Here is a 57,359-nt window from a genome sequence, read left to right on the forward strand (position 1 = left end):
AGGAACAAATGATCTAGATAATTAAAATGAATACTATATTTATTGGTATATTATTAACTATTATTTTAGTTATGACGGTGTGAGCACTTAATTAAGCCATTATATCATTATTAGACATATTACTATTTAGTACGGCTACACTTAAACATCTATAACAAATCCTATTAAATCAAAATCATGATGTCTATTAAAAAGTTCATTTTATAGTTAGAAACAAATTCTCTAATTCTTTAGTAAGAAACCTATTTTTTACCAATATAACTATCAATTTCTTTATTAGGAAAGCATGGGTGCTTAAGTCATTTTAACATAATAAAATTCTATTCTTTCGATTTTCTCCTTAAATAGAATTTATACGTATACTAAACATTGTTTATTTAATTCCTTTAACATTAATATACTAGAATTAATTGTAAATTACTAAATGAGACTTTTAATAACATATTCATGGTTATTATGACCTAGATAAATATCTTACTAATTCTAAGTAATTAAGTGTTATCCTTATGAATACATTTATCATAAATAGTATATATTTTCATTTGACCGAAAATACGTGACCTAATTCCTATTTCAATTTCTTCATATCCATAAGTTTACACTTAAAATACTACTAACAATTATTGCTCCACACACACTAAATCGAAATTCAATTTGTAAACGTTTTCTGGTATGAAAATCACTAAGGTAGTGAATAGTGATCATGTTCATTTTTAGAATTATAAAATCATATGCATATTTAAAATATTGTCGCGGGGTTCGATTTTGGCTACCCGTATATATATCGAATCTCTAAAATCATACACGAATCGCCAAATCGCATCAATATTACAACAATAATTCACAAGATTCATAAAGTAATTCAAAACATGATTTAGAAAGTACATTAACGGGTTGGGGTTGTCTTCAACCTTGGGTTCTCGTTCATGCGTATGGATGTACGGATGACGGCGAACGGCGTGAGCACGGTCGCCGGGGTGCTGCGTGGGCGAACTTCACGGTGGCGAGCAGGGGCTCGATCGAGGTGGTGTTCCTAGCGCGGTGGTTCGCTGGGATGTGGACGGCGATGGAAAACAGAGGGCGACGTTGCAGCTCGACGTGAGCAGTAACAGCAGGAACACGGAGGAAGACCACGGAGGCGAGGAACGGATGAGCGACGATGGTGTGGAGCAGCGGCGAGGGAGAGAGAACCGAGAGGAGGGAGCGAGCTCGGGATAGGGAGAGAGAAGTCTGGCTCCATTTTATAGGCAAGGGCAAGGGGGATGAGAGGGCGGCCGGCTATGGCTTCAAGCTGTCATCAACGCCGTCTATGAAGAGAGGGATTAATGGGAAAGTAGAAACCGACGAAATGAAGCTTCTAATAACACAGAGCAGAGAAGAACGGTCGCAATTACTTCATTAACGAAGGAACGGACGACGCGGGTGTTTCTGTCGCGGGCGCGGCGTCACGGAACTTGGTCAGCTTCTGCGGTCGGGGTTGAGGCACAGGGCGCGTCGAGGTTGGGCAGCGCGCACGGCGCGGGATGCGCTCGGCTGGGCGGGCGTGGGGCGCGGTCGGCGTGGCGTCGGGACGTCGCGCAGGGTCGTGGCTGGGGCTTGCTGCTGGCCCGGCTGGGCTTCCTGGCGCGCGAGGTGCGCAGGGCAGGGTCGCGCGGCGCGCGGCGGCCTGACGCGACGGCGGCGGGTGCGGGGCTCGGGTGAAGCAGGGAGGAGGAGAGGAGAGAGAAGCTAGAGAAGAGAGGAGGCGGGTGGGAGAGAGAGGAGGACAGGGTAACGGCGACTGTAGCTTGGGGAGGAGGCATTGGCGACGGCGTGTTCGCTGTGGGCTGGCTGCACATCCGTGTGTGCAAGAGAGAGAAGATTAGGGAGGAGAGGAGATGATGGGGTCCACACGGAAATGAGGGAAAGAGGGGATAAGACCATGTAATTGGTGGCCGAATGGGCCAAACCGTGAGTGTGTTTTATGTTTTGGTTTCTTTTGTTTTTTTTCTTTTCAAAATTCTAATCGCTTTCTCTTTTATTGTTTATTAATATATGAGTGTTAATATATTTATATTTATTTAAATACTTCATAAAAAAACTATAATAAATTTAGAAGATGATATTTTATAGATAAAAATACTCAATTTTAAAGAATAAGTCATTTTAGTCAAAAGTCTATTATTTAAATAGTTTGGGCTCCATGAAAAGAAAATCAATAAAATGAAATACCTACAAACAAAAATTATTAATCTATGTATATTATTTTAACAATTTATTATTATTCTATAAAATAAAGTTTTCTTCATAAAACTAAATTCAAGAATTAGATTTACAAATCAATTCAAACAAAGCTTGTGCTTCGGTAAGAATGCATCAAACACTTGGTAAAATTTTACCTTTAAAAAAACTGTTCAATTCATTTATATAAATGTTTCCTTATTTAAAAACATAAATATATTTTCATTTCTACTGAAAATTAATATTATAAACTAGTTACTTTTAGGTGATGCATTTAGGGTGTTACAAATCTACCCCCTTAAAAAGAATCTCGTCCTCGAGATTAGAGAGGCTAGCAAGAAAAACAAATGTGATACAGGGTTATTGGTTCAAATCGGACTCTTTCCGAACTTAAGAAACTTATTGTTTTACGACTTCTTCTCAAGTTGGTCTAGACGCTTCTTGGGGCATTAACGAATAATATGTCCTTCGTTCTTGCAGTAGTAGAAAGCACCTCTTGCTTTAAGCTCTTTGTAAGTCAACTTTGTTTGATTGACAACATATGATGGCCGATTGCGTGTCTGTATTTTAAACAGTTGAGCCTAATTTTATTCTCTTGATTGTGTATCCACGAGTTTCAGGACTTTTGCTTGCGGTTGAGGTGGATTAGTCACATATTCAAACATTCTTCTGTTTGTTTTGTTGTTCTTCATTCTAAGATCTGACATTTGCATGGGTATGGAAGGATGGACGGGAAAATATTAAGCAAAGATAAGGTATGGAGAGCAGAGAAAACCCATCTATCTAAGATTTTACCTAGCTAACGGATGTCATTGTGGACATAAGTCACACAATACACCAACAATCATTACAAAGAAGCAAATCAAACATGGGCACAAAGATAACTAATAGAAACTCAAGCACACTAGCACAACATAATTCAATTCTACTCATTCAACCAAGAGGAAAGGTGAGACAAGGTTGGGAATAAGAAAGAGAGATTATAAAGTCAAGGAATCAGATCAGAAATAGCAAGGAGTTAGACAAGAACAAGACATTATTATCAATGACCAAGAGTGAATTAAAATAACCAAGAACTAGTGAAGTTATGTATGAAGCATAAATGATACAACCAAGGATAGATTTTTAAGGATACAAAATACAAGGGCATTATCAAGGAGAGAAGTAGAGAGACAAAGGGTTCAATATATCAAGGTAGATATTGTCCAAGGATGACAATACAATGGCAAGAAAACAAAAGTATAAGAATTCAATAGGGAGAAAGCATTATCAAGGAGAAAAGTAGAGAGGCAAAAGTTTAATATATCAAGGTAGATATTGCCTAAGGATGGCAATACAATGGCAAGGAAACAAAAGTATAAGAAGTCAAGGGTTTTATAGCAATATTATGGATTAGAAAACCACTATAATATAATGTCGTCTTTATCGATCTAGTCGAAAATCTTAATACTAAAGAACAATCCTACCAACCTAGCTAAGAAGTCAAATAATAGATCCAGGGGATCCATAACAAAACTTCTTGCAGAGTGGGGATAAGATAGAGAATAGGGCACCGTCAATAGCTTCGAGAGGGTTTCTTCTGTCAAACTTCGCTTCAAGTTTCGCAATCCTAGCTTGATCATCTTGTAGTGCTTCTGAGTAGAGTCTTCTGATAGGCCAAAATCAGACTAGAAGAGTTGTAAATAAAAGAGACGAGTTTTGATATAAAGTAAGTTTTTATGAAGACAATTAAATCAAGTTTTGAACGACTGACTGGGCTTTCCATTTCTAACTAATCTAGCGACCTACGGTCACATTGCTTTGATACCACTTCTGTCACACCCGTTTCTAAGGGCAGAGCCGGGTGCATAGCATATGTGCGCCAGGATCTATTTCCACACATATGTTGACGTCACAAGTGTAATATATCAAAAGAACAATGCATAAAAGCGTAAATAACGATTATATTAACATATTACACTTCGAACAGACATAATGTCTTAACCTTTATTCATCAAAGTACAGCGAAACAAGGACATCCATCCACAGGAAGATGACCGAGGGTATCACTAGACTAGCATCCATGGAGTTCAGCATCATATCTTCATCTGCAACTTCTGATCAAAATTAAGCAAGGGTGAGCTCACTTATGGTCGGGGCTCAGCAAGTGGGGGAAAAACTAATGCAAGTCTAACAAGGTGAGGCTGAGGTTGAGCAGTAAGCATTTTAGTTGGTCAACGTTTTATTAACAACACCTGTCTTACTAATAAGTGTGAATCCCAAGTATTCCCATTAAGCAAAGATACAAGATTATATGAAAAACACTTAAGTGAAACCACTTAAGCAAAACCATTGGCAGATCATCGGATCTCGATTTATTTCCATCTTCAAGTTCAATTATCATGTGAGGAGTCCAGGCTGCTCATAACCGTGAGCACAGCTGATATATCAGTTTTACACTCTGCAGAGGTGGCGCATCTTTACCCATGAGTCGCGATTCCCTTCAAGCCCGGGTTAGCTAGACCCGTATTCACTTCCGAGGTGAATGGCCAGGGTCTCACTACGAGGCTTCTCCCTAGAGTCCTCATTACGCAAATGCTGGAAATGGTCAAACTGCATAAGACACACCTACCGTAACCAACTTATAGTCCAGACTACAGGGTAAAGCTTTGGGAACTATGCTCGTATCCAATCTGCCTGAGCCGGAACTATAAGAGCTTGCCAGATGCCCCCGTTCCTGTCGACCACGACCAGCACCCAACATAAGACTTCCCTAGTTATTTAGCAAAGACCAGAGCCATGATAGTTCTCATGGTAGCACTGTTTTCCCGGGTGGTCACTCCATGTTCCAATTAATATGCAATAATCTTGTTTAACCATCGGGTTCACAACAACAAAGTAATCTTACCATTTGGAACATTAATATCATAAGCGGGAGTGACTGCATAAAGTTAAGTTGTAGCAGTAGCATAGCTACGAAGGTAAAGTATAATTCCCAGGTTTGATCAAGGAATAAGGTTGGAAAGGTTATCTAAATAGGTAACCCGTCAAATTATGTATATATATCCAAAAGAATAAACTTTATTAAATGTATTGTTTGGTATCAAACAGAGTATGCAGAGGGAGAAGTCCACTTGCCTTGCTTATTGAAAACTCGAGGTTCTTCCACGGAATATATATTGATTCTCAACTACTAGATCAACCACTGAATATCACACAAACAAACAAGAAGAACAAACACCACTCAATAACATACAACATTCACCATACATAAAGCTAAAAGAAATCCTAACGAAAAGAGCGTTCGCTTTTCAAAAACGTCGTAAGTAATGGTTATAATAAGAAGTTATTCTTTTTAATAATGTGTGATCTATACTTTATAAAACAAGCCATGAGCTTAAAAATATCTTAATTAAAATATACAAATATTAGGTTCACCAAATTAATCTTTTATAAAACGTCATACGTGATATGTTTAATATCAAGGGTTTATAAGACGATAAAACACGTTATAACAATATTAAACCTTTTTAACTTTTTAGAAAAGATATATATTATATATATCTAAGGTTAATGGGTTATGAAACACATTATTAATTTTGGAAGCATTATGGAACATATAATAAAACATCTATTTGAAAAGAACTTAAGATATAAGCTTAAATAAGTTTTATGTGAAAAGATCATTAAACCAAATAATATCTTTATACTTTTATTAAATACACATGGCTTAAATAGATTTTATGTAAGAGATAATGAAATAATTAATTATCTCCACGTTTACAAAGTCTATGTTATTATCAATAAAGGTATATTTATAATCAATACATAAACTAACAATTTAATTATAAAAATAACATGAGCACTAATTCCTATATTTTATCCTTTAGTAAAAGCTAAGTGATTCGTATATAAGGTGGACTAAATTCTATGAAATCATTAATAATGTCATAAATCTAGTTAAGAACAAGTTGACTATATGTTTGATTAATAAATTATGATAAAGGATAATTAATCTATTAATTATCTTTAATTCTATTGTAGGAACAAATGATCTAGATAATTAAAATGAATACTATATTTATTGGTATATTATTAACTATTATTTTAGTTATGACGGTGTGAGCACTTAATTAAGCCATTATATCATTATTAGACATATTACTATTTAGTACGGCTACACTTAAACATCTATAACAAATCCTATTAAATCAAAATCATGATGTCTATTAAAAAGTTCATTTTATAGTTAGAAACAAATTCTCTAATTCTTTAGTAAGAAACCTATTTTTTACCAATATAACTATCAATTTCTTTATTAGGAAAGCATGGGTGCTTAAGTCATTTTAACATAATAAAATTCTATTCTTTCGATTTTCTCATTAAATAGAATTTATACGTATACTAAACATTGTTTATTTAATTCCTTTAACATTAATATACTAGAATTAATTGTAAATTACTAAATGAGACTTTTAATAACATATTCATGGTTATTATGACCTAGATAAATATCTTACTAATTCTAAGTAATTAAGTGTTATCCTTATGAATACATTTATCATAAATAGTATATATTTTCATTTGACCGAAAATACGTGACCTAATTCCTATTTCAATTTCTTCATATCCATAAGTTTACACTTAAAATACTACTAACAATTATTGCTCCACACACACTAAATCGAAATTCAATTTGTAAACGTTTTCTAGTATGAAAATCACTAAGGTAGTGAATAGTGATCATGTTCATTTTTAGAATTATAAAATCATATGCATATTTAAAATATTGTCGCGGGGTTCGATTTTGGCTACCCGTATATATATCGAATCTCTAAAATCATACACGAATCGCCAAATCGCATCAATATTACAACAATAATTCACAAGATTCCTAAAGTAATTCAAAACATGATTTAGAAAGTACATTAACGGGTTGGGGTTGTCTTCAACCTTGGGTTCTCGTTCATGCGTATGGATGTACGGATGACGGCGAACGGCGTGAGCACGGTCGCCGGGGTGCTGCGTGGGCGAACTTCACGGTGGCGAGCAGGGGCTCGATCGAGGTGGTGTTCCTAGCGCGGTGGTTCGCCGGGATGTGGACGGCGACGGAAAACAGAGGGCGACGTTGCAGCTCGACGTGAGCAGTAACAGCAGGAACACGGAGGAAGACCACGGAGGCGAGGAACGGATGAGCGACGATGGTGTGGAGCAGCGGCGAGGGAGAGAGAACCGAGAGGAGGGAGCGAGCTCGGGATAGGGAGAGAGAAGTCTGGCTCCATTTTATAGGCAAGGGCAAGGGGGATGAGAGGGCGGCCGGCTATGGCTTCAAGCTGTCATCAACGCCGTCTATGAAGAGAGGGATTAATGGGAAAGTAGAAACCGACGAAATGAAGCTTCCAATAACACAGAGCAGAGAAGAACGGTCGCAATTACTTCATTAACGAAGGAACGGACGACGCGGGTGTTTCTGTCGCGGGCGCGGCGTCACGGAACTTGGTCAGCTTCTGCGGTCGGGGTTGAGGCACAGGGCGCATCGAGGTTGGGCAGCGCGCACGGCGCGGGATGCGCTCGGCTGGGCGGGCGTGGGGCGCGGTCGGCGTGGCGTCTGGACGTCGCGCAGGGTCGTGGCTGGGGCTTGCTGCTGGCGCGGCTGGGCTTCCTGGCGCGCGAGGTGCGCAGGGCAGGGTCGCGCGGCGCGCGGCGGCCTGACGCGACGGCGGCGGGTGCGGGGCTCGGGTGAAGCAGGGAGGAGGAGAGGAGAGAGAAGCTAGAGAAGAGAGGAGGCGGGTGGGAGAGAGAGGAGGACAGGGTAACGACGACTGTAGCTTGGGGAGGAGGCATTGGCGACGGCGTGTTCGCTGTGGGCTGGCTGCACATCCGTGCGTGCAAGAGAGAGAAGATTAGGGAGGAGAGGAGATGATGGGGTCCACACGGAAGTGAGGGAAAGAGGGGATAAGACCATGTAATTGGTGGCCGAATGGGCCAAACCGTGAGTGTGTTTTATGTTTTGGTTTCTTTTGTTTTTTTTCTTTTCAAAATTCTAATCGCTTTCTCTTTTATTGTTTATTAATATATGAGTGTTAATATATTTATATTTATTTAAATACTTCATAAAAAAACTATAATAAATTTAGAAGATGATATTTTATAGATAAAAATACTCAATTTTAAAGAATAAGTCATTTTAGTCAAAAGTCTATTATTTAAATAGTTTGGGCTCCATGAAAAGAAAATCAATAAAATGAAATACCTACAAACAAAAATTATTAATCTATGTATATTATTTTAACAATTTATTATTATTCTATAAAATAAAGTTTTCTTCATAAAACTAAATTCAAGAATTAGATTTACAAATCAATTCAAACAAAGCTTGTGCTTCGGTAAAAATGCATCAAACACTTGGTAAAATTTTACCTTTAAAAAAACTGTTCAATTCATTTATATAAATGTTTCCTTATTTAAAAACATAAATATATTTTCATTTCTACTGAAAATTAATATTATAAACTAGTTACTTTTAGGTGATGGATTTAGGGTGTTACAGCAACTAAAATCAAGTCTTGCCACATAACAAGTTTTGACTTTGGAAGGTGAAACCAACACAACAGTCGCTCCTGCTCCGAAGGTTCTCTAAGACCCATCGCAAAACACTGTCCATGCTTCAGCATCTTTATTCGTTTCTTCCTCCTGAGCCCCTGGCGTCCAGTCAGCAATGAAGTCTGCCAACGCTTGAGACTGAATCGAAGATCTATGGACATAATCAATACAAAATTCATTGAGCTCTGCAGCCCATTTTCCAATCATTCCAGTAGCTTCTCGGTTTCTCATAATATCCTTTAGAGGTTGTGAAGAAGGAACAATTATGTTGTAAGCTTGAAAATAATGCCGAAGCTTCCTGGAGGCCATCAAAACAGCATACAGTACTTTCTCCAATTCTGTATAATTTTTCTTTGATAAACTAAGAACTTCGGATACAAAATATATTGGAGCCTGCCTCTTAACTTGTCCTTCAAGCTTCTCCTGGACAAGTGCTGCACTTACCGCTGAGTGCGAAGCTGCCACATATAATAACAAAGAAGCCCCTAGCGTTGGCGGAGTTAATGTTGTTAGATCTATCAAATATTGCTTCAGTTCTTCGAAGGCTCTCTGCTGAACTGGTCCCCATTGAAAAACTTCGACTGACTTCAGCACTTCGAAAAATGGTAAATTTTTCTCTGCTGATCTAGATATGAATCTGTTGAGAGATGCCAGTCTTCCTGTCAATCTTTGGGACCCCTTCTTTGTACTTGGTGGTTCCATTCGAAGTATAGCTTCGATTTTGCTTGGATTAGCCTCAATTCCCTTTGTTGAAACTAAGCAGCCAAGAAATTTCCCCTTCTTTACTCCGAAGACACATTTTTCTGGATTCAGCTTTAAGCCAGCCTGTCTAAAATTAGCGAAGGTCTCCTGCAGATCAACAATGTGGTTATCTTGCTTCGTGCTTTTTACAATGATATCATCAACATAAGTTAGCACATTCCTGCCTATCTGAGAATGGAGGACCTTCGCTATCATTCTGCTGAAACTTCCTCCGGCATTCTTGAGCCCCTCAGGCATCCGAAGATAACAATATGTTCCACTGGGGGTTATGAAGCTGGTTTTTGGTTCATCCTCCTTCTTTATCCAGATTTGGTGATAGCCTGAATAGCAATCCAGCAGACTCATAAGCTCTGATGAAGCTGCTGCATCGACTAAGGAATCTATCCTTGGTAATGGAAACTCGTCCTTCGGACATGCCTTATTGAGATCAGTAAAATCGATGCACATTCTCCATTTACCATTGGCCTTTTTTACCATAACAGTGTTAGCCAACCATTCTAGATATTTTACCTCTCTGATAACTCCAGCACTGAGGAGTCTTTTCACTTCGTTGCGAGCACCTTCGGCTTTGTCATCAGACATCTTCCGAAGCCTTTGCTTTCTTGGTCTGAAGGATGGATCAACATTGAGCGAGTGCTCAATAACATCCCTGTTTACTCCGCAAAGATCATTAGCTGACCAAGCAAAAACATCTTTGTTGTTGAACAAAAACCTTATCAAGGTTTTCTCCTGCTCTTCGGACAGTTGAGATCCTAATAGCACCTTCTGCTCTGCTATGTCCTCACATAAGAGCATGGGCTTCGGCTGATCAGCCGAAGCAGCTTTTTCCCTTCTGAACTTGTATTGCTCACAAGCTTCAGCTCCATCTATGTTATGGATTGCTTTTGAGTCTGTCCAATTTCCTTCGGCCCTTCTGGCAGCTTCCTGACTTCCATGAATGGCAATGGGCCCTTGGTCCGAAGGTATCTTCATGCAAAGATAGGCTGGATGAAGGATTGCTTCGAAGGCATTGAGAGTACCACGACCAATGATTGCATTGTAAGGGTATTCCATATCAACAATATCAAATACAACTTGTTCAGTCCTTGTGTTGTTGATGAATCCGAAGGTTATTGGCATTGTGATTTTTCCAAGTGCTACGATCTGCCTTCCTCCGAAGCCACAAAGGGGATGTGTGGCATCATGAATTTTATCCTCGGGCTCTTGCATCTGTCTGAAGGCCTTAGCAAATATGATATCAGCTGCGCTGCCTGTATCAACCAAAACATTATGGACCAGGAATCCTTTGATCACACAAGAGATAACCATAGCATCATTGTGTGGGTAATCCTTGAGTTGGAGATCCTCTTGGGAGAAGGTAATTGGAATGTGAGACCATCTTGACTTGATGAAGGGTCCTTGCACCCCAACGTGTTGTACCCTTCTCTGTGCTTCCTTCTTCTGCTTCTTGTTGGCTGGCTTTGAGCATGAACCGCCTGTTATCGGGAGTACCAGCTTCGGAGCCGAAGCAGCTCCAGCTTGATCGTTGAACGAAGCCATCAACTCAAAAAAGTGGAAGTGAATTCACCGGAGGTGGGCGCCAATGTTGGGGACTTGTTCTCAAATGCTATGAATTAAGAACAAGGCAACATAAAATGTTAAATATCAATGCCCTTCGTCCGCTGAAGCATTATTTCCCCAGGGATGTACTCCGGACGAAGGTTATAATGGTAGAGCTACGAAGGTTAAACCTTCATAATTGAACTCACAAAGGTAATATGAAATAACGTAAGGCATAAAGCATTAAAGACAAATAAATTGGAAATAAATAACATCATTCATATACTATATAGATTTAAGATGTTCAAACATAATATTTAGACACATCTATACCTCTGCCTTGACAAAGGATAATTTCCGAGTGATGCGATTACAATTGCAGGAATCCGTGAACAGTAAAGGAATACTGTTCACTATTTATAGGCACAGGACACAGCCCGTGAGGAATTACAATCGTACCCCTCATAAAAGTTTACAATAATGACTCGGACTCTTATGGATTAAAAGGTCATTCTATCTTTACGTCGGTTTGTAATTCCGAAGCTTCACGAAATGGCACCTTCGGCATCACGTACGAACGGCTTCAGCCGAAGCTGTTTCTTTCTGCAGGACCTTCGGCGACGAAGCATGGTCCCAACAATAGCCCTTCGCGGTGCTAGATCGTTTTTCGTAACGAGCTTGATCCGTGAAAAAAGTCTCTTAGGCTTCAGGAAGCCGAAGGTCCGAAAAACACCTTCCCTGAGCTCGTTGTCAAGAAACGATGCCTCGCGCTTCGTATTACAATGACTCCACCTATCGGGGCCCAACTCCCTTGTAATGTGCCCTCCTTAGACTATAAAAGGGAGGGCACCTACGATACAAAAGGGAGAGCTCATTTAGACCCATGACATTTAAGCTCGCAAGCAATACAACTCACAATAGATGTAGGGTATTACGCTCTGGCGACCCGAACCACTCAAAAATCTTGTGCGCTTGTGCTCATCCTTCCATTCACGCAAACCTTAAAGCCCCATCCTTATCTTAGGACTAGGACGAGTGCATTCCACCACCCGGTCAGAGGATTTTCCCTCCGACACTATTCATTTAGAAATCCTGGTTCAAGTCCTTGAGCCATTTTCACGCTTTTTAATTTCCGGTGGTCAAGAGAAAGCAAGTGTTCTCTTAGGATACACATTTTCTTAGGTCTATTATAAATGTACAATTCTATTTCAATACTGCACATTTAAGTGTGGCTTCATAGTGATTATCTCTAAGTGGTTAGTAGGCGTCGTTACTAGTCTTTGCTTGCTTTGTATCTAAGGTATGATAGTAGCACCACAGAGAAATATAAAGACAGTCTAAGATATAGCATTATAGAGATCTACCACATATACAAGATCTTAAATGCCTTTGAGGTATACTAGTATATTCTCTTAAAGCTTTGCTATTTTCTTTTGGTTTGGTTAACACTGTGTCTAGCTAGCATACTCACTACAAATGCAGTATGAGGTACGGTGCAATTCGTAAGATACACCAGTGCTCCAATGGTACCACACACATATAATTTTCATCAATTTACTACATGAGGAAAATAACAAAAATATCTCATAATATATTTAATTCATTACATTAGGTTGAAGTTGCATAGATTTGTTTCTTTGCGTCTAGCCGTTGAAGAGTAGTTTGTTTTTGGACTAAATTCTAGGATAGTCGACGCCTATCCAAACTACCCCTTGGCTCCACCCTGGTTATTACTACTATCTTTGTAGGGAATATATCCTATCCACAAGTTACTCCTAGTGCTAAAATGCACAAACTCGATCTAAGAGATCCTCGCATCCAGCTGTAAATTTGCAGAAAACAACATATCGAACTGTTGGGGACTTGTTCTCAAATGCTATGAATTAAGGACAAGGCAACATAAAATGTTAAATATTAATGTCCTTCGTCCGCTGAAACATTATTTCCCCAAGGATCTAATGAACTTCGGACGAAGGTTATAATAACACAATTACGAAGGTTATATCTTCGTAATTGAACTTTCAAAGATAATGTAAAATAACACGAGTCATAAAGCATTAAAGACAAGTAAATTAAAAGTAAACACTATCATTTACATATTAAATAAACTTAAGATATTCAAATATAATGTTTAGGTACATTTATACCTCTGCTTTGGCAAGGAATAATTTCCGAGTGATGTGATTGCAATTACAAGAATGCGTGAACAGTAAAGGAATACTGTTCACTATTTATAGGCACAGGACACAACCTGTGAGCAATTACAATCATACCCCTCATAAAAGTTTACAATCAACGACCCAAACTCTTATGGACTAAAAGGTCATTCTATCTTTAAGTCGGTTTGTAATTCCGAAGCTTCATGAACGGCACCCTTCGGCATCACATACGGACAGCTTCAGCCGAAGCTGTTTCTTCCTGCAGGACCTTCGGCGACGAAGCATGGTTCCAACAGTAGCCCCTTCGCGGTGCTAGGTCGTTTTTCGTAACGAGCTTGATCCGTGAAAAAAGTCTCTTAGGCTTCAGGAAGCCGAAGGTCCGAAAACACCTTCCCTGAGCTCGTTGTCGAGAAACGATACAGCTTCCGAGCGCGTAGCGGTCGCACCATGCAGGTTCACTATTTTGGTCTTTGCGGCCCACCGCGCAGCGGGTGCGAGCAGCTGTTTGCCTGGTGTAAAAATCCTGACGATTCACCTTCTTACCTGCAGCACTATATAAACAGACAGGTAGGTGTGAAGTTACCACAGCATTCATTGCTATTGCACTGTTTTGCTGCCAAAAATTTTAACCATAACCGAAGCTTGACTCTCGCATTCAGACGAAGCTCCAGTTTGGTGCCTACTTCGTCAGGAAAAAAGCTTCGGGAGAAAAGGTTATTTAATTCCCAAGAAATCTTTCAAGAAATTCAAAATTAAATGGCCAGAGTGCGCTCTACTGCTAGAGTTGAGCGTGAGGGAGACGAAGCCGAAGGTGCGGAGACTGTTCCTATCTACGAAGCAATGCAGCGATCCGGATTGGTGACCTCGGAAAGAATCCCCACTGCCGAAACAGAACAAGCTGCTGCCGAAGCAGAACAAGGAGATATTGAGGAAGCTGATTCTGACGATGATTACCATATCGCAGTACCGAGCAAGCCTAGCCATTTGGACTTCGGAAAGTCGACTATCTCCAAGGGTGATTTCTCCAAAATGGTGAAGTCGGGCTATTTCAGTGAAAATGAGAAGAAGCTGCTTCGCTTCGGGGGAGAGGAAACTACCCCGAAGCCAGAAAAGGATGAAATAGTTATTTTCAAGAGTTTTCTAAAAGTTGGGTTGAGATTTCCTTTGAATAGAATGATTTCTGATGTGCTGCAAAAGTTTGGGATTTATTTTCACCAACTGACTCCTAACGCCATTGTCAGGTTTAGCGTTTATATCTGGGCTCTCCGAAGCTAGGCAGTGGAGCCGTTTGCCGACAGCTTCTGTCGAGTACATGAGCTGCATTACCAGACTAAAGCCAGAAAGGATGTGTTGCATAAAAATTTTGGTTGTTATAATTTTGCCTATCGGAAAACCACAAATTTCCTGTGACTAGCTACCGAAGCAAATGGCCGGCAGGCTGGAAGTCAGAATGGTTTAATGTCAAAGTTGACGATGACAAAGAGAAACTGGTACAGAGCCCTCTTGAACTGATCTTCGGAGAAACAAGACCCCGATGCAAAATGACAGCAGAAGGTCCAACTTGGACCGCACTGGCTGAATTCAAAATTATTGCATAACACATTGGCACTAGAGATTTAGTGCAGGAATTTCTGGCCTTCAGAGAATTTCCAACTATGAAGGAGTGGACTATGCCGAAGCTTAAAGGAGAAAAGAAAGAGGGGGAGCTTGTCCGACTACCCTATTATTATAAGTTTAAGAAATATTTTAAAGCACCCTGCCAAGAATGGCTTGATACAATCGAAGTAATGAGTAATGAAATTCTTGGAAATTACTCCAAAAAAGAAGACCAGCTGATGACAGCAGCCTTCGGCACTCGGCCAAAGCGAAGGCTGAACAGGGTGCTTGATGCTATAGGATTTGAATATGCTGATTATGGTCGACTGAGCGGAGATGCTGGAGGCCTGAAGCGAAAAAGAATTGCCAGCGCTGTTGATGAAGAAGTCGCCAAGGTAGCCAAAAAGAAAAGGGGAGATTCTGAAAAACTTAGCCCTGAAGAGTTGAACCCTGAGCCGAAGGTGGCCACTGCAAGAAAGAGGAAAACTGCATCTCCAGAACCAAAAACGTTGGTTCAAAAAGAAGATACTCCTACAACGCCTTCTGCTGTTGAAGTAGAAGAGATTATGAAGGTAATGACTGAACCCTTGCCTGTCAAGCTAAGTCCGCTGGCGCTGGAACTGACGAAGTTTTTTCAGACGGACAAGGCAGCTTCGGCAGAAGAAGGTCCTGCACTGCCGAAAAACGAAGGATTATTCAAATAGCAGATGTAATTCATGGGACACCGTCACCGACATCGGCATCAAGAATTGCTATTGACCAGACTGCCGAAACCACCGAAGCTAAAGGCGCCGCAGCAGAAGCCACCAGAGCGGAAACCTTCGAAGCTGAAACTGGCGCAGCCGAAGCTGCCGGGGTTGAAACCGGGGCCACAGAAGATCCGAACCTGGAAGAGACACTTGAAGTTATTGATAACATACTCTTAAAAATGACTGAGGAAGAATCTGTTGTGGCCGCGGCGAGCACAGCTACTGAAAAGGGGAAAAAGCCAGCTGAAGACATTTTGGAGGAAGAAGATTTTGAATTTCAAGATTTACTTGGGCAAGAACTGACAGACGCTGAAAAAGCAGAGCTTAAAAATGTGCCATAGCCTGCGGATATAAGCCAGGGGCTATACTGTTCGGTGGGGTTAACAAAGGAAAGCTGAGGTGCCTTCGAAACCGCAGCGAAGCTAAAATTGTTAGAACTCTCTGCAAAAACATTGGCCTGCCGAAGCTAGAAACGGACCTCTCCCGTTACCAACGACACCATATCGCCGGAAGCTTGCTTTATGCTAACTTCAAGGTAACAAATATTTTTGTTATTTTATTATGATTATTATTATCTTTTAGGTCGTTTTCTAACGAAGATCGTTTCGACAGAGCATATTATTAAGTAAGGTTCTAAAAATGCAACAAGATCTCGAAGAAGAGAAGAATAAAGCCGTCATCCAAGATCTGGCTGAAAAAGTTGAAAATTACGAAGCTAATCTGAAAAAGAAAGACTTCATCATTCAGGACCTTGAAATCATGGTTAAAGAGCACGAGGGTGCATTAGAAAAGAAAGATTTTGTTATTCAGACTATGGAGGGTTCTTTGGCTGAAGTCCAAACTGAGAATAACAGTTTAAAGAATGAATTGCTCAACAGTCAGAAAAATTTGAGCAAGAAAAGAAATATCTTGAAGCAAGCCTGAAAACTGAGGTGGATAAAAATTCAAATTTGCAGAAATCCTTTAAAGAACTTCAAGAGAAATGCCTAAGCTTCGACAGCCGATGCGTGCAGCGGCTGAAGGATGTGTTTCATTCTGTCGGAGCCAGCTCTGCAAAATTTACACCTTCAGCTGAAAATCTGCCCAGCACATTAGAATATATTGAAGGCGAGGTTGATGCCCTTGACGAAGTTATTGGTGGGCATGCAGACTTCTGCGCCCTGGTAGCTTCTCGGGGCACAGCCACCGCTTTTCTGAAGGTTGGCTGTACGCATGGAAATATTGTGAATAGACCAAACTTCAGCTTATCAGCATCAGATCTGATAGATATTGAGAGCACCTAGAGGGGGGGTGAATAGGTGATCCTGTGAAACTTAAACTTATAGCCACAAAAACTTGTTAAGTTAGCACAATAATCGCCAAGTGGCTAGATAGAAGGTCTTGCACAATACGATAATCACAAAGAATTCAACACAGAGAAGACACAGTGATTTATCCCGTGGTTCGGCCAAGTACAAAACTTGCCTACTCCACGTTGTGGCGTCCCAACGGACGAGAGTTGCACTCAACTCCTCTCAAGTGATCCAATGATCAACTTGAATACCACAGTGTTATGCTTTTCTTTTCTTATCCCGTTCGCGAGGAATCTCCACAACTTGGAGCCTCTCGCCCTTACACTTTTGATGTTCACAAAGAATCACGGAGTAAGGAAGGGAAGCAACACACACAAATCCACAGCAAAATGCGCACACACACGGCCGAGAATCGAGCTCAAAGACTATCTCAAGGTTCTCACTAGAACGGAGCTCGAATCACTTAGAATGACAAACAAATGCGCAAAGACTGAGTGTGGATGATCAAGAATGCTCTAAGGTTGCTTGGTATTCTCCTCCATGCGCCTAGGGGTCCCTTTTATAGCCCCAAGGCAGCAAGGAGCCGTTGAGAACAAATCTGGAAGGCCATCCTTGCCTTCTGTCGTCGGGCGCACCGGACAGTCCGGTGCACACCGGACACTGTCCGGTGCCCGATTTCCTTCCTTAAATGGCGAAGCCGACCGTTGCAGATGCGGGAGCCGTTGGCACACCGGACATGTCCGGTGCACACCGGACAGTCCGGTGCCCCCTTCCGACCGTTGGCTCGGCCACGTGTCCCGCGCAGATCGCGCGGCCGACCGTTGGCCCGGCCGACCGTTCGCTCACCGGACAGTCCGGTGCACACCAGACAGTCCGGTGAATTTTAGCCGAACGCCGTTGGCAAATTTCCGAGAGCGGCCACTTCGCTCGAGGCAGCCTGGCGCACCGGACACTGTCCGGTGCACCACCGGACAGTCCGGTGCCCCAGACCGAAACAGCCTCTTGGCTGTACACAGCCAACTCTTCTCTTTTCTTCTTCTTTCTGTTTCTGATACTTAGACAAGTATATTAGTACACAAAACCAATGTACTAAGACTTAGAAACATACCTTTGCTCTTGATTTGCACTTTGTTCATCCATGGGCATAGATTCACAATTAAGCACTTGTGTTGGCACTCAATCACCAAAATACTTAGAAATGGCCCAAGGGCACATTTCCCTTTCAATCTCCCCCTTTTTGGTGATTTATGCCAACACAACATAAAGCAACTAGAACAAGTGCAATATCACTTCAAATAAAAACTCAAATTTATTTTGATTCAATTTGGCATATATGGATCATCCTTTGCCACCACTTGGTTTGTTTTTGCAAATCAAACTCAAATCTCTATCTCTAAGTCAAACACACATGTTGAAGCATAAAGAGAGTCATTCCAAAAGAGATTGATCAAAGATTTCAAAAACTCCCCCTATTTCCCATAATCAACACTTCTCCCCACAAGAGACCAACTTTTGACAAAAGAGACAATGCAAGAGTTTTGACAAACCAAAAGCTCTATCCTACTATTTTCAAAGTTTCTCAAGTGGTAGCTGATCCATCTATTGCTTTGGCCTTTATTTTCTCCCCCTTTGGCATCAAGCACCAAAACGGGATCAATCTTGGCCCTATAACCCCATTGCCTCACCAAAAACTTCAATTAAGAGCAAATGGCAATAAGAGTCTAAAGATGAACTTGGAATAAGTTACCCTCTCATCGGAGTGCAGTGGAAGTCTTTCATGGTCCAAGTCCACCTTTTTCCCTTTCAATCCATCTTCGAGACTAAATCATCAAACTCAAACACATGGTTAGTCTTCAAAGGGTCAAGTTGTAACACATCTCCCCCTAAACATGTGCAGCACTTTGCAACGGACTTGTGAGGTCCAGGGAGTGTTTGGACAACTTGAGCACCACAATAAGCAACAAAATGCAGAATGAAAATGATCAAAGGCATAAACACATGTATGCTACAATTCAATCCAAGTTTCGCGAATCTAAGACATTTAGCTCACTACGCAACCTGCAAAAGGTCTTCTCATCTAGAGGCTTGGTAAAGATATCGGCTAGCTGGTTCTCGGTGCTAACATGAAACACTTCGATATCTCCCTTTTGCTGGTGGTCTCTCAAGAAGTGATGCCGGATGTCTATGTGCTTTGTGCGGCTGTGCTCAACAGGATTTTCTGCCATGCGGATAGCACTCTCATTATCACATAGGAGTGGGACTTTGCTCAGATTGTAGCCAAAGTCCCGGAGGGTTTGCCTCATCCAAAGCAGTTGCGCGCAACACTGTCCTGCGGCAACGTACTCGGCCTCAGCGGTGGATAGGGCAACGGAGGTTTGTTTCTTAGAGTTCCATGACACCAGAGACCTTCCTAAGAATTGGCACGTCCCCGATGTACTTTTCCTATCGACCTTACATCCAGCATAGTCGGAGTCTGAGTATCCAACTAAGTCAAAGGTAGACCCCTTTGGATACCAGAGCCCGAAGCAAGGCGTAGCAACCAGATATCTCAGAATTCGCTTCAACGGACTTACCTCCTTTGTTGAGGTCGGTGTGTCCATCGGTCCCCATCGGAGTCTTTGCGGGCTTGGCGTCCTTCATCCCAAACCGCTTTAGCAGATCTTGCGTGTACTTCGTTTGGGAGATGAAGGTGCCGTCCTTGAGTTGCTTCACTTGGAACCCAAGGAAGTAGTTCAACTCGCCCGTCATCGACATCTCGAATTTCTGCGTCATCACCCTGCTAAACTCTTCACAAGACTTTTGGTTAGTAGAACCAAATATTATGTCATCGACATAAATTTGGCACACAAACAAATCACCATCACATGTCTTAGTAAAAAGAGTTGGATCGGCTTTCCCAACCTTGAAAGCATTAATAATTAGAAAGTCTCTAAGGCATTCATACCATGCTCTTGGGGCTTGCTTAAGTCCATAGAGCGCCTTAGAGAGCTTACACACGTGGTCGGGGTATCGTTCATCCTCGAAGCCAGGGGGTTGCTCCACGTACACCTCCTCCTTGATTGGCCCGTTGAGGAAAGCGCTCTTCACATCCATTTGGAACAACCTGAAAGAATGGTGAGCGGCATATGCTAGCAAGATACGAATTGATTCTAGCCTAGCCACAGGAGCAAACGTCTCCTCAAAGTCCAAACCTGCGACTTGGGCATAACCTTTTGCCACAAGTCGAGCCTTGTTCCTCGTCACCACCCCGTGCTCGTCTTGTTTGTTGCGGAACACCCACTTGGTTCCCACAACATTTTGCTTGGGACGAGGCACCAGTGTCCAAACTTCATTGCGCTTGAAGTTGTTGAGTTCCTCCTGCATGGCCAATACCCAATCCGGATCTAGCAAGGCCTCCTCTACCCTGAAAGGCTCAATAGAAGAGACAAAGGAGTAATGCTCACAAAAATTAACTAATCGAGATCGAGTAGTTACTCCCTTGCTAATGTCACCCAGAATTTGGTCGACGGGATGATCCCTTTGAACCATCGCTCGAACTTGGGTTGGAGGTGCCGGTTGCGCTTCTTCCTCCATCACGTGAACATCTTGTGCTCCCCCTTGATCACAAGCCTCCTTTTGATGAACCTGTTCATCATCTTGAGGTGGGGGATGCACCGTTGTTGAGGAAGAAGGTTGATCTTGTTCATCTTGTTCCTGTGGCCGCACTTCTCCAATCGCCATGGTTCGTATAGCGGCCGTCGGAACATCTTCTTCATCTACATCATCACAATCAACAACTTGCTCTCTTGGAGAGCCATTAGTCTCATCAAATACAACGTCGCTAGAGACTTCAACCAAACCCGATGATTTGTTAAAGACTCTATACGCCTTTGTATTTGAGTCATAACCTAACAAAAACCCTTCTACAGCTTTGGGAGCAAATTTAGAATTTCTACCCTTCTTCACTAGAATGTAGCACTTGCTCCCAAATACACGAAAGTAAGATACATTGGGTTTGTTACCGGTTAGTAGCTCATACGAAGTCTTCTTGAGGAGGCGATGAAGGTAGACCCTGTTGATGGCGTGGCAAGCCGTGTTCACGGCTTCCGACCAGAAACACTCGGGGGTCTTGAATTCTCCAAGCATCGTCCTCGCCATATCGATTAGCGTCCTGTTCTTCCTTTCTACCACACCATTTTGCTGTGGTGTGTAGGGAGCGGAGAACTCGTGCTTGATCCCTTCCTCCTCAAGGAACTCCTCCACTTGAAGGTTCTTGAACTCGGACCCGTTGTCGCTCCTTATCTTCTTCACCTTGAGCTCAAACTCATTTTGAGCTCTCCTGAGGAAGCGCTTGAGGGTTCCTTGGGTTTCAGACTTATCCTGCAAAAAGAACACCCAAGTGAAGCGGGAAAAGTCATCAACAATAACTAAACCATACTTACTTCCTCCTATGATCAGATAGGCGACGGGTCCGAAGAGGTCCATATGTAGCAGCTCCATGGGTCTTGATGTTGTCATCACATTTTTGGTGTGATGAGAGCCTCCCACCTGTTTCCCTGCTTGACAAGCTGCACAAGGTCTATCTTTTTCGAAATGAACATTGGTTAGACCTATCACGTGTTCTCCCTTTAGAAGCTTGTGGAGGTTCTTCATCCCCACATGTGCTAAACGGCGATGCCACAGCCAGCCCATGCAAGTCTTAGCCATTAAGCATGCATCTAGACCGGCCTCTTCTTTTGCAAAATCCACTAAGTAAAGCTTGCCATCTAGAATACCCTTAAAAGCTAGTGAACCATCACATCTTCTAAAGACAGACACATCTACATTTGTAAACAAACAGTTATATCCCATATTGCATAATTGACTAACAGATAGCAAATTATATCCAAGAGACTCTACTAAAAACACATTAGAGATAGAGTGCTCATTTGAGATTGCAATTTTACCTAACCCTTTTACCTTGCCTTGATTCCCATCACCGAATATTATTGAATCTTGGGAATCTTTATTCTTGACGTAGGAGGTGAACATCTTCTTCTCCCCCGTCATGTGGTTTGTGCATCCGCTGTCAATAATCCAGCTTGAACCCCCGGATGCATAAACCTGCAAGGCAAATTTAGGCTTGGGACTTAGGTACCCAACTCTTGTTGGGTCCTACAAGGTTAGTCACAATTGTCTTAGGGACCCAAATGCAAGTTTTATCACCCTTGCATTTTGCCCCTAATTTCCTAGCAATCACCTTTCTATTCTTTCTACAAATTGCAAAGGAAGCATTCAAAGCATGATATATTGTAGAAGGTTCATTCACTTTCCTAGGAACATTTGCAACCTTTCTTCTAGGCATATTATGAACAACATTTCTATCATGCACATAGGAAGAACTAGAAGCAAACATGGCATGAGAATCAAAGACATTATATGCATTACAACTCCTATAAGCATTTCTAGATTGTCTCCTATCATGGTACATAAAAGCATGGTTCTTTTTAGCACTACTAGCCATAGGGGCCTTCCCTTTCTCCTTGGCGGAGATAGGAACCTTATGGCTTGTCAAGTCCTTGGCTTCCCTCTTGTAGCCAAGTCCATCCTTAATTGAGGGGTGTCTACCAATTGTGTAGGCATCCCTTGCAAATTTTAGTTTATCAAAATTACTCTTGCTAGTCTTAAGTCGAGCATTAAGACTAGCCAATTCATCATTAAGTTTGGAAATTGAAGCTAGGTGTTCACTACAAGCATCAATGTCAAAATCTTTACACCTAGTGCAAATCACAACATGTTCTACACAAGATGTTGATTTACTAGATTTTTCTAGCTTAGCATTTAAGTCACCATTTATTCTTTTTAAACTAGAAATTGAATCATGACATGTAGACAACTCACAAGAAAGCATTTCATTTCTCTTAATCTCTAAAGCAAGTGATTTTTGTGCTTCTACAAACTTATCATGTTCTTCATATAAAAGGTCCTCTTGCTTTTCTAATAGCCTATTCTTATCATTCAAGGCATCAATGAGTTCATTTATCTTATCTATCTTAGATCTATCTAAGCCCTTGAATAAGCAAGAATATTCTATGTCATCATCATCACTGGACTCATCTATACTACTTTATTAAGAGTCTAGCGTCAGCGTCCACACCCTGCCCCCGCCCCCAGCCCCCCACCCCGCCCGTCCTCATCCCGCGCGCTCCGCTCGACTACCAAAATCCCACCGCCCACCTCTGCAATGGCCACCTCCCGCGCCCCCACCCCAACGTGCGGTGTCATCCTCCCTCCCCCCACCCCACCCCGCTCCGTCATCCTCCCTCGGTTTCCCTTCTATCTGCCCTCCGAATCCCGCTCGTGAACCCTAGACACCCTCCGTCGAGATCTCCAAATCCCACTCTCGAACCCCGTGCCCCCGCCCCCGTCCGCCCCACATCATGCGATGCCCCCGCCGCGAGAGCTCCCCTAGATGGCATGGAGCGCGTCGCCCATGCGCCTGCCCTGACCCTGATTGCACACTACCGCCGCTGGATGTCCACGCGCTGGCCCTCTTCATCTCGCTCGTGGTGGTCGTGGTGCAGACCTCGCTGATCATGGTGGAGCGGAGGGCGAAGAAGCGGATGGTGTTCGTGATGAACAAGCTCATGTGGCTGGCGTGCCTCTTCATCTCGGTGGCCTTCATCGCGCTGACCTACGTGGTGGTGGGGCGCGACGACTGGTGGCTGGCCTGGTGCACCATGGGCATCGGCGCCGCGATCATGCTCACCACCCTCGGCTCCATGTGCTACTGCATCATCGCGCACAGGCTGGAGGAGAAGAACACCAGGAAGATCAGGAGGGCCTCCGCGAGCCAGTCCCGCGGCTCGTGGTCCCGATCAGTCGACTCGGACGAGGAGATACTTAACAGCGAGTACAAGACGAAGATGTACGCGCTGTAGGATGGATAGCAAGTGTAACATGACAGATTCTTTTATACATACCAGTGCTTTGTTTCGCCAGAGGCTGCTCCATGGCATTCGGCTCGGGATGTAGAGGTTGCGGCACCACATCAGTCTTCTTCAACCAAAGGACTGAAGGCCCTTCCTGCGGAACCAAGTTCAAGTCACTTGACCGGTGTGCCTGTTCCTGGGGAGTGAGAGTCTGCTCAACTGTGTGGTTCTTAGCGCCTGAAACCATCAATGGGGATGGAGATAATTCAGCTAGAAATTTAGAATAGAATAAAGTGTCCGGTACAAAATGCATTGTGTCGTGCAGTAGATATGATGATCTTGTACACGAGGATCTCATCGGAGAGAGTGATTTGTTGAACTCTTGTGGACAGTTTTTTCCCTTGGGAGTTGGGACTTGGGCTTGTGGTCTATGACGCAGGGAATATATGTGTTGACAAGATGAAAACTGTCACTGATCGGCCATTTCCGAGACTAAATCGGAGTGAAATGTGTATCTGCGAATAACGATATAGAGTATGTGTTTGTTAGCGTGTGTTGGTGACCTGGTTTGATTCTTAAATGAGAATAAAATAGGGCAACACATTTAAAGATGACAGACCTTTATTTCTTCAATCTATTTAAGATAGATTGAAGGATGAATGATACCTTAATTAATAACCTTTGAGACATAATATACAAATGTTCAAGGAAAATCTTAAATGTTATGCTCCCTTTATTATTCTTTCTCGATTAAGGTAAGAGAGTCGCAACTTTGGAGACTAGCAATCAGGTTTCCTTTCGAACGAAAAGTGTCCCTGTGTATTACAGTGTACCTCTATTTATATGACGAGGTAGAGTACAACTTCATATAAAATTATAAACATACTCTCAGTTCATAAACATACATCTATACTATTCTATTAAGACAGTAGTGTCAGCGTCCACACTCAATGCCCCCACCCGCGCGACCCCGTCGGTCCGTCCCTAAACTAGCGCGCCCTCGCCCCCATCCGCGTCAAGCGTCACCCGCCACACCCGCCCATCCCAGCGCGATTCTCGCGTCGCAGCGCCGCACCCGCCCATCTCGGCGCGACCGCGTTATCGCCCTCGACCCTCGCAACGTCGCCCTGCTCATCTTCAAGGCCCTCGCCCTTGACCTACAGGGCCACCACCTCCCTGCGATGCACGTCCTCGCGCCGCCGCTCGCCCATAGCTCGACCGCGTCGTCTTCGTCAAGCTGGACGTCGGCCACACGCCACCCGTCGCAGCTCCACCTCGCATCTCCGGCATGCTGCACGTCCCACGCAGGCAGTGAGGCGCGGCGCCTACAAGCAGTGTGTCGACTTCAGCCCCTCGCTATTGGGAGATGTTGTGGTTGCTGGTGGGAGATGTTGGGGAATGCTCTCTGTTCGTGGGGATGAGTTCCATGCCATGGTTAACTATTTCCCAAAAAATCAGCAGGTTTACCTGGCGTAAGCTACATTTCTTCCTAGACTAACATGCTTGCATTTCCTAAAGGTTTGACAAGAGGATAACTGATGAGTTCCATGCCATGGTTAACTATTTCTTCAAGTGTGCAAGTGCGTCTATGGACTGTATGGTTCTTTGGTTTTTGTTGTTCGCTGAGGTGCAAAGTAGGAAGAAAATGCGGCCCTAACCTTGCAAGCGGGGAATGTATCGTTTTTTGGTGCAACTGAAATATGTGGTGTTATTTTTTGTGCACTAAGAATTTGTTGAATATTTTGTATACCGTTGCAACGCACGGGCATCTACCTAGTCATCACTAGAAGAAGCATAAGTGGAGTCTCGAGTACTCACCTTCTTCTCCCTTGCCATAAGGCATGTGTGACGCTCGTTGGGGAAGAGGGATGACTTGTTGAAGGCGGTGGCGGCGAGTCCTTCATTGTCGGAGTCGGAGGAGGAGCAATCCGAATCCCACTCCTTTCCTATATGTGCCTCGCCCTTGGCCTTCTTGTAATGCTTCTTCTTCTCCCTTTTGTTCCCCTTTTCCTGGTCACTTTCATTATCGGGACAGTTAGCAATGAAATGACCAATCTTACCACATTTGAAGCACGAGCGCTTCTCCTTTGTCTTGGTCTTGCTTGGCTGTCCCTTGCGACCTTTAAGCGCCGTCTTGAAGCGCTTAATGATGAGGGCCATCTCCTCATTATTGAGCCCGGCTGCCTCAACTTGTGCCACCTTGCTTGGTAGTGCCTCCTTACTCCTCGTTGCCTTGAGAGCAATGGGTTGAGGCTCATGAGTAGGACCGTTCAACGCGTCGTCCACGTATCTCGCCTCCTTGATCATCATTCTCCCGCTTACAAACTTCCCTAGAACTTCTTCGGGCGACATCTTGGTGTACCTAGGATTTTCACGAATATTGTTCACCAAGTGAGGATCAAGAACGGTAAAGGACCTTAGCATTAGGCGGACGACGTCATGGTCCGTCCATCGCGTGCTTCCGTAGCTCCTTATTTTGTTGATAAGGGTCTTGAGCCGGTTGTATGTTTGAGTTGGCTCCTCGCCCCTTATCATTGCGAACCGTCCAAGCTCGCCCTCCACCAACTCCATCTTGGTGAGCAAGGTGACATCATTCCCCTCATGAGAATCTTGAGGGTGTCCCAGATCTGCTTGGCATTGTCCAAGCCGCTCACCTTATGGTACTCGTCCCTGCACAAAGAGGCTAGCAACACAGTAGTAGCTTGTGCATTTTTATGAATCTGTTCATTAATAAATATGGGACTATCCGTACTATCAAAGTGCATTCCACTCTCTACAATTTCCCATATGCTAGGATGGAGAGAGAACAAGTGACTACGCATTTTGTGACTCCAAAATCCGTAGTCCTCTCCATCAAAATGAGGAGGTTTACCAAGTGGAATAGATAATAAATGAGCATTAGTACTTTGAGGAATACGAGAGTAATCAAAAGAAAAGTTCGAATTGACCGGTTTCTTTCTCTCGTAGTCGTTGTGGTCGTCGTCCTTTTGGGAGGAAGTAGATTCATCGCTATCGTAGTAGACGATCTCCTTGATGCGTCTTGTCTTCTTCTTCTTCCCATCCTTGCGTCTGTGGCCCGAGCTCGAGTCGTTGGACTTGTCATCCTTTGGCTCATTGACGAAGGACTCCTTCTCCTTGTCGTTGATCATGATTCCCTTCCCTTTAGGATCCATCTCTTCGGGCGGTTAGTCCCTTTCTTGAAGAGAACGGCTCTGATACCAATTGAGAGCACCTAGAGGGGGGGTGAATAGGTGATCCTGTGAAACTTAAACTTATAGCCACAAAAACTTGTTAAGTGTTAGCACAATAATCGCCAAGTGGCTAGAGAGAAGGTCTTGCACAATACGATAATCACAAAGAATTCAACACAGAGAAGACACAGTGATTTATCCCGTGGTTCGGCCAAGTACAAAACTTGCCTACTCCACGTTGTGGCGTCCCAACGGACGAGAGTTGCACTCAACTCCTCTCAAGTGATCCAATGATCAACTTGAATACCACAGTGTTATGCTTTTCTTTTCTTATCCCGTTCGCGAGGAATCTCCACAACTTGGAGCCTCTCGCCCTTACACTTTTGATGTTCACAAAGAATCACGGAGTAAGGAAGGGAAGCAACACACACAAATCCACAGCAAAATGCGCACACACACGGCCGAGAATCGAGCTCAAAGACTATCTCAAGGTTCTCACTAGAACGGAGCTCGAATCACTTAGAATGACAAACGAATGCGCAAAGACTGAGTGTGGATGATCAAGAATGCTCTAAGGTTGCTTGGTATTCTCCTCCATGCGCCTAGGGGTCCCTTTTATAGCCCCAAGGCAGCAAGGAGCCGTTGAGAACAAATCTGGAAGGCCATCCTTGCCTTTTGTCGTCGGGCGCACCGGACAGTCCGGTGCACACCGGACACTGTCCGGTGCCCGATTTCCTTCCTTAAATGGCGAAGCCGACCGTTGCAGATGCGGGAGCCGTTGGCACACCGGACATGTCCGGTGCACACCGGACAGTCCGGTGCCCCCTTCCAACCGTTGGCTCGGCCACGTGTCCCGCGCAGATCGCGCGGCCGACCGTTGGCTCACCGGACAGTCCGGTGCACACCGGACAGTCCGGTGAATTTTAGCCGAACGCCGTTGGCAAATTCCCGAGAGCGGCCACTTCGCTCGAGGCAGCCTGGCGCACCAGACACTATCCGGTGCACCACCAGACAGTCCGGTGCCCCAGACCGAAACAGCCTCTTGGCTGTACACAGCCAACTCTTCTCTTTTCTTCTTCTTTCTGTTTCTGATACTTAGACAAGTATATTAGTACACAAAACCAATGTACTAAGACTTAGAAACATACCTTTGCTCTTGATTTGCACTTTGTTCATCCATGGGCATAGATTCACAATTAAGCACTTGTGTTGGCACTCAATCACCAAAATACTTAGAAATGGCCCAAGGGCACATTTCCCTTTCAGATATCCCAAGCCTAGCCCGAAGCATTGGAAATAGATTCATGACCCAGATCTGGGTAAGTGGCGGGCGAAAAATGGCGGGTGACGAAGCTCGAAGTCATCTTAAGCCGGTAAGAAACTTATACTTGTTACTTTTACCTTCTCCTTGAAATTTGCACCTTTCTTATTCTGCTGTTTGATACACGTAGGATGACGAAGCTGAAGAATGACGAAGCTGAAGCTTGACGAAGCCTAGCCTGAAGCTTGATAGTTGTTTACAATATACTTTCCTGCAAAAATTCTGGAGAAACTTTTGTAATATAGTTATGGAACAACTTATGTAAATTTATACATACCTTGTAATATATTTTGTTTCTGCTATCTGTGTACAATCTACTTTGCTGTGGACGAAACTTCTCTTTTGAGCCGAAGGCGAAAAACACCTTCCCTTCTTTTCGTACACAACGAAACATAAAAAATTTCCTTCGAAGTTCTTCCTCATTGCTGAAGCACCTGTCTTTTTTGTGTGGTATGATGATGATTCTATATATGTCTAAATGAATGTTTATGAATGCAAATGACATGATGAAATGTACTGTGCAAATGAATATTGGGACACATGTTCAAAAACCATAAGCACAACCCTTCATCCCCTTAGGAATGATTCAAATCTTTTTGTCGTTTACTTTTCGGCTTCACCGTTTACTTTTCGGTGTATCAGCGTTGACTTTTCGCTGTAAGCCTCCCTTGGGAGCTTCTTCGCCTTTTACTTTCAGCGGAATCAGCGTTTATTTTTCGCTGTAAGCCTCCCTTAGGAGCTTCTTCGCCTTTTACTTTCGGCGGAATCAGCATTTATTTTTCGCTGTAAGCTCTGCATTCCCTTAGGAACGACTTTTGAGCTTCTCCCTATTTCCTTTTCTTTTTTCCTTTGCATTTACATTTATATTTTTTGGGGGATATCACTCTCATAGAACTGAAATAAGGAAAATTACATGTTGTGGCCCCATTAAAAACCTTTCCCCCCCTTTGGAAAGGAAAAGGGTGCCACAAAAAAGAATAGAAAAAATTACATCAAGCTAAACATAATATCGCCGAAGCTCATCTGCATTCCATGATCTTGGAATGTCGTTGCCGTCCATATCCTTCAATCTGTAGGAACCGGGTCTTGACGAAGATACTACCAAAAAGGGGCCTTCCCACTTCAGCTGTAATTTGCCTACTGTCTCAGGGTTGGCTACTCTTCGAAGCACCAAATGTCCTGGTTCAATGTTTTTCAGCTTAACTTTTCTGTCACGCCATTTTATTGTTTCGGCTTGATACTTATTAATGTTTTCCACGGCTTGAAGTCTGAACCCTTCAATAGCATCTTTTTCTACAGAGCAATCAGCTTCGTCTTCGCCTTCTACCGAAGCTACTGTCCTTATTGATCCTGCTTTGGCCTCTTCCGGGGTTATCGCTTCGTCTCCGAACAATAGTTTAAAGGGCGTAAAGCCTGTTGACCTTGACATGGTTGTGTTATGGCTCCACACCACTTTGATTAACTCGTCTGGCCACTTTCCCCTGGGCTGATTGAAGATTGACTTCATTATTCCTGTCATTATGATCCCATTGAGCAACGGGGAACAGACCCCTCGCTTGTATAGTTCCCTTTCTATTATGACATATGGTCGAGCTCTTGCTTCTATCCTCCTGTTATAAGCTTCGTCATCTGAAAGAAAATTACCCTGAAGGAAAGAGATGATTTCAGTTCTCCAATCTTCACTATAGACAGGGGATATGTTAAGAACCGCTCTTTCAAGAAGCTCGACCGAAGGTGCTTTTATTGTTTTGAAAAATACTTCCAAAGGTAAAGGCAACCCCTGTGCTGCTGACTTGGCCAATAGATCAGCGTATTCATTTTCTCCACAAGGAATATTTTTGACAGAGAAACCTTCGAAGGAAGCCTCAATCATTCGGACTGTATCTAGATATTTTTCAAGCTTCGGGTCTCTTGCTTTATAGCTCTTGTCAACATGACCAGAAATAACTTGAGAATCAGTTTTAAGAATGGCCCTTCTGATTCCCATTGCCTTTAACTTCCGAAGACCCAAGAGCAGAGCTTCGTACTCAGCAATATTATTTGTGCAACTGAAATTGAGTCTTGCCGCATAACAGGTTTTAACTTTAGAAGGTGAAACCAACACAACAGCTGCTCCTGCTCCAAAGGTTCCCCAAGACCCATCGCAAAACACTGTCCATGTTTCGGCATCTTTATTTGTTTCTTCCTCCTGAGCCCCTGGCGTCCAGTCAGCAATGAAGTCTGCCAACGCTTGAGACTGAATCGAAGATCTATGAACATAATCAATACAAAATTCATTGAGCTCTACAGCCCATTTTCCAATCCTTCCAGTAGCCTCTCGATTTCTCATAATATCCTTCAACGGTTGTGAAGAAGGAACAATTATGTTATAAGCTTGAAAATAATGCCGAAGCTTCCTGGAAGCCATCAAAACAGCATACAGTACTTTCTCCAATTCTGTATAATTTTTCTTTGAAAAACTAAGAACTTTGGATACGAAATATATTGGAGCCTGTTTCTTGACTTGGCCTTCAAACTTCTCCTGGACAAGTGCTGCACTTACCGCTTAGTGCAAAGCTGCCACATATAATAACAAAGGAGCCCCTGGCGTTGGTGGACTTAATGTTGTTAAATCTATCAAATATTGCTTCAGTTCTTCGAAGGCTCTCTGCTGGACTGGTCCCCATTGAAAAACTTCGGCTGACTTCAGCACTTCAAAAAATGGTAAATTTCTCTCTGTTGATCTAGATATGAATCTGTTGAGGGATGCCGGCCTTCCTATCAATCTTTGGGCCCCCTTCTTTGTACTTGGTGGTTCCATTCGAAGTATAGCTTCGATTTTGCTTGGATTAGCCTCAATTCCCTTTGTTGAAACTAAGCAACCAAGAAATTTCCCCTTCTTTACTCCGAAGACACATTTCTCTGGATTCAGCTTTAAGCCAGCCTGTCTAAAATTAGCGAAGGTCTCCTGCAGATCAGCAATGTGGTTATCTTGCTTCGTGGTTTTTACAATGATATCATCAACATAAGTTAGCACATTCCTGCCTATCTGAGAATGGAGAACCTTCGCTGTCATTCTGCTGAAGCTTCCTCCAGCATCCAAAGGTAACAACATGTCCCACTAGGGGTTATGAAGCTGGTTTTCGGTTCATCTTCCTTCTTCATCCAGATTTGATGATAGCCTGAATAGCAATCCAGCAGACTCATAAGCTCTGATGAAGCTGCTGCATCGACTAAGAAATCTATCCTTGGCAATGGAAACTCGTCCTTCGGACAGGCCTTATTGAGATCAGTAAAATCGATACACATTCTCCATTTACCATTGGCCTTCTTCACCATAACAGTGTTAGCCAACCATTCTGGGTATTTTACCTCTCTAATAACTCCGGCGCTGAGGAGTCTTTTCACTTCATTCCAAGCACCTTCGGCCTTGTCATCAGACATCTTCCGAAGCCTCTGCTTTCTGGGTCTGAAGGATGGATCAACATTGAGCGAGTGCTCAATGACATCCCTGTTTACTCCGCAAAGATCATTAGCTGACCAAGCAAAAACATCTTTGTTGTTGAACAAAAACCTTATCAAGGTTTTCTCCTGCTCTTCGGACAGTTGAGATCCCAGTAGCACCTTCTGTTCTGCTATATCCTCACATAAGAGCATGAGCTTTGGCTGATCAACCGAAGCAGCCTTTTCCCTTCTGAACTTGTATTGCTCACAAGCTTCAGTTCCATCTATATTATGGATTGCTTTTGAGTCTGTCCAATTTCCTTCGGCCCTTCTGGCAGCTTCCTGACTTCCATGAATAGCAATGGGCCCTTGGTCCGAAGGTATCTTCATGCAAAGATAAGCTGGATGAAGAATTGCTTCGAAGGCATTGAGAGTACCACGACCAATGATTGCATTGTAAGGGTATTCCATGTCAACAATATCAAACACAATTTGTTCAGTCCTTGTGTTGTTGATAAATCCGAAGGTCACTGGCATTGAGATTTTGCCGAGTGCTACAATCTGCCTTCCTCCAAAGCCGCAAAGGGGATGTGTGGCATCAAGAATTTTATCTTCGGGCTCTTGCATCTGTCTGAAGGCCTTAGCAAATATGATATCAGCTGCACTGCCTGTATCAACCAAAACATTGTGGACCAGAAATCCTTTGATGACACAAGAGATAACCATAGCATCATTGTGTGGGTAATCCTTGAGTTGAAGATCCTCTTGGGAGAAGGTAATTGGAATGTGAGACCATCTTGACTTGATGAAGGGTCCTTGCACCCCGACGTGCTGTACCCTTCTCTGTGCCTCCTTCTTCTGTTTCTTGTTGGCTGACTCTGAGCATGAACCGCCTGTTATCGGGAGTACAAGCTTCGGAGCCGAAGCAGCTCCAGCTTGAATGTTGAACGAAGCCATCAGCTCAAAAAAGTGGAAGTGAGTTCACCGGAGGTGGGCGCCAATGTTGGGGACTTGTTCTCAAATGCTATGAATTAAGGACAAGGCAACATAAAATGTTAAATATTAATGTCCTTCGTTCGCTGAAACATTATTTCCCCAAGGATCTAATGAACTTCGAACGAAGGTTATAATAACACAATTACGAAGGTTATATCTTCGTAATTGAACTTTCAAAGATAATGTAAAATAACACGAGTCATAAAGCATTAAAGACAAGTAAATTAAAAGTAAACACTATCATTTACATATTAAATAAACTTAAGATATTCAAATATAATGTTTAGGTACATTTATACCTCTGCCTTGGCAAGGAATAATTTCCGAGTGATGTGATTGCAATTACAAGAATGCGTGAACAGTAAAGTAATAATGTTCACTATTTATAGGCACAGGACACAGCCTGTGAGCAATTACAATCATACCCCTCATAAAAGTTTACAATCAACGACCCAAACTCTTATGGACTAAAAGGTCATTCTATCTTTAAGTCGGTTTGTAATTCCGAAGCTTCATGAACGGCACCCTTCGGCATCACATACGGACAGCTTCAGCCGAAGCTGTTTCTTCCTGCAGGACCTTCGGCGACGAAGCATGGTTCCAACACTAACCCATGGTTGTTGGATTAAGAGTTTAGATCGAATTTATGTATTAGAGATGTTTTATGCACCGGATATGTTCCCATCTTTTTGACGAAACATGAGCTGTGTAGGCTCGTTCGCAAAAAAAAAAAAAGTTCATCACTACGCATTGGGCATGATGTAAGCGGCCAAATTTTAATGATCTGAAGAAAATATCCCTACACTCCAAATGATGTCTGGATCTGAAATCATGTAAAGTCTTGTTGGATTACATATATATATATATAGGTCTCCTATAATCTCTTTGAATCCACTTATGACCAAACATGTCCCGGGAGGGAATCCTTTGCATCTCGGTCGTTGGCCCATTCTCTAATTGGATAGCCGGCTTAACTCTGTGATTGTGCACCGCAGAACTGGGCCGAGTGTGTTGGAGGATTCTAATGGGCTGGGCTTACGCGCGTTTCATTCGTTTCCAATCAAGTTAACGCTGTACAATTTTTCTTTTTCCCTTTTTCTTTTTTGTTAGGGTTAGGGCCGAAAGGCCTGATTCGATGGCCGACAGAGCAGTAGAGGAGCACCTCCTGCAGCCGCAGCCTAGCCAAACAAACAGTTGGTTCCATCCAAACAAACAGTTGGCTCCATCCAATTCGCAAATCGAGAGAGGCAGCAACTACCTCGACAGAGCTTTGGACTGCACACGTGAGTTTCCCAAGACGCAAAAGGTGAATATAATGCTGACATATATAGCTTCGTCACAAAATAGGTCTCTTTCTGCGGAAGTGGCGAATCCTGCTGCCGCCGGTGCTTCAAGCTTTCGCGCGCTGTGGTGGTGCAGACTGCGACGACGAAAAGAGAGATCATCCTCTCTGCATCCTGTTTCGTGGTGTCTATCCATTATTCCAGTATATCTCTGTAACGTGGGATATGCGAGTGTCGTCGTTGCATTTTTTTATTATTCTATTGTTAATTTCCAGCCTCTACCTTTTGTACAAAGAAAAGATATGGAAAGCTGGTGTTCCCCGCAACGGAAAGAAGGCGAAGCGCTTTTCCTGTTAAGAAATAGAGGAGGAACGAAATAGCCAAGTATAGATATATACAGATTTCTTCCAAGGTTCTTAATTAGCTAGCTAGAACGATCCGCCAGAGCATGCAGTCAGACAATTGTGTAAACCGCAGTCAATAGCTGCTGCTGGCGGTTCATTATGAGCAAACAGAAGCGTTACAAATTAAGAACAAATTCAGGAGCAGCCTTTAATTTACACATATATATATGTAGCGCAATACTGCAATATGCAATGCAACAGAGACGATCGAGGAGCAACTACTGCATGCTCATCCCCGCCCTTTACCATCATGCACATCCATCAGGAGCTAGCTAGCAGGCTGCAGCTATGCGCCCGTGCTAGCTCCTCGCACTCGGTCACACTGATCAGACACGGCTTCTGCCACAACAGCGCATATATACTTGTGCGCACTTTGCGCATATGCATGCATGCCGATATATATGTATACACATATATATATATATAGTTACACACAGGCACACGAACATACATACATATCTCAGGACTCACGTACGTACACGACGAACAATCATTGCATGCACGCGCGCAACGTCGTCCGGCCGGCGTGCTGGTGCGGTCTCCCGCGGCAGGCGCCCCTCATGTCTGGGGCCGGTTGGCTCTGCCGCCCCTGCGAAATGGAACCGCGATTCATTCAGAACTCAAGTCCTCGACTCGATCGGTGGTGTGCCAGGCGGGGATAGATCGATGTATATATATATATATATATATATATATATATATATATATATATATATATATATATATATATATATATGCACACGGACTTACCTGTTGTTCCCGTTGCTGCCGTTGGCGCCGCCGTTGGCGTTTTGGTCGTTGGCGCCGTAGCCGCCGGACTCGATGTCGCCGACGTCGTCGACGAGGTCGGCGTAGTGCCGCCTGGCGTCCTCGGCGGTCTTCCCGCCGCCCACCGCGGCGGCCACGAGCTCCCACCGCCTGGGCGTGTCCCGGTCGTAGGTGGCCAGCGCGCGCTCGAACCGCGCGTTCTCGCTCTGGCTCCAAGACATGGTGGAAGCTAGCTCGACCGCTCGGTCGCTTCTTTGTGTCAAGCTCTCAACAGCTAGCTAGCTAGTAGATCCTGCTGATTAGGTTTGATCTGTATGTGTTGCTTCGAACCAAGCATCCGACGGTTGATGGTATTTATAGAGGGACAAAGAAAGGCTTTTGTCGCAACATGGGTACGGTCTAGCTAATTAATTACAACATCCTACGGATATATGCATGCTACGCTAGCTGCAAATCGATCGGCATAGCATAAACAGTCGTGATGCTACGCTACTCTAGCTACTAGATCATTAATATTGTATTAGCCGATGAGCGAGGTGATTGGCGGACGTTTTATTCGACAGACGTAAGAAAGCCGTATCGAGGCTTTAGGCGACGATGGCATTATATTATATATTTTAACAGCAGCGCGGCTTGTCTTTCTGTTAAATGGTTGCCAGGTCAGCAGAGGGATCGATGCCCTTTCTTTCATGCTTTATACCTGCCGGCCGGAATGACCGTGTCCGGCTGTGTACGTCGACTCGTCGAGGCGGGAGGGACCAGTAGTGGTACTGGACACCGGCAGACGGTCGGTCGACAGAGTAGGCTATATATACGCAGTGCAGAAGTGAAGCACGTTGTGCCCAATTAATGCAGTGCGAATTCCGCCACCTAATACATACGATCGATGCAAACCTGTGCACCAGCAGGCAGTGTTTATTTCTTTCGTTACACTTTTTTTATAGTAAGGATTAATGTGTTCAATTATTAGTAGTGATAAAATTTACTAGAGTTACGATTACAAATAAGAGGCAATTAAGGAAAAAAGTAACTGAGGCTTCAAAAGTCTCCGCGACATGCACACCAGATGGCATGCATATAGTCGATCGGTAGTCGGCACCACATGGACGAACAGTCTTTTGCATTGCTTCCCTAGTCTACACAGATTATTTCCCCCGGCACCCCATTTCCTTAGGCATATACTACGACTAGCTAAAGCAAAAGTTCCGAGACAGACGCTAGATTTGCATTCCGGATTGCTTGCCTTATACTGGAAAAAAGAGGATAGGCCAATCATGTCCCATCTCACAAATTTGGCCTTGCCATGACTAGCACATGTACAGTCTCTAGTATAGCACACATATAAAATGGCGCGGCTCCATCAGAAGGAAAAATAAAAAGGAATCGGGTCAAGTTGTGCACCTGACTTTATGCCCGACATTAGTATATGAACACACTGCTTGGACTAGGATCATGCATGGACAAAAAGCAGATGATAAGGAATAAGTACTGCATTATATTAGTTAAGTTATATACGTGACGCAGCGCAAGTGCACGAAAGGCGCGCAGAGGGGGCTTTAGATTCCTGCTGCAACAATGTTAATTATGCGGGCATTAACAAGTTCGTTCACGTACAAGTGGGTTGTTATTATTGCATGATCGCGTTGCAGATCGAGGGATAGATACAAACTTAACCTGAGATAACCACGCACCAGATATATAGCACATTAGCATCAAGGAATAATATATATAGTTTTCAGTTTACAGTAGTACAGTGTTGTGGCACGGATGGATCGATCATCGTCGTCATCCTCAGGCGCCTCCACCGCGCGTAGCATGCATGTACCCACACTTGCGTGTCTCACTTACAGTAGATAACAGATGGTAATTAATGAATGATGATTAAAGCTTGGCAAGAGTACGTGCTACAATAGAACAGAGTCCCCTATCTCCAGCAGCTTGCTCATCGTCATCCTTATCTCATATTTTAAACTTCACTGTGTAAACAGTGCAATCTACAGTGTAAAACAGTGTTTTTACATGACTATATGTATGATATGTTAGCCATATATAACTTAATCTGGTTAAGGGTCGTTCCATCTGTTGTATATGTCTTTGCACCTTTCCATGCATGTCATGTATGGACCTAATAATACACGTAACATGACGTGACCTTGTCATCCGATGGATTTGGTGCCACTTGGGACAAGCTGTGCCTGAGTTAAGTGGATAGTACTATGGTACATGCATCAAGCCATTCAGGTCCCCTTTGAAACGTAGGAGTTTCACATAATTTAGGTCTACTTTGGATTGAGGGAAATTTTCCGTTTTCTATGTTTTTTCTGAAAAATGGATTGATTCGTGTGAAATTTCTATATAATTTCTGTTCCAAAGGATCCCTTAGTTCAAAACCACACGAAAAACATAGGATTCAGAAAATATTCTTATATCCAAAGGGCTTCATTGGGCGTCTCGTTCAAATGTGAGAAAGATTGAGATAACGAGTTACCCTTTATGCATGAACCTGTCTAAGCGGTGGACTTGCGCTAATATAATATGGGAGAAGTTGTACACCCCTGTAGGCTGTAGCATTATAAAACATTTTGAATTTTGCGCTCTTGACTATGAAAAAGTTCTTGCAATTTAGCTTCACTAGTTAGTTACCCTTGGATCGCTACAATTTCTAAATATCATATAGGTACATTTGCTTAAATGTAATAGTTATTCAAACACAATCTAAACCTACAGATTAGGCGAGTGTGAATGTCGATGTATGTGGTGTGAAGTCACACACGATGAGATTGTTTCTCTAGTTTATTCCACGCTCGCGAGGCTAGGAACAATAAGGGGAGGAGATAGTGGACTATAAATGGATTATGCCTAGTGAGGCAATCCAAGCATGACCTATTTAATAGTACAATCGTTCGGCTTAACACAATTTAAAGTCACTAGTAGAAAAGAGCTCTAAGGTGATGGCACACAGAAATTTATACTGACGGTTTCAGTTACAGCACGCCAGTGAAAATAAACAGGTGGGCCCGCCTTAAGGAACCGCCAGTGTAAATATATTTACACTAGCGGTTCACTTAACTGAACCGTCAATGGAGATAGTGTAAATATATTTGAAAAAAGGTGGGAAAACTTAAACTGGCGGGAAATATTAAGGAAACCACCAGTGAAAATAACATTTGTAGTGGCGATAACATTTTCACTAGGGTTTTCCTTAAGCAAACCACCGGTGAAATAATATTAGCACTCGCGGGGTGCTTAAGAAAACGGCCAGTGGAAACAAGATTTGCACAGGTGGTTTTCTTAAGCAACCGCCAGTGGAAAGCACTGACAGTTTTCTTAAGCACCCCGTCAGTGCTAATGTTATTTTCACTAGCGGTTGCTTAAGAAAATGGCCAGTGGAAATCTTGTTTCCACATGCGGTTTTCTTAAGCACCCTGTCAGTGCTTATGTTATTTCCACTAGCAGTTGCTTAAGAAAACCGCCTGTGAAAATATTGTTTCCTCAGACGGTTTTCTTAAGCACCCCCGCTAGTGCTAATGTTATTTCCACTAGTGGTTGCTTAAGAAAACTGCAAGTGCTAATGTTGTTTCCATTGACGGTTTTCTTAAGCAGCCCGCTAGTGCTAATGTTATTTTCACTGGCGGTTGCAAAACAACCGCCAGTGAAAAGGCTGATTTCTACTAGCCCCTAGCACTGGCGGCACTGAAAAACGTCAGTGTAAATAGTTTTAGGACTGCCACTATAGAGCTTCTGTATACTAGTGAGTGAGCCTCTGTTGTGCTTGGGCCGTCTTCTAGACTCGCAGTGCCAGCTTGGTCCAGTGGTTAGGCTGTCTTGGTGGATCGTGTAAAATAGATGTCGGCGTTTCGACCCCGGGGGGTCCCTGAACCGACGAGTAAATTATCGCCGCGTGCCCCAGCCCGGATGGGTCGGCGCGAGACGGAGCACGAAGGGGGAAACCAGAGGGAGACAGGCGTAAAGGGGAAACCCGCGGCCTTCGTGTTGTCCTGCGCCCAGGTCGGGTGCGCTTGCAGTAGGGGGTTACAAGCGTCCGCGTGGGAGGGGGCGAGACCCCTGTACGCGCCGTCCCGTTCTCCCGCGCGGCCAACCTTCTCGTAAGAGAGCCCTGGACCTTCCTTTTATAGGCGTAAGGAGAGGGCCCAGGTGTACAATGGGGGGGTGTAGCAGTGTGCTAACGTGTCTAGCAGAGAGGAGCTAACGCCCTAAGTACATGCCGTCGTGGCAGCCGGAGAGGTCTTGGCACCCTGTTCATGTGATGTCGTGGCCGTCGGAGGAGCGCTGGAGCCTTGCGGAAGGACAGCTGTCGGGGCTGTCAAGTCCTTGCTGACGTCTCCTTGCTTCCGTAAGGGGCTGAGAGCCACCGTCGTCACGGAGCACGCGGGGCGCCATCATTATTTGTTTACTGGGGCGAGCCAGATGGGACGCCGGTCTTGTTCCCCGTAGCCTGAGCTAGCTAGGGGTAGGGTAATGATGGCCCCCCTTGTGACGTGGTCGGTCCGAGCCCTAGGTCGGGCGAGGTGGAGGCTCCTCCGAGGTCGAGGTCGAGTTTGTCTTCCGAGGTCGAGGTCGAGTCCGAGCCCCGGGTCGGGCGAGGCAGAGACTGTCGTCCGAGGCCAAGGCTGGGTCCGAGCCCTAGGGTCGGGCGAGGCGGAGTTCGTCGTCTTCCGGGGCCGAGCCCGAGTCCGAGCCCTGGGGTCAGGCGAGGCGGAGTTCGTTGTCTTCCGGGGCCGAGCCCGAGTCCGAGCCCTGGGGTCGGGCGAGGCGGAGTTCGTCGTCTTCCGGAGCCGAGGCCGAGTCCGAGCCCTGGAGTCGGGTGAGGTGGAGTTCGTCGTCTTCCGGAGCCGAGGCCGAGTCCGAGCCCTAGGGTCGGGCGAGGCGGAGTTTCCTATGGCGCCCGAGGCCGGACTTGCCTGCTGTCAGCCTCACTCTGTCGAGTGGCACAGCAGTCGGAGCGACGCAGGCGGCGCTGTCTTCTTGTCAGGCCGGTCAGTGGAGCGGCGAAGTGACTGCGGTCACTTCGGCTCTGTCGACTGAAGGGCGCGCGTCAGGATAAGGTGTCAGGCCATCCTTGCATTAAATGCTCCTACGATACGGTCGGTCGGCGTGGCGATCTGGCCAAGGTTGCTTCTCGGCGAAGACTGGGCCTCGGGCGAGCCGAAGGTGTGTCCGTCGCTTGAGGGGGTCCTCGGGCGAGACGTGAATCCTCCGGGGTCGGCTGCCCTTGCCCGAGGCTGGGCTCGGGCGAGGCGAGATCGTGTCCCTTGAGTGGACCGAGCCTTGACTTAATCGCACCCATCAGGCCTTTGCAGCTTTGTGCTGATGGGGGTTACCAGCTGAGATTAAGAGTCTTGGGGGTACCCCTAATTATGGTCCCCGACAGTAGCCCCCGAGCCTCGAAGGGAGTGTTGATACTCTGAAAGGGAATTAGGCTTACACCTAAATCCTAAATAATTTTGGTAATTGAATTGCCCAACACAAATCTTTGGACTAACTAGTTTGCCCAAGTGTATAGATTATACAGGTGTACAAGGTTCACACTCAGCCAATAAAAAGACCAAGTTTTGGATTCAATAAAGGAGCAAAGGGGCAACCGAAGGCACCCCTGGTCTGGCGCACCGGACTGTCCGGTGTGCCACCGGACAGTGAACAGAACCTGTCCGGTGCACCAGGGGACTCAGACTCCAACTCTTCACCTTCGGGAATTTCCAGGGCGACTTGGCTATAATTCACCGGACTGTCCGGTGTACACCGGACAGTGTCCGGTGCGCCAAGGGAGGTCGGCCTCAGGAACTCGCCAGCTTCGGGAAACGCCAACGGCTAGCCCGCTAAAATTCACCGGACTGTCCGGTGTGCACCGGACTGTCCGGTGCGCCTCCGAAGCAACGGTCATCTCCGCGCCAACGGCTCTCTGCCGCGCATTTAATGCGCCCTCTGCGCGCGCAGAAGTCAGAATCGCCCATGCTGGCACACCGGACAGCAAACAGTACCTGTCCGGTGTGCACCGGACACCCAGGCGGGCCCACAAGTCAGAAGCTCCAACGGTCAGAATCCAACGGCAGTGATGACGTGGCAGGGGCACCGGACTGTCCGGTGTGCACCGGACTGTCCGGTGCGCCATCGAGCAGACGCCTCCAGCCAACGGTCAAGTTTGGTGGTTGGGGCTATAAATACTCCAACCACCCCACCATTCATTGCATCCAAGTTTTCCACTTCTCAACTACTACAAGAGCTCTAGCATTCAATTCTAGACACACTAAAGAGATCAAATCCTCTCCAATTCCACACAAAGCCCTAGTGACTAGTGAGAGTGATTTGCCGTGTTCATTTGAGCTCTTGCGCTTGGATTGCTTCTTTTCTTTCTCACTTGTTCTTGAGATCACAACTCCATTGTAATCAAGGCAAGAGGCACCAATTGTGTGGTGGCCCTTGCGGGGAAGTTTTGTTCCCGGCTTTGATTTGAGAAGAGAAGCTCACTCGGTCCGAGGGATCGTTTGAGAGAGGGAAGGGTTGAAAGAGACCCGGCCTTTGTGGCCTCCTCAACGGGGAGTAGGTTTGCAAGAACCGAACCTCGGTAAAACAAATCTCCGTGTCTCACTTGCTTATTCGCTTGGGATTTGTTTTGCGCCCTCTCTCTCGGACTCGTTTATATTTCTAACGCTAACCCGGCTTGTAGTTGTGTTTATATTTGTAAATTTCAGTTTCGCCCTATTCACCCCCCCCCCTCTAGGCGACTATCAATTGGTATCAAAGCCCGGTGCTTCATTAGAGCCTAACCGCTCGAAGTGATGTCGGGAGATCACGCCAAGAAGGAGATGGAGACCGGCGAAAAGCCCACTACAAGCCATGGGAGCACTTCATCGGAAGAGTCCCGCACCAAGAGGAAGGAGAAGAAGAAGGACTCCTCCAAACGGAAGGAGAAAAAGGCTTCCTCTTCTCACCACCAAGAGAAGAAGGAAAAATCTTCTTCCCACAAGCCGCATCGGAAAGGCGACAAGCATAAGAGGATGAGGAAGGTGGTCTACTACGAGACCGACACTTCATCAACTTCTACCTCCGACTCCGATGCGCCCTCCGTCACTTCTAAGCGCCAAGAGCGCAAGAAGTATAGTAAGATCCCCCTACGCTATCCTCGCATTTCCAAACATACACCTTTACTTTCCGTCCCATTAGGCAAACCACCAACTTTTGATGGTGAAGATTACGCTATGTGGAGCGATCTAATGCGATTTCATCTAACCTCGCTCCACAAAAGCATATGGGATGTTGTTGAGTTTGGTGCGCAGGTACCATCCGTAGGGGATGAGGACTATGATGAGGATGAGGTGGCCCAAATCGAGCACTTCAACTCTCAAGCAACAACAATACTCCTCGCCTCTCTAAGTAGAGAGGAGTATAACAAAGTACAAGGGTTGAAGAGCGCCAAGGAGATTTGGGATTTACTCAAGACCGCGCATGAAGGTGATGAGCTCACCAAGATCACCAAGCGGGAAACGATTGAGGGGGAGCTCGGTCGGTTCCGGCTTCGCAAAGGGGAGGAGCCACAACACATGTACAATCGGCTCAAGACCTTGGTAAACCAAGCGCGCAACCTCGGGAGCGTAAAGTGGGATGACCACGAGGTAGTTAAGGTTATTCTAAGATCACTTATTTTCCTTAACCCTACTCAAGTTCAATTAATCCGTGGTAATCCTAGATATACCAAAATGACCCCCGAGGAAGTTATCGGGAATTTTGTGAGTTTTGAATGCATGATCGAAGGCTCGAGGAAGATCAACGAGCTTGATGATGCCACCACATCCGAAGCTCAACCCGTTGCATTCAAGGCAACGGAGGAGAAGAAGGAGGAGTCTACACCAAGTCGACAACCCATAGACGCCTCCAAGCTCGACAATGAGGAAATGGCGCTCGTCATCAAGAGCTTCCGCCAAATCCTCAAGCAAAGGAGGGGAAAGGATTACAAGTCCCGCTCCAAGAAGGTTTGCTACAAGTGTGGTAAGCCCGGTCATTTTATTGCTAAATGTCCTATATCTAGTGACAGTGACCGAGGCGACGACAAGAAGGAGAGAAGAAAGGAGAAGAAGAAGAGGTACTACAAGAAGAAGGGCGGCGATGCCCATGTTTGTCGCGAGTGGGACTCCGACGAAAGCTCAAGCGACTCCTCCGACGACGAGGACGCCGCCAACATCGCCGTCACCAAGGGACTCCTCTTCCCCAACGTCGGCCACAAGTGCCTCATGGCAAAGGACGGCAAACGGAAGAAGGTTAAATCCAACTCCTCCACTAAATATGAATCTTCTAGTGATGATAATGCTAGTGATGAGGAAGATAATTTGCGTTCCCTTTTTGCCAACCTTAACATAGCTCAAAAGGAAAAATTAAATGAATTGGTTAGTGCTATTCATGAAAAGGATGACCTTTTGGATTCCCAAGAGGATTGTCTAATTAAAGAAAACAAAAAACATGTTAAGGTTAAAAAGGCTTATGCTCTAGAAGTAGAAAAATGTGAAAAATTATCTAGTGAGCTAAGCACTTGCCGTGAGATGATTGACAACCTTAGGAATGAAAATGCTATTTTAAATGCTAAGGTTGATTCTCATGAATGTAATGTTTCAATTCCCAATCCTAGAGATAATAATGATTTGCTTGCTAGGATTGAAGAATTAAACATTTCTCTTGCTAGTCTTAGAATAGAAAATGAGAATTTAATTGCTAAGGCTAAAGAACTAGATGTTTGCAATGCTACCATTTCCAATCTTAGAGATAAAAATGATATTCTTCATGCTAAGATTGTTGAACTTAATTCTTGCAAACCATCTACATCTATTGTTGAGCATGTATCTATTTGTACTAGATGTAGAAATGTTGATATTGATGCTATTCATGATCATATGGCTTTAATTAAGCAACAAAATGATCATATAGCAAAACTAGATGCTAAAATTGCCGAGCACAACTTAGAAAATGAGAAATTTAAATTTGCTCGTAGCATGCTTTGTAATGGGAGACGCCCTGGCATCAAGGATGGCATTGGCTTCCAAAGGGGAGACAATGTCAAACTTAATGCCCCTCCAAAGAACTTATCTAACTTTGTTAAGGGCAAGGCTCCCATGCCTCAGGATAACGAGGGTTACATTTTGTACCCTGCCGGTTATCCCGAGAGCAAAATTAGGAGAATTCACTCTAGGAAGTCTCACTCTGGCCCTAACCATGCTTTTATGTATAGGGGTGAGACATCTAGCTCTAGGCAACCAACCCGTGCCAAGTTGCCTAGAAAGAAAACTCCTATTGCATCAAATGATCATGATATTTCATTTAAAACTTTTGATGCTTCTTATGTGCTTACAAGCAAATCCGGCAAGGTAGTTGCCAAATTTGTTGGGGGAAAACACAAGGGCTCCAAGACTTGTGTTTGGGTACCCAAAGTTCTTGTGTCTAATGCCAAAGGACCCAAAACCGTTTGGGTACCTAAAGTCAAGAACTAAAATTGTTTTGTAGGTTTATGCATCCGGGGGCTCAAGTTGGATACTCGACAGCGGGTGCACAAACCACATGACAGGGGAGAAAAGGATGTTCTCCTCATATGAGAAAAACCAAGATCCCCAACGAGCTATCACATTCGGGGATGGAAATCAAGGTTTGGTCAAAGGACTTGGGAAAATTGCTATATCTCCTGACCATTCTATTTCCAATGTTTTTCTTGTTGATTCCTTAGATTACAACTTGCTTTCTGTTTCCCAATTATGTCAAATGGGCTACAACTGTCTTTTTACTGATGTAGGTGTCACTGTCTTTAGAAGAAGTGATGATTCAATAGCATTTAAGGGTGTGTTAGAGGGTCAGCTATACTTAGTAGATTTTGATAGAGCTGAGCTCGACACATGCTTAATTGCTAAGACTAACATGGGTTGGCTCTGGCACCGCCGACTAGCCCATGTTGGGATGAAGAATCTTCATAAGCTTCTAAAGGGAGAGCACATTTTAGGATTAACAAATGTTCAATTTGAGAAAGACAGGATTTGTAGCGCATGCCAGGCAGGGAAGCAAGTTGGAGTCCATCATCCGCACAAGAACATCATGACGACCGACATACCGCTTGAGCTACTCCACATAGATCTATTCGGCCCGATTGCTTACATAAGCATCGGCGGGAGTAAGTATTGTCTTGTAATAGTGGATGATTATTCTCGCTTCACTTGGGTATTCTTTTTACAGGAAAAATCTCAAACCCAAGAGACCTTAAAGGGATTCTTGAGACGGGCTCAAAACGAGTTCGGCTTAAGGATCAAGAAAATAAGAAGCGACAACGGGACGGAGTTCAAGAACTCTCAAATTAAAGGCTTCCTTGAGGAGGAGGGCATCAAGCATGAGTTCTCCTCTCCCTACACGCCACAACAAAATGGTGTAGTGGAGAGGAAGAATCGAACTCTATTGGACATGGCAAGAACCATGCTTGATGAGTACAAGACACCGGACCGGTTTTGGGCCGAAGCGGTCAACACCGCCTGCTACGCCATCAACCGGTTATATCTTCACCGAATCCTCAAGAAGACATCATATGAACTCCTAACCGGTAAAAAGCCCAACATTTCATACTTTAGAGTTTTTGGTAGCAAATGCTTTATTCTTGTTAAAAGAGGTAGAAAATCTAAATTTGCTCCTAAAACTGTAGAAGGCTTTTTACTTGGTTATGACTCAAACACAAGGGCATATAGGGTCTTTAACAAGTCCACTGGACTAGTTGAAGTCTCATGTGACGTTGTGTTTGATGAAACTAACGGCTCTCAAGTAGAGCAAGTTGATCTTGATGAGATAGGTAATGAAGAGGCTCCATGCATCGCGCTAAGGAACATGTCCATTGGGGATGTGTGTCCTAAGGAATCCGAAGAGCCTCCAAATGCACAAGATCAACCATCCTCCTCCATGCAAGCATCTCCACCAACTCAAAATGAGAATGAGGCTCAAGTTGATGAAGGGCAAAATCAAGAAGATGAGCCACCTCAAGATAATGGCAATGATCAAGGGGGAGATGAAAATAATCAAGAAAAGGAGGATGAGGAAGAACCAAGACCGCCACACCCAAGAGTCCACCAAGCAATACAACGAGATCACCCCGTCGACACCATCCTCGGCGACATTCATAAGGGGGTAACCACTCGATCTCGTATTGCACATTTTTGTGAACATTACTCTTTTGTTTCCTCTATTGAGCCACACAGGGTAGAGGAAGCACTTCAAGATTCGGATTGGGTGATGGCAATGCAAGAGGAGCTCAACAATTTCACAAGGAACGAGGTATGGCATTTAGTTCCACGTCCTAACCAAAATGTTGTAGGAACCAAATGGGTCTTCCGCAACAAGCAAGACGAGCATGGTGTGGTGACAAGGAACAAAGCTCGACTTGTGGCCAAAGGATACTCCCAAGTCGAAGGTTTGGATTTCGGTGAAACCTATGCACCCGTAGCTAGGCTTGAGTCAATTCGCATATTATTAGCCTATGCTACTTACCATGGCTTTAAGCTTTATCAAATGGACGTGAAAAGTGCCTTCCTCAATGGACCGATCAAGGAAGAGGTCTATGTTGAGCAACCTCCCGGCTTTGAAGACAGTGAGTATCCTAACCATGTTTATAGGCTCTCTAAGGCGCTTTATGGGCTCAAGCAAGCCCCAAGAGCATGGTATGAATGCCTAAGAGATTTCCTTATTGCTAACGGCTTCAAAGTCGGCAAGGCCGATCCTACACTCTTTACTAAAACTCTTGAAAATGACTTGTTTGTATGCCAAATTTATGTTGATGATATTATATTTGGGTCTACTAACGAGTCTACATGTGAAGAGTTTAGTAGGATCATGACACAGAAATTCGAGATGTCGATGATGGGGGAGTTGAAGTATTTTCTAGGATTCCAAGTCAAGCAACTCCAAGAGGGCACCTTCATTAGCCAAACGAAGTACACTCAAGACATTCTAACCAAGTTTGGGATGAAGGATGCCAAACCCATCAAGACACCCATGGGAACTAATGGGCATCTCGACCTCGACACGGGAGGTAAGTCCGTGGATCAAAAGGTATACCGGTCGATGATTGGTTCATTGCTTTATTTATGTGCATCTCGACCGGACATTATGCTTTCCGTTTGCATGTGTGCAAGATTCCAATCCGACCCTAAGGAATCCCACCTTACGGCCGTAAAACGAATCTTGAGATATTTGGCTTATACTCCTAAGTTTGGGCTTTGGTACCCTCGGGGATCCACATTTGATTTGATTGGTTATTCGGATGCCGATTGGGCGGGGTGCAAAATTAATAGGAAGAGCACATCGGGGACTTGTCAGTTCTTGGGAAGATCCTTGGTGTCTTGGGCTTCAAAGAAGCAAAATTCGGTCGCTCTTTCCACCGCCGAAGCCGAGTACATTGCCGCAGGTCATTGTTGCGCGCAATTGCTTTGGATGAGGCAAACCCTGCGGGACTACGGTTACAAATTAACCAAAGTCCCTTTGCTATGTGATAATGAGAGTGCAATCAAAATGGCCGACAATCCCGTCGAGCATAGCCGCACTAAGCACATAGCCATTCGGTATCATTTTCTTAGGGATCACCAACAAAAGGGAGATATCGAGATTTCTTACATTAACACTAAAGATCAATTAGCCGATATCTTTACCAAGCCTCTTGATGAACAATCTTTTACCAGACTTAGGCATGAGCTCAATATTCTTGATTCTAGAAATTTCTTTTGCTAACTTGCACACATAGCTCATTTGAATACCTTTGGTCATATCTCTTTTATATGCTATGACTAATGTGTTTTCAAGTCTATTTCAAACCAAGTCATAGGTATATTGAAAGGGAATTGGAGTCTTCGGCGAAGACAAAGGCTTCCACTCCGTAACTCATGCTTCGCCATCACTCCGAGCAACTCTCTATTCCTTGGGGAGAAATGAGCATCAAGAAAAGGGTCTTCGTCCTTGGGAGAAATTAAAAGCCCAAAGCAAAAGGACCGGATTTCGTCTTTGGTATAATCTTAACTCATTTACTTATAACCAAAGGGGAAGAAATTACTTCGAGGGCTCTAATGATTCCGTTTTTGGCGATTCATGCCAAAAAGGGGGAGAAATGAGCCCAAAGCAAAAGGACCGCACCACCACCACCACCAAATTCAAAAACTTAGTGCTTTCCAAAAGTATTTATCATTTGGTATCCTATTGTGTTCAAAAGGGGGAGAAAGTAGTATTTCAAAAATGGTATATCAAAACCCTCTTGAACACTAAGAGGTGGATCTCTTTTAGGGGGAGTTTTGTTAAGTCAAAGGAAAAGCATTTGAAACAGGGGGAGAAAATTTCAAATCTTGAAAATGCTTTACAAACTCTTATTCATTTACCTTTGACTATTTGCAAAAGATCTTTGAAATGGATTTACAAAAAGAATTTGCGAAAACAAAACATGTGGTGCAAACGTGGTCCAAAATACTAAATAAGAAAGGAACATTCCATGCATATCTTGTAAGTAGTTATATTGGCTAAATTCCAAGCAACCTTTACACTTACATTATGCAAACTAGTTCAATTATGCACTTCTATATTTGCTTTGGTTTGTGTTGGCATCAATCACCAAAAAGGGGGAGATTGAAAGGGAATTAGGCTTACACCTAAATCCTAAATAATTTTGGTAATTGAATTGCCCAACACAAATCTTTGGACTAACTAGTTTGCCCAAGTGTATAGATTATACAGGTGTACAAGGTTCACACTCAGCCAATAAAAAGACCAAGTTTTGGATTCAATAAAGGAGCAAAGGGGCAACCGAAGGCACCCCTGGTCTGGCGCACCGGACTGTCCGGTGTGCCACCGGACAGTGAACAGAACCTGTCCGGTGCACCAGGGGACTCAGACTCCAACTCTTCACCTTCGGGAATTTCCAGGGCGACTCGGCTATAATTCACCGGACTGTCCGGTGTACACCGGACAGTGTCCGGTGCGCCAAGGGAGGTCGGCCTCAGGAACTCGCCAGCTTCGGGAAACGCCAACGGCTAGCCCGCTAAAATTCACCGGACTGTCCGGTGTGCACCGGACTGTCCGGTGCGCCTCCGAAGCAACGGTCATCTCCGCGCCAACGGCTCTCTGCCGCGCATTTAATGCGCCCTCTGCGCGCGCAGAAGTCAGAATCACCCATGCTGGCACACCGGACAGCAAACAGTACCTGTCCGGTGTGCACCGGACACCCAGGCGGGCCCACAAGTCAGAAGCTCCAACGGTCAGAATCCAACGGCAGTGATGACGTGGCAGGGGCACCGGACTGTCCGGTGTGCACCGGACTGTCCGGTGCGCCATCGAGCAGACGCCTCCAGCCAACGGTCAAGTTTGGTGGTTGGGGCTATAAATACCCCAACCACCCCACCATTCATTGCATCCAAGTTTTCCACTTCTCAACTACTACAAGAGCTCTAGCATTCAATTCTAGACACACTAAAGAGATCAAATCCTCTCCAATTCCACACAAAGCCCTAGTGACTAGTGAGAGTGATTTGTCGTGTTCATTTGAGCTCTTGCGCTTGGATTGCTTCTTTTCTTTCTCACTTGTTCTTGAGATCACAACTCCATTGTAATCAAGGCAAGAGGCACCAATTGTGTGGTGGCCCTTGCGGGGAAGTTTTGTTCCCGGCTTTGATTTGAGAAGAGAAGCTCACTCGGTCCGAGGGATCGTTTGAGAGAGGGAAGGGTTGAAAGAGACCCGGCCTTTGTGGCCTCCTCAACGGGGAGTAGGTTTGCAAGAACCGAACCTCGGTAAAACAAATCTCCGTGTCTCACTTGCTTATTCGCTTGGGATTTGTTTTGCGCCCTCTCTCTCGGACTCGTTTATATTTCTAACGCTAACCCGGCTTGTAGTTGTGTTTATATTTGTAAATTTCAGTTTCGCCCTATTCACCCCCCCCCCCCCTCTAGGCGACTATCATACTCGCTTGGAGGCTTTTGTCGCACTTTTTTGCAAGGGGACCGGCCTTTCTCGGTTGCGTTTCGTTCCGGTGGGTGCGCGCGAGCGCACCCGCCGGGTGTAGCCCCCGAGGCCTCGGAGGAGTAGTCTGACTCCTTCGAGGTCTTAGTATGTTTCGTAATACTTCGGCCGGTCTGGTTGTTCCCTTATGCGAACTGGCCGTAGCCCGGGTGCACAGTCGAGTCCCAAGTTCTCGGGCTGGTATGTTGACGCTATCAACGGTTTGGCCGGAGCCGGGTTTGCGAGAGCAGCCCCCGAGCCTCCGCACAGAGCGAGAGGACGGTCAGGGACAGACTCGACTTTTTACATACGCCCCTGCGTCGCCTTACCGCAAGGAGGAGGGGGGGAAAGCGCCATGTTGCCCTTGGAGGGCGCCGAACACGGTGTCTCCAGTGAGTTGCTAACGGGTAATCCGAGTGGACGCCCGTGCCCCATTTGTTAGGGGTCGGCTAGTGGCCCGGAGGCGCGCTCCAAAAGTACCTGCGGGTGATTTGCCGGACCCGATCCCCTTTTGACGGGGTCCGAGGGCTCGATGCCTCCCTCTGGTGGGATTCCGTTACAAAATCGTTCCCGTTGGTCTCGGAAATGTCCTAGGGTACCTCGGGAGCGTAGCCCGAGCCTCGGTTATGTATCGAACGTACCCAGGGTCATCCCTCGCTCTGCGTCTGAGGCGGTGAAAGTCGCCTAGAGGGGGGGTGAATAGGCGGAACCTGAAAATTAAAACTTTATCCCCCAACTAGATTCGTTGATTAGTGGTTAGAACAAGATATACAAATATAGGAGTATATAAACTAAGTTCTTGCTTGGAAAGAGTATTGCTAAATAATGCGGGAGTGATAAATCAATACAACTAATAAGTTATAGAATAACAAAGCAAGAAGCCTTTAGATGAGAAGAGCACTAGGACAAGTTCTTTCTTGCAACGTGTTGCTTCACTAAATGGGAATTTAACTTGAAGCAACACCAAATGATATTAGCAAATAATGGTGCAAGAAAACTTAGAGCAAGGGAAAACAAACAAATCACAAGTAATAAACACAAAGGACATGGGTGATTTGTTTTACCGAGGTTCGGCCCTCAAAGGCCTAGTCCCCGTTGAGGAGTCCACTTAAGGACGGGTCTTTTTCAACCCTTTCCCTCTCTCCCCCGATCACACAAGGATCGGCGAGCTCTTCTTCTTCTCAAGGATCACTCTCGATCCCACAAGGACCACCACACTCTTTGGTGTCTCTTGCTAGCTTTTACAAGCCTCCAAAACTTTGGAGGAAGTCCGATGGGAGTCAATACTCCACGCACAAATGAACACAAAGATGTAGCACACACTATCTCTTAATGAATCTCACAAGGCGCTAGGGCTAAACTCAATTGAGTAGCTCTCAATTGCTTGCTCTCTCTTTTTTGTGGCACTTGTGTTGGTTGCAGTGGACTAAATCTTGTGTATAGGATGGATCAATGAATATATGTAGTTGGGAGGGCTTGAGTATGTCAACTAGATGACTTGGAATGTTGCTTGGGCTCCCACACCTTGAAGTGGCCGGTTGGGGTGGTATTTATAGCCACCTTCCAATTTTGTAGCCGTTGGAGAAGCTGCTGGCGATGGGCGCACCGGACAGTCCGGTGCACACCGGACATGTCCGGTGCGCCAGCCATGTCATCCTATCCGTTGAGATTGGAGCTGGTCGACCGTTGGAGGCTTTGTCCTCATGTGGCACCGGACAGTCCGGTGCAGCACCAGACAGTCGGGTGCCCCTCTGACTTCTGCTCTGACACTATGAATTCAACTGTACACTTTGCAGAGTCGACCGTTGCGCGCAGATGACCGTTGCTCCGCTGGCACACCGGACAGTCCGGTGTACACCGGACAGTCCGGTGAATTATAGCGCGAGTGCCTCTGGAAAATTCCTGAAGGTGGCGAGTTTGCGTTGGAGTCCTCTGGTGCACCGGACATGTCCAGTGGTGCACCGGACACTGTCCGGTGGCACACCGGACAGTCCGGTGCGCCAGACCAGAGGTGCCTTCGGTTGGCCCTTTGCTCCTTTGTTGAATCCAAAACGTGATCTTTTTGTTGGCTGAGTGTGAGCCTTTTACACCTGTATAATCTATACACTTGGGCAAACTAGTTAGTCCAATTATTTGTGTTGGGCAATTCAACCACCAAAATTATTTAGGAACTAGGTGTAAGCCTAATTCCCTTTCAATCCCCCCCTTTTTGGTGATTGATGCCAACACAAACCAAAGCAAATATAGAAGTGCATAATTGAACTAGTTTGCATAATGTAAGTGTAAAGGTTGCTTGGAATTGAGCCAATATAACTACTTACAAGATATGCATGGAATGTTTCTTTCTTATTTAATATTTTGGACCACGCTTGCACCACAAGTTTTGTTTTTGCAAACTCTTTTGGAAATCCTTTTCAAAGTTCTTTTGCAAATAGTCAAAGGTAGTGAATAAGAGTTTTGCAAAGCATTTTCAAGATTTGAAATTTTCTGCCCCTGTTTCAAATGCTTTTCCTTTGACTAAACAAAACTCCCCTTAAATGAGATTCTCCTCTTAGTGTTCAAGAGGGTTTTGATATATCATTTTGAAATACTACTTTCTCCCCCTTTTGAACACAATAGGCTACCAATTGAAAATATTCAACACTTAAGTTTTTAAATTTGGTGGTGGTGCGGTCCTTTTGCTTTGGGCTCATTTCTCCCCCTTTTTGGCATGAATCGCCAAAAACGGAATCATTAGAGCCCTCTGACTATAAGTTGTCTCCCCCTTTGGCAAATAATATATGAGTGAAAGATTATACCAATGTGGAGAGCTAGTGTGGAGTGATGGCGAAGGATAAATAGTACCGATAGAGTTGAGTGGAAGCCTTGTCTTCGCCGAAGACTCCATTTCCCTTTCAATCTACGACTTAGTATAGAAATATACTTGGAAACATATTAGTCGTAGTCATGGTACGAGAATAATAAGATATATGCATTTGTACCAAAATGGAAGAGATATGATCAAAAGATATGTCAATTAAGCATGATCTTAGTTCTATACAATATAGATTTCTCCCCCTAAATATGTGCCTTGAAAGGATTACATATTTTGGCCTTAAATGCCAAGTGCACATAATTAGGTTAATGAGAACAAGTCTATATCATAGAGAAAGTGAAGTGCATTGTGTCATAGTATATGTGTGATGCTCATGACAGATTATGCACTTATGAAAGCATGTTGCAAACATTTTAAGCATTTTCCTTTAAAGATTTCAAAGAGACTTAAGGACCATCCACCTTTGGAACAAAGGTAGCTTATCCTCGTTACAAAGGTTAAGCTTTAAGCTCTTTGACAATAAAACCACTTCATCTAGTTTTAACAAAGATGCAATAATGCATGAGTGAGATTTTAATACAACTAATAAGTTATAGAATAACAAAGCAAGAAGCCTTTAGATGAGAAGAGCACTAGGACAAGTTCTTTCTTGCAACGTGTTGCTTCACTAAATGGGAATTTAACTTGAAGCAACACCAAATGATATTAGCAAATAATGGTGCAAGAAAACTTAGAGCAAGGGAAAACAAACAAATCACAAGTAATAAACACAAAGGACACGCTTTCTCTTCCTTTTATACAAGATATGCAAAGAGTGTATATAAGAGGAAGATTTAGGTACATATGTAAATGATAGGAATTAGTTTTACCCTTTTGTACCTTTACTTGTAGACGCTCTCTCCATTGTGCTTATGTCCTTGGTCTTGTTTGCTTAAGACCTATGCTTAATGACAGTGTGTGAAAATATTTTGCACAAGAGAGAGTTATTACAACTAGTGATCCTTTTTCTAAGACATGGTTAACATATATCAAGTGGATCACAAATTGCATAAATGAATCATGAATTCTCCTTTTAACCTACTGCATATCAAGAGAGATATCGATTTGAAAGAGTATGAGGCACTAAGTGTCATTTGATGTTATTCTATGATCAAACAAACAATGGATGTGATCAAGAGAGTAACATATTGGAATATGAATTAAGCTTAAAATGGGAGAATCCAATAAGCATGCTACTTTAGCAATGAAAGCAACAATCCTTGATAAAGGCGACATTATATTAACAAGTTGGATTGATGTGGAGTAGCATACTATATGAGAAACTTATTCTCATGTAAGAGACTATATGAAATTACTAAGATAAAGTAATAGTCTCAACATAATCAAGATATAGAAAGAGGCTCCCTCTAAAGATATGCATCAAGAATTTGAATGAATTGAATGGATGTATTTACTTGGAAGACAAATAGGGAGAACCATTATACATCTTGATCAAGGCTCATTAAATTTGTAATAAACAACTTGAGCCTAGTATTTTCATTATGAAAGATTTAGAATACTCACAACCACACCATTGATTGTTTCGTGGAAGTAGGTGGTGTTGTTCTTGATGTTCTCCTCTTTCATTTGAGAGTCCTCCCTTTGCAGTGGCTTCTTTTTCCTTTCAAACTTATTGAAAATACTCAAGAAAAATGTTAGTAATACAAGGGAGTATATAGTGATGGATGATTTCTTTTAGATAGGAAATAAGCATAATTCATCATCCATGAGTCACATAGACATGAAGTAAATTCCTTAACGTTAGTGCACATTAACAGAAAAGAGGAATAAGCACCTTTTTAATCATTTTTGATCAATCAAAGGAATTTTACTTTTTCATATTGAATTTATTATCATGACTTAGAAGCGCATCAATATGAAAATGGATATAGCAAAGGCATGAATTAGATTCTAATGGACAAGCGCATTTATGAAAATGATATTGAATGCATACTTAGTTAATTTCGGTCCAATAAAGAATCTATTCCTCACAAGGGTAGAATATGATAATTTAGATTAAATACCCATTGAGATGGGAACCAAACTTAAGAAGATGAGTTCCCATACCTTTGCTTTTACCTTTCTTCCTTTGGGTGAAGCTCAACCCATGAGGCTTGTGCACTTTCTCTCTTGTAGATTTTCATAATTGAACTCAAGAGAAATGTTAGTAGCAACACAAGCACTAGTTTCCATTTTTTTTAATCATTTTGATAAGGAATGAGAAGCTAGATTACCAAAACATGGAAACTCCATAGCATGAACTAGATTATCCATAGACGATGTTATGCTCAATTTTAACTCATAAAACAAGCATAAATAATCCTTTGAGATTATAGGAATAAATCTAATTCATGATTTGGAAAGCGATAAATGTGAAAGAATCATATCCAATTTGAGCAAGTAGAAATACATCATAAAACATTGGATTGATTTTTCTTTTCATGTTAGATTACATGCTTCCAAAGAGAAACTTATTCTCTACAAGTGAGACTACTTGGGTTACTTAGATAGAAATCATTAGTCTCACTATTCTAGTTATAGAGAGAGTTTTCCTTTTACAAGTGTCCTAAGGATTTGAATTCCTTACATGACACCTTATTCTTTTAAGAACATGAAATATCTCTCTATATCTAGAATCATGGCAATAACAAGATAATTAGAGGAAGGATATGCCATGACATACTAGCAATAAATTAAAGCATGTAGATTGCCATAGTATGGAAATGATGAATGTGCAAACTACCATATGAGAGGAAATTCTTCAAAGAATGGTAATATCAATTTAAAGACATTTGAAGTGCTTCAATTTTTCTATGTGACTATACACGACACATAAGAAATGATATTTTAAATACTTAAAAGATAAGTGTTACCATCCTTTGGCTTTCCTCCATGTTGTAGGCCTTGATTTTTCGCATATGATATCTGTTCACTTCCTACAACATATAATATCTTCCTCGAGATGATATGAGTTTAAGACACAGCAATTTGAAAAATAACCTTGGGTCAATCATGTATATAGATCATTGAAGATTGATGGCTTGAGTTGATAAGAATTGAATGAACTCTCTCAAGCACCCCAAAGACTTCATATCATCTCCTTCTTCCTGCAAAGCTTGTCAAGCATATTTTGGTACCCATCGCTTGATGGGTCCATCACGGTTAGTCAACAAAGATCTAGGAACCCAAAAGTTCTTTGTGTTAGCACTAGGTAAACTTATTACCTTTCTAGCACAAGTTGCAATTTTGGGTTGCCTAGTTACATGAGAATTAATTGACAAGCTAGGAGTGGAATTGTTACCAATGGGACAATCCTTGCATTGATGTCCCTTCTTTCGGCATGTGTAGCATAGGCGTTTTTCAAGTTTTGAAGTTTTCTTCTTTCCTTGTTTGTTGCTTGCTACATGGTTAGTAAAAACTTTCTTTTCTAACCCTATGCCTTTTTGTTTTAAATGGGGACAAGATCTAAGCAAGTGTCCCTTCTTAGAGCATTTAAAACAAAGTCTATCATCCTTGTTAATAATCAAGCCATTTTTAATGTAGGGACATGACCTAATCAAGTGCCCCTTTTCAAAGCATTCACTACACCTCTTAATGTGAAGTGTGGCTTGATCATTACCCTGGATGTTACCTTTTGTAGAGGCGTGGTTGAGGCTTTTGGAGGATGTATTGAATTTCATCTTTTGCTTCTTCCTCTTGGCAATCCTTAAATCCTTGACATTTTCCTCAAGGGTTTTAGTGCATGCCACTGTTGTTCCCGTCTCAAGCTTCTTCACCATGTGGTCACGGTTATCTTGAGAAGGTCGAGCACTGCACTTCCCTTTTAGTTGTGTCAAGCTCATCTTCAGCCTTTCATTTTCTTCCTTGAGCTTTTGATATGAATCATCGTTTGTTCCTGCAAATTCTAGCTCAAAGGAAGATTTGCTTGTCGACGGACAACAAGCATTAGCACATGGTAATATAGTATCAATTTGAATACATGTGCATGAGTGAGGTTGTTGGGATTTTAAATTTTCTATCACAACCTCATGAGCAATGTTTAATATGATATGATCATTTCTAAGATTTTCATGAGAGCATAGGAGCATATCATATTTTTCTTGAAAAGCTAGATTTTCAATTTTCAGCTTTTCCACTTGGTCCTTAAGCAAGGTATTCTTATTTACTAATTGAGCGATACAATGTAAAGCGTTATCTTGCTCAATTGAAATAGTTTCATACCTTTGGACCAAATCAACATGAGAGCACTTTAGCTCCTCATGTTCTTTAGTCAACTCGTCAAAGCATTGCATCTTCATGGAGAGAATACTTTCTAACCTTTGACGAGCT

General features: G+C 43.8%; 2 protein-coding genes across 2 annotated transcripts; one reads left to right on the top strand and one right to left on the bottom strand.

Moving 5' to 3' along the window:
- The first annotated feature begins 23,126 nt into the window (after window positions 1–23,126).
- LOC100193509 (uncharacterized) lies at window positions 23,127–24,188 on the top strand. The gene has a single exon (NM_001138622.2). It carries the CDS (start codon window positions 23,298–23,300, stop codon window positions 23,796–23,798), a length of 501 nt encoding a protein of 166 aa, NP_001132094.2. The 5' UTR covers window positions 23,127–23,297; the 3' UTR covers window positions 23,799–24,188.
- A 10,311-nt stretch (window positions 24,189–34,499) lies between these two features.
- On the bottom strand, window positions 34,500–35,483 carry LOC103633664 (protein RADIALIS-like 3). Its single transcript, NM_001352258.1, has 2 exons — window positions 35,158–35,483; window positions 34,500–34,996 (listed from the first exon to the last, which is right to left on the bottom strand). Exons 1-2 carry the CDS (start codon window positions 35,394–35,396, stop codon window positions 34,966–34,968), a joined length of 270 nt encoding a protein of 89 aa, NP_001339187.1. The 5' UTR covers window positions 35,397–35,483; the 3' UTR covers window positions 34,500–34,965.
- Between the last annotated feature and the right edge of the window lie 21,876 nt (window positions 35,484–57,359).

The sequence above is a fragment of the Zea mays genome, chromosome 1 (assembly GCF_902167145.1).
Source record: "Zea mays cultivar B73 chromosome 1, Zm-B73-REFERENCE-NAM-5.0, whole genome shotgun sequence".
Taxonomy (NCBI): Eukaryota; Viridiplantae; Streptophyta; class Magnoliopsida; order Poales; family Poaceae; genus Zea; species Zea mays.

Coding starts and splice junctions, on each gene's coding strand:
- LOC103633664 (NM_001352258.1), bottom strand. CDS start 35,396: ATGTCTTGGAGCCAGAGCGAGAACGCGCGGTTCGAGCGCGCGCTGGCC. Junction 34,997..35,157: donor GGCAGCAACGGGAACAACAG/GTAAGTCCGTGT, acceptor TCCATTTCGCAG/GGGCGGCAGAGCCAACCGGC.
- LOC100193509 (NM_001138622.2), top strand. CDS start 23,298: ATGCGATGCCCCCGCCGCGAGAGCTCCCCTAGATGGCATGGAGCGCGT.